The following is a 72089-nucleotide window of genomic DNA, read 5'->3' as shown; positions in this document are numbered from 1 at the left end:
GTTGATCTCTTGTATGATGTTGATGTAATCTTGTGGCCTTGTAGGCCTTTTGTATGTATCCCGATCTATTATGTAATGTTGATGTAATGATATCCACCTTGCAAAAGCGTGTCAATATGCGGTTCTATCCTTGGTGGGACCTTCGAGTCTATTTAGGATAGTATCGCATATTGGGCGTGACAGAGTTCCTCCATGTGCCACGAAACGACAACGAGCAAGCTGATGCTTTGGCACGGATCGGCTCCACCCGGCAAGCAATACCAGGCGGCGTCGCCCTGCAACACCTCCTCAAGACGTGTGTCAAGCAGTCGGATCCGACTTGGGGACCCCAGCAGCCGGCTCGGGGACTTCGGTAGGCGGCTCGGTGGCTGCAGCAGTCGCACCCGGCCCGGGGACTGCGGCAGTCGGCCTGGGGACTTCATCGACATAGCAAGCGGCAGCCGGCTCCAACCCGCCGCGTCCCAGCGCAACCGCCCTCGTGCAAGTAGCAGTCCTTGCAGTTGAAGAAATAGCAGCACCTTCATGGGTGCAGCCCATCCTCAACTTTCTAGTGAACAAGGAGCTGCCGACCGATGAGATCTCGGCCCAACAAGTGCAACGTCGTGCAACAGCATACACCATTGTCAACAAAGAACTTGTGAGGCGCATTGTCACTGGTGTGTACCAGCGCTGCCTGGAGCCGAAGAAAGGCCAAGCAATCCTCAAGGATATCCACCAAGGCGAGTGTGGTCACCACGCGGCTTCAAGATCACTTGTTGCCAAAGCTTTCCGCCATGGTTTTTTCTGGCCGACTGCCATAGAAGACGCCAAAGACCTGGTCCAGAAATGTAAGCAATGCAAGAAGTTCCACTCCAAGCCACATTTGCCAGCTTCTGCACACAAGACCATCCCCATTGCCTGTCCCTTTGCCGTCTAGGGGCTGGACATGGTGGGACCATTCAAGACAGCACGCGGCGGCATGACTGATCTGCTTGTCGCCGTGGACAAATTCACCAAGTGGATAGAAGCAAAGCCAATCAACAAGTTGAACTGTCCGACTACTGTGACTTTCATCGCTGACATCACCATTCGGTATGGCATACCACACAACATCATCACAGACAATGACACAAACTTTGCCAAAGGCGCCTTGGCTCGTTTCTGCGTGACGCAGGGCATCCTACTAGACTTAGCGTCTGTTGCCTATCCGTAGTCAAACGGCCTCATTTTGTCTGGCATCAAGTCCCGACTAGTCGAGCCTCTGGAACGATCGGCCGGCTGTTGGCTCGATGAGCTGCCGGCCGTCCTCTGGAGCCTGCGCACAACCCCAAACAAGTCAACCGGCTTCACGCCTTTATTCCTCGTCTACGGTGCCGAAGCCGTCATCCCGACGGACATAGAATTCAACTCCCCTCGAGTCACCATGTACACCGTGGAGGAGGCCAAAGAAGCACGAGAAGACGGCGTCGATCTGCTGGAAGAGGGCCGGATGTTGGCACTCAGCTGGTCCACCATCTACCAGCAGAGTCTACGCCGATACTACAATCAGAAGGTCAAGCCAAGATCCTTCCAAGAGGGAGACCTTGTGCTCCGGCTGATCCAGCGAACAGCCGGCCAGCACAAGCTCTCGGCACCTTGGGAAGGCCCCTTCATTATTAGCAAAGTTTTGGGCAACGACTCCTACTACCTGATCGATGCTCAGAAGCCCAGAGCAGGCAAAAGAGACGACTCCGGCAAGGAGACAGAGCGCCCGTGGAATGCAAACCTCCTCCGAAGATTTTACAGTTGAACGAGTATGTACCATGCTACCTTTTATATTAAGTACGAAGACTCCGGGTCCCCCGAGAAGAGCTCGGGGGCTACCCTCTTTTATCTATATGATAAGTATTATGCCCATGAATGTGATATTTCATTATCCCGCGTGGCACCGGGTTCGAACAGTCGGCCCGGGGGCTTGCCGCCTTGTACTATGTGGTGATTCCTGCAGTCGGACAAGTAGTGTGTTGGCACCTAAACCCTCTCCTACCAGTAGCCTCAGCTCGCAGAGCGACTGTCCAGCAGGCAAGAGTTGCAAAAAGGGTGTCCACATGAAAATGGCTAAGGACCCAAAGCATGCAAATAGTCCAGGCCGGTATCCCGCCTCATCGACCGACTGCTGAGCAGCCGGCCGGCCGGCTTCTACTTAACTAGTTAACGCTCTAGTCGGCTAAGTACTTGCTCTCCCGAAAGTAGCTAAGTACTTGACCCAGCCGTAGTCTGCAGAGCGGCTGTTTGGCCAGCAAGACGGCAGCCAAGGGAGGGCGGCAAAGGAAAAAAGCTAAGGAGTAGAAAGCAAGAAAAGTCAGAGCTCGGCAAAAGCACAACTTGTGTGGAAGAATATTTACACGTCAAAAGGCCCTTGGCCAGCGTTCAACAGAGTTAGAAATACACCCTGCGGGTGGAATTGTGCAAATTTGACAAAGTTTGTCGAGACTAATAAAACAGGAAAAATAAAGATAAGTCGGCGGCCTAGGGAGCAGCAGAGGAGTCCGGCTTCGTAGGGCAGCAAGTTGATGAAGTCGATTGCCGGATCGATGTTCTCCATGTAAAAATATGATTTCTGCCACAGTTTGACGGACTGTGACAGCTTGATGGCGGGGAAGGCATTCTTCACCGACGGACGGCGCACTGCGACGAAGGCACCGCATTGGGCTGCCTTCTCCCTCGCGGAGGTGCCCAGTTTGGTGTAGAAGAATGCTCCCCACAACTCGATGGTGGGGAGGATGCCAAGATAGCCCTCGCACATCGTGACGAAGGCGGACAACAGCGTCACAGTGTTGGGCGTCAGATGATGCAGCTGAAGATGGTAGAAGTCGAGGAAGGAACGGAAGAATCCACTCGCCGGCAGGCCGAAGCCGCGGAGGAAGTGCGAGCGGAAGATAACCCGCTCGCCTCATTGCGGCACCAGCGAAATCTCCTTCTCCGGCAGCATGCGCACCTTGACGAAGCCCGCGCCGGGCAACCGCCATGTGGCGCGAAGGAAGGCGAGGTGGTCGTCGATCATGACAGAGCCATCCCAATCCCCTCCTCTCTCGCGCGCCATGGAGACCGAGCCGGGCGGAGAAATGGCGCGGCAGCGGAGGCAAAGGCCGTGACAGAGCAAGAGGCTTGGGGCAAAGGAGACTGACGGCGGCGAGCTGCGGCAGCGCCCGGCGGAGAGAGAAGTGCGGCTGCGGCAAGAGGAGGAGAAGGACGAAAATGGCAAAGGGAGAGGAGGGCGCGCGTGCTCTGCCGCTCCCCCTCCTTCCCCTACTTATAGCCCTAGGGCTTCGAAGCCGAGTTGGCGGGGCGCGGGGTCGTGGGATTAACTGCAGCCAGGACCCCATGACCCCGCGATTATTGCACGAATTACTGCGCGCGGTAACTCCGCACGGAATCACAACCATCTGCCTCGGCCGCAGCGGATCCGCCCGCGCGCCGAGGCCCGGTAGTGGCGGGCCCAGCCTGCTTTGCATCCCTTCGCTCGCGTGGGCTGGCTGGCTGGCCCGCCTAGCTGGTGCCCCGTGGCGTGCTTACAGCGGGCGGCGTACCTAGAGGCTTAGCAAGCATGCCACCTAGTTCCCGCTTTGACGTTTCGAAATTATCAGACGAAGCCCGCCTGGTCGCGGCCGACTCGCAGCAGGCGGCACACTAGGAGACGGAAAAAAGCATTCAGCAAGAGCATTCGGAGAAGGAAACTGCTAAGGCTTCTTGACTTATCAGCCGCGATGCCTCACCAGCTTCGGGGACTACTGTCGGAGTAATGGGCCACGGGTAGCCTAACCCGAGTCCTTGAGCATTTCACGACATTGGGTCGGCTGCGCCCCTCAAGCATCAAGGATGGAGCGCCGCCTTCTGGTGGCCGGCTGGCTCATGCGGCCGAGTGCTAGAAGACTACCAAGCACTAGAAGACGGCCCCAAGACGGGCCGACTCCTAGTAGGTGGCCTCCAGAGAGGCCGGCTCCTAGCAAGTGGCCCACGACGCCCTCAAAGTCTGCGCCCCCTTTAATTGGACAAGACAGGATGTGGCTACAGTGTAGCCCATCGCACCCATATCCAGGGCACAACGCGGCACAGTGCCCCATACAGACGAAGATCTCCGCACGGCGTGGCACTGTTGCCACTCCATCCTTGACGTCACCCCTGTCAGGCAGAGACCTGCTCCCACAACGGCCTGTCGGTACGGCCCCCAGGCGGCGGGCCCTACCAGGCAGCGAGAGCCCGGAGGGCGGCAGAACCTGACCAGTCAGACCCGAGGGAGGCTGGCCTCTAAGCAGGCGGCCCACTCCTCCCTCGGAGTCCACGCACCATTAACCAGATGGGACATGGTGTGGCTACAGCGATCTCCCACTAGACGGCGGGACTGTAGCCACGCCTCCCCGGCCAAGCGTGCGTCGTTAGCATTACGGCTACAGTACCAAGCAGCCGGCAAGACCCGCAATCGGTGGGAGCGGCCTGTCGGCCCCATACCAGACCAGTCGGCGGGGCCCGCTAGGCGGCGGGCCCCAGCAGCTGGCGGAGAAGCTGGCGACCAGAGACGGTGACAGCCGGGTCCTACACCCGGCCTGATTACCATTGTACCCATAGGGGGTAGGCCTATATAAACCCCCCAGGGCACCCATGCAAAGGGTTCCCAACCTGTTAGACCTAGACTCATACATAGAGAAGGGAGAGAGCTAGCCCTACTTTCTTCTACCTCTAGCATACAGCTCGAGGAGCACCATTGTACTCACTAGTGCCTTAGTGATCATGCGGAGACCCAGCAGAGCAGGACTAGGGGTGTTATCTCCTAGGAGAGCCCCGAACCTAGGTAAAGTACGCCGGCGTTCGTGTCTACGCCTCATCCCGCTTCCGGGCACCGGCGACGTTCTACTCACTCCCACCATGATAAGCCATCCCTTGGCATATGTCGCACCCAACCCGCGACACTCTTTGTAGAGGACAAGTTCACGGCATGAACCTGCAGCTTCATGCAGATGGGAGTGATGCAAGATGTGACCTTATCTATATGCATATGCAATGCTCATGGAATGCTTCTGCAATGCTCTTGAAATGCTTATGCATGCATGCAACTCTGTCACCCCCAAGCGCTTCGTTTATTTCTCTGTTACTCAGGGTCTACGCCTGGCTTTGTACAAGGGGTTACATGCAACTGAGGCAAGGACTGTACAAAAGGGTGGCTGCTGGGCAGGGCCGGACAACCGCGCCTTACGGGTAGAACTTGCGGAGATGCTCAATATTCCATGAGTTTTGCAATTGAAAGCCATCTCTGGTCTCCAGACGGACTGCGCTAGGTCTGGTGACTCGAACTACCCGGTAAGGGCCTTCCCACTTCGGCGTTAACTTGTATGTACCCTTGGCGGACTGAACGCGCCTAAGGTCAAGGTCGCCTTCCTCAAAACACCGGGCATGAACCCTGCAGCTGTGATAGCGACGTAGGGCTTGCTGATAGTATGCAGCACGCGTAGCAGCCCGGAGACGGTTCTCCTCGAGTACCACAATGTCATCGTGCCGGTGCTGATCTTGCACTACTTCATCGTAGGCTGGCACTCGAGGCTACCCATAAATGAGTTCCGTGGGGATAACTGCTTCTACCCCATAGATTAGGGAGAAGGGAGTCTGTCCGCTAGCTCGATTTAGTATCATTCTGAGGGACTAGAAAACTACCGGCAACTCATGGATCAACCGCCTACCGTGCTTCTGCAGCGTATCAAAGGTTCTTGTCTTGAGTCCTCGCAGCACTTCAGCGTTCGCCATCTTAGCCTGCCCATTGCTTCTAGGATGTGCAACAGAGGCAAATGAGACCTTGCTTCCGAGGGCATGAACATATTGCATGAAGGCGCGGGTCGTGAACTGGGTGCCGTTGTCGGTAATGATCCATGCCGGGACTCCAAAATGGCCCACCAATTCTTTCAAGAACTTTATAGCTGACTGGGCAGTCACATTTCTCGCGGCAGCTACTTCCGGCCACTTTGTAAACATGTCGATAGCAACGAACAAGAATTCAATGCCCCCGGCAGCACGGGGGAATGGGCCGAGGATATCGAGCCCCCAGACCAAAAACGGCCATGACAAAGGGATTGTCTGAACAGCTTGTGCAGGCAGGTGGATGTTTTTGGAATGTAACTGGCAGGCTTCACATTTGGTGACTAGCTCACACTACTGCAGGATGGTCCAAACGTGACACTACGATCAGAGACCTTCGACAAAACTGTGTGCGATGCCATAATCGCAAACGATGGTGTAAAAAACCGTCAAAAAAGGTGCAAAACGTTTGCGATGACAGATGCATAAAACATGGTTTAGAATTTAGTTGCGTGTGCGATGCAGGGCACACGGTTCAGCTCAATTAACTGTTTGGGATGAGGAGGCACAAAAGAAACGGGTATCCAGATGAAGGCGTGTGCGATATACAGCATACGGTTCACTGGGATGAACTGTGTGTGATTAGGCAACACAATGGAAACGGTTCAACAAAACAAGATGTGCGTGATACATGGCAAACAGGTCCATAATATGAAATGTGTGCAAAGACCAATAATAACACAGACGATTGCTGCTAATAAGCCGTGTGAATTGCTCTATTTACAGTAGAATAACATGTATATATATAACTAAAATAAACATCCAATTACATAAGTGACTATACAGATCATTCGCACACACCTCAATAAACAATTGCATGCATTCTAAAGTAGGAGAAACGATCGTCTAGTCATCTACTTCTTGTGACGCTCCCACCACTGCTATGTGGCTCGATCCCTCGTCTTTGTCAGGAAGAAGACAGTTCCTCATGTCAACGATCCGCCTGTACATCTCGTAGCTTGTGTATGTGTCCATGGCCACGTACTTGACATGTTGTTCATCCAGTCTCTTATGCCACACATTGTGCCAGATGTTCTTGTCCTTGTTGCTCTCTTCCTTCATCTTCGTGTAGTAGGGGTCGATGATGGCCGAGGCAAGGTCAACCAGGGAGTTCAGTTTGTTTTTGTCACTTCCCCAGACCTTGTAATGGTGTTGGATGTTGACAAGATTCGGGCATTTCAAGTCGAAAACCTTGAGAGCTTTTAGATCGTTGGTGGTGTCCACCGTAGCGAAACTGTAGTCGGAGCTGTTGATAAACCTGTAGAAACGCTCGCAAGGCCTTGTGGCAAGGTGGAAGTGGTACACGAGGACGTCATGTCGCGCGCACAACTGGGGGACGGCAAGCTTCTGATCGTGCCCGGCACGACCGATGGTGTACTCGAGGTCGAAGCGGACCACTCGGTACTTGTTCTCGGCAAGGAACTGCTCCATAGTTTAGTTGGAGCTCTCCACCAAGACCGGATCGTTCGCCACCGAGAGGGCCTTCCCCCTCACGTGGGTGTCCACTACGTGATGCGTGGTGAACTGCCCGCCGTGGTCATCGTCGGCCACTGGGAGCGCCATTGGGGCCATGGGGAGCACCATTGGAACCGCTGGATGTCCTCTCTGTATGTATCCTCGTGGGTGTGCTTATTGTGTCGTGTGAGACGAGAAATGAAGGTAAATGTCCGCAGGAATAAAAGGGGGCCGGGCAGCATGGATTCTCGGCGCGTCTGCATGCAGTTTTTGCAGCGGGTAACTGCATCCTCGCGCCGTGCCCGGCGCAACCGCTTGCACACGAACGTGCGTGATCGTGCGCCGACCCCAAACACTGGCAGTGCACGTGGAGGGACGAGGGCAGAGCACCCGGAGGGAAGCGAGAGCAGAGCGCGCGCAGCGGGACGCAAGCAGAGCGCGCCGCGGCCGCCTGAACCGCAAGCAACCACACACATAGAGCAGTTGAACACGCAGGAAATGGTCTCCTACAAGCCGGCCGACAGTTGCGTTGCTGCGTAGAGAGGGGCCGTGTGGTACCACCCCCGTCTAGTCTATAGTCTCCTTTATATTCTGTGCCATACTTTGCCCTCAAATTTAACCAACAAAATGTTAATGCATGTTTTAAAAATTATATAATTGGAAACTATGTTCAAATACAAATCCAACTATATAATGTTTGGCGACATGCATTCATATTTTATTAGTTAAATCATACTTATAAACCAGGACCATGCTATATTAGGTAATTAAATCGCAAATGTTTTTTTATTAACCGTATGTGTACGTGGCCTTTCGTCCTCCTCTCGCACGTCTTGTCACCCCGCTGCTGCAGACGGCTTACAGCGCAAGCTTGCGCAGCGCGCGGGGGCGTTCTTTTTGCCAAACGGTGGCGCCAATGAATCGTCATTGAGCCCGTTCCCGCGCAACCTCGCAGGTTCCCGTGCAAGCTTCCCGCCCGACTCGGCTAAATCCTCCAAAATCCCAATACTTACCGGCCTGCTATAAAAACCCTCACGGCTGGCCAGTCCTGCATCGCATTTTCCCCTCCATCCCGGTAGGTTATCTCGTCTGCTTGTCCCACAATCGCCAATGGCACCGGTCCGTCATCGTCACTCAGCCACTATGCCGTCATCAGAGGACAGCTCCAGCTGGGAGGCTACACCGCGGCGGCGGCGCAGTCCCCGGCGTAGTGTAGTGCGCGTGGCGTCCCTATTGGGTGTGCGCGGAACACCCACCACACGCTCCGACGCCGGTGCCCGTCGGTAGCTGTTGCCGGCCGCCGTTGCCGCCACGCCACCGTCGAAAGCCAGGGCCAGGGCCATCGCCCGCTCCGCCGCTGCAGCCCGAAGGCGGGAGGTGGCCATCGTGGCCGCAACCCCATTACCGGCCACTCTGGCGATCACCGGCTCCGCCATCGCGGCCCGAAGGCGGGAGGTGGTGGTCGTGGCCGCCACCCTGTCATCGGCCGCCGTGGCCGCCAGGTCACCGTCGACCGCCGGGGTCATCACCCGCTCCGCCACCGCGGCCCGAAGGCGGGAGGCGGAGGTGGATGCCCGCACGTGCGTCAGCGACCTTGCGCGCTACACCGAGTTCATGCGGGAGGAGGAGGAGTGCCTCGTCGAGCACCCAAAGAGCCTTACCACCGCCGTGGCTTCGGCACACGCCGCCTCAGAGGCGAGGAATATGGAGATCTATGAGGAGAACCACCGCTTCGAGAGGGGTCGTCTGGAGCGGCAGAGGGCGTTCGAGGTGAGCGTCGCTGAAGCTGCATTAGCGGCAGGCACCGCCTTGCGGTTGCCCAGCTCGTCGGTAGGCTCCTCCTCCTCCGCCTCTTACTGAGCGCGCTCGGCAGAGGAAAGGCAGCCGGAAGTAGTACAAAGCCCCTCCGCAGTAGTAGTAGTATTTAGGGGCTATTTTGTTCAGTTCATCTGACTATAGATGTGGTGGAATTGTACAACGTACTTAAAATTAGCTAGTATATATAGTTGAACTAGCTATTTCTGTACGTGGTTGTCAACAATTGGGGAAAAGTTTGGTCGGTTCAGCTGTTGAGTTGAACTGTTTGTATAAATTAAGAACGACAGCTTAATCTATGAATGAAATCTATGCTTAATTACTGAATTTTAGTTGCAAAAATTAGATACTGCTAGTGATTTTTAGCTTCATATTTTGACAAATCGCAGTGTTACAAGGATTGACAAATCTTACCAAATTGTTTGTACGTGGTTGCACACGGGTCATCCCAAACAACCGTTTGCGTTGAAGGGATGCACAAATCCTGCACTGCTCTCACTTTGCATTCGGGTGTTCTATCTAAAATGTTTGCGATCAAGAGCTGCAGAAATCCTGCTCGACACATTTTCTCTTGGCTTCCTGGGGAAGCTGTCGGTTTGCATACGGGTGTTCTAACTAAAACGTTTGCGATAAGTGTTTTCTATTTAAAAAGCGAATTAAACTACGGCTTGGGCGCCATTAATGGAGAGGATGCGAGCAAGGCGGGCAGCCATGGAAGTCAAAGGGCTCGCTTCCCAGTGAGCTTGCGCAGCGTACAACTCGCACGCTTCCCGGTGAGCCTGCGCAATCGAGGATAGCTTGCACGCCTCACGGTCAGCCTGCGCACGAGACGGCGCTCGCACGCCTCCCGTTCAGTCAAGGTCAAGCAGCTGTCCGCACGGCACCTCCTACAGCCATTAAAACCAAGACACGTGGCGTCACGTGAACGGTTAACAGAATTCTAGATTTACTAGAATTTAAAAACCAGGCATCTCAATGTTTTACCGGCAATCAACGGTGCCCTGGTGTTTGAAATTCATTCCCATTTCTTGCATGGAGCTAAGCATGCACCCAAGGATACAAATTTGATTTTTCGGCCAATTTATATGCACTGGAGCATGTGCATGTAGTTCCAATTTGAATTATGCATATAAATGCATTGAAAACTAAGTTAATGCACAAAAATGTCCAAACGAACCCCGAAAAATCACAAAAATTCACACAACACTCCTGTTGTTCTATGTTGACACGAGAAAAAAAATTGAAAGCAATAAGAGGCAATGGATATCATTTCGTCCCCAAAGGTGGGACGTTCCCTACGGAAAATCATCATGCTTGTTGTTACAAGCTCCGGTTTGTGAGAAGCATATACCCAAACCTGCCCTAAATGGGACAAAATTTGTACCACGACATGTTGATGTCGCTCCATGATAGCACGCCAAGTTTCATGAATTTCAGACGAGTTTTGGATTTACTAGAATTTAAAAACCAGGCATCTCAATGTTTTGACGGCAATCAACGGTATCCTGGTGTTTGAAATTCATTCCCATTTCTTGCATGGGACCTAAGCATGCACACAAGGACACAGATTTGATTTTTCGACCAATTTATATGCACTTGAGCATGTGCATGTAGTTCAAATTTAAATTATGCACATAAATGCATTGAAAACTCAGTTACTGCATAAAAATGTCCAAATGAACCACGAAAAATCAAAAAAATTCACACAACACTCCTGTTGTTCTATGTTGACATGAGAAAAAATTTGAAAGCAATAAGAGGCAATGGATATCGTTTCGTCCCCAAAGTTGGGATGTTCCCTACCGAAAACTATCAGGCTTGTTGTGAGAAGCTCCGGTTTGTGAGAAACATATACCCAAACCTGCCCCAAACGGGACAAAATTTGGACCACGACATGTTGATGCTGCTCCATGATAGCATGCCATGTTTTATGAATTTCAGACGAGTTTTGGATTTACTATAATTTAAAAACCAGGCATCTCAATGTTTTGCCTACAATCAACGGTGCCCTGGTGTTTGAAATTCATTCCCATTTCTTGCATGGGACCTAAGCATGCACACAAGGACACATATTTGATTTTTCGACCAATTTATATGCACTCGAGCATGTGCATGTAGGTCAAATTTAAATTATGCGCATAAATGCATTGAAAACTCAGTTAATGCATAAAATATCCAAACGAACCCCGAAAAATCACAAAAATTCACACAACACTCATGTTGTTCTATGTTGACACGAGAAAAAATTTGAAAGCAATAAGAGGTAATGGATATTGTTTTGTCCCCAAAGGTGGGACGTTCCCTACCGAAAACCATCATGCTTGTTGTGAGAAGTTCCGGTTTGTGAGAAGCATATACCCAAACATGCCCCAAATGGGACAAAATTTGTACCACGACAAGTTGATGCCGCTCCATGATAGCATGCCAAGTTTCTTGAATTTCAGACGAGTTTTGGATTTACTAGAATTTAAAAGCCAGGCATCTCAATGTTTTGCCGGCAATCAACGGTGCCCTGGTGTTTGAAATTCATTCCCATTTCGTGCATGGGACCTAAGCATGCACCCAAGGACACATATTTTATTTTTCGGCCAATTTATATGCACTGGAGCATGTGCATGTAGTTCAAATTTGAATTATGCAAATAAATGCATTGAAAACTCAGTTAATGCATAAAAATGTCCAAACGAACCCCAAAAAATCACAAAAATTCAAACAACACTCCTGTTGTTCTCTGTTGACATGAGAAAAAATTTGAAAGCAATAAGAGGCAATGCATATCGTTTCCTCCCAAAAGGTGGGACGTTCCCTACCGAAAACCATCATGCTTGTTGTGAGAAGCATATACCCAAACCTGCCCCAAATGGGACAAAATTTGTACCACGGCAAGTTGATGCCGCTCCATGATAGCATGCCAAGTTTCTTGAATTTCAGACGAGTTTTGGATTTACTAGAATTTTAAAGCCAGGCATCTCAATGTCTTGCTGGCAATCAACGGTGCCCTGGTGTTTGAAATTCATTCCCATTTCTTGCATGGGACCTAAGCATGCACCCAATGACACATATTTTATTTTTCGGCCAATTTATATGCACTGGAGCATGTGCATGTAGTTCAAATTTGAATTATGCAAATAAATGCATTGAAAACTCAGTTAATGCATAAAAATGTCCAAATGAACCCCGAAAAATCACAAAAATTCAAATAACACTCCTGTTGTTCTCTGTTGACATGAGAAAAAATTTGAAAGCAATAAGAGGCAATGCATATCATTTCCTCCCCAAAGGTGGGACGTTCCCTACCGAAAACCATCATGCTTGTTGTGAGAACCTCAGGTTTGTGAGAAGCATATACCCAAACCTGCCCCATATGGGACAAAAATGTTACCACGGCATGTTGATGCCGCTCCATGATAGCATGCCAAGTTTCATGAATTTCAGACGAGTTTTGGATTTACTAGAATTTAAAAACCAGGCATCTCAATGTTTTGACGGCAATGAACGGTATCCTGGTGTTTGAAATTCATTCCCATTTCTTGCATGGGACCTAAGCATGCACGCAAGGACACAAATTTGATTTTTCGACCAATGTATATGAACTTGAGCATGTGCATGTACTTCAAATTTGAATTATGCACATAAATGCATTGAAAACTCAGTTACTGCATAAAAATGTCCAAATGAACCCCGAAAAATAAAAAAAATCACACAACACTCCTGTTGTTCTATGTTGACACGAGAAAAAAATTAGAAAGCAATATGAGGCAATGGATATTGTTTCGTCCCCAAAGGCAGGACGTTCCCTACCGAAAACCATCATGCTTGTTGTGAGAAGCTCTGGTTTGTGAGAAGCATATACCTAAGCCTGCCCCAAACGGGACAATATTTGTACCACGACATGTTGATGCCGCTCCATGATAGCATGCCATGTTTAATGAATTTCAGACGAGTTTTGGATTTACTATAATTTGAAAACCAGGCATCTCAATGTTTTGCCTGCAATCAACGGTGCCCTGGTGTTTGAAATTCATTCCCATTTCTTGCATGGGACCTAAGCATGCACACAAGGACACATATTTGATTTTTCGACCAATTTATATGCACTGGAGCATGTGCATGTAGGTCAAATTTAAATTATGCGCATAAATGCATTGAAAACTCAGTTAATGCATAAAAATGTCAAAACGAACCGAGAAAAATCAAAAAAATTCACACAACACTCCTGTTGTTCTATGTTGACACGAGAAAAAAAATTGAAAGCAATAAGAGGCAATGGATATTGTTTCGTCCCCAAAGGTGGGACGTTCCGTACTGAAAACCATCATGCTTGTTGTGAGAAGCTCCGGTTTGTGAGAAGCATATACCCAAACATGCCCCAAATGGGACAAAATTTGTACCACGGCAAGTTGATGCCGCTCCATGATAGCATGCCAAGTTTCTTGAATTTCAGACGAGTTTTGGATTTACTAGAATTTAAAAACCAGGCATCTTAATGTTTTGCCGGCAATCAACGGTGCCCTGGTGTTTGAAATTCATTCCCATTTCTTGCATGGGACCAAAGAATGCACCCAAGGACACATATTTGATTTTTCGGCCAATTTATATGCACTGGAGCATGTGCATGTAGTTCAAATTTGAATTATGCAAATAAATGCATTGAAAACTCAGTTAATGCATAAAAATGTCCAAACAAACCCCGAAAAATCACAAAAATTCAAACAACACTCCTGTTATTCTATGTTGACATGAGAAAAAATTTGAAAGCAATAAGAGGCAATGCATATCGTTTCATCCCCAAAGGTGGGACGTTCCCTACCGAAAACCATCATGCTTGTTGTGAGAAGCTCAGGTTTGTGAGAAGCATATACCCAAACCTGCCCCATATGGGACAAAAATTTTACCCAGAGTTCGAACCTCAAGGGTTTTGCCGGAACCCGTGATCCGACATTTGGCCCGCTGGTGCACTGAAGCTTTCCTTCCGTCGATCCATGCTCCACCGCTCCACCGCATACATGGCAGACGCGCGTCAAGCTCGCGCCGAGCGTCGGGCCGCCCTCGCCACCTGTGTCACTCAGACAGCCCTGTCGGTGGGCCTCCCCGTCGTTCTCCATCACGCGCCGCCAACGCCGCCACCGGCCCGGTGGAAAACAAGCAGCAAGCATCTTCGCTGCACCCCTCTGTTCGGCGGGACGGACGCACCACCACCCCGTCGCTGACTCCGGCCGGCTCATCGTCCCACGCTCGTCGCGCGCCCACGGACGCGCAGGCCGCGCTGCTCATGGCACGCGAGCTCCTGTGCTACCGCCCGGTCGACGACCTCTACGAGGACTGGCTGGACCGCATCGTCGAGCTCGTCAGCGCCACTGGGGGATCCCCCGCACCGTCCCTTTCGCTGCCTCGCCCTCCTCCAGCTGCGGGCGATGTAGCTCACGGAGCGCCTCCACCGCCTCCGCACCAAGATGGCGCCCCGGCGCCACGACGCGCGGCCCCTCGGCGCAACCCGCTGCGTGGGGCACCCGTGCATGAAGAAGGAAGCTACCAAGAAGTTCCCCGATCGCGAGAAGCTGCTCCCGCACTCCCGGCGCCACCACGTCAAGAACGCGCGCCGCCCGCGGTGGCGGTGCGCGGGCATCAGGACCAAGCTCCGCCCCCGCGACGGGCCCCGGAGGCCACAGCAGGCTCCCGCGCCTTCACTCCGGAGCTGCGTAGAGTTGTTTGGCCAGACAAGTTCACGCCAGACCTGCCTCCATGCTACGACGGCACCCCCGACCCTGTGGAGTTCTTGCAGCTCTATGAGCTGAGCATCGAGGTGGCCAACGGCGACGAAAAAGTCATGGTGAACTGGTTTCCCATGGCTCTCAAAGACGGTGCTCGCTCGTGCCTCCTGAATCTGCCCCCAGGATCGATGTCCTCCTGGGGTGAGATGCGCGATCGCTTTGTCGCCAACTTCCAGGGCACTCACGACCGCCCGCCGGCCGCGGGTGACCTACGCTGCATCAAGCAGTAGCCAGGAGAGACCTGTAGAAGTACATCCAGCGCTTCAACAACGTGCGCCTCAAGATCCCCAAGGTGATGGACGAGGCCATCATTTCGGCATTCTCCGATGGCGTCCGCGACGTCACGATGAGGTAGGAGCTCGCCATCCACGAGGAGCTATGCACAGCTCTGGAGATGTTCAACATGGCGACCAAGTGTGCAAGAGCTGAGGAGGGGCGCCTTTCCCTCCTCGAGCTCCCTACTGCCGACCTAGAAGAGAAGAAAGCCAAGGCCAAGGACGTGAAGCGCAAGGGGGTAGCCGTGCTCGCGGCAGAGACAGATACAAAGCGCCGCCGGGACCACTCCGAGTCATCCAAGGGTAGCCGTCCGTTCTGCGCCTTCCACAACGTACACAACCACAACACCAATGAATGCCAAGAGCTCAGGGCCATTCAAGATGGACGCTTCGGTCGACGCCCCGAGCGCAGCGACTGGGGCTATGGCCGAGGAGGAGGACGAAGTGGAGGATGCTGGGACGACCGCAGCCCCCGTCAGGAGTGGCGCGACCGGCCTCGTGAGGACCACTGGCAGGACAAGCCTCGTGAGGGCGCCTGGAGGGACCAGCCTCGTGAGGACCGTCCTCAGGGCAATCCTGGCCTCCCTCCGCTGCCGCCACCGCCAAGAAGGAACGACGACCACCATCAGGACGAGGGGGCTGGAGGCTTCCAGGAGCCGCGCGCTATCGCTTGCATCTTGGGCGGTGCTCGGGCCCCAGCTTCCCAGTGCGTCTTCAAGCAGTTTGCTCGCGAGGTGAACGCGGCCCTTCCCAAGGTCGAGGCCACGCGTCCCCTCAGGTGGTCCAAGTCACCAAGACCCTCATTAACGGCGGCGCAGGGCACAATGTCTTGTCCATCGAGACGTTCGACAACCTCCAGGTGCCATACGATCAGCTACAGCCTACCAAGCCTTTCTCCGGAGCGACCGACGGCTCCACCACCCCGATAGGGCAGGTCCGCCTCCCTATCGCCAGCACGACAACTACCGCACCGAGCTCATTGACTTCGACGTCGCCCACATCCGTCTGCCATACAACACCATCCTTGGGTATCCAGCGTTGGCCAAGTTCATGGCGGTGACCCACCACGACAACAACGTCCTCAAGATGCCAGGGAGTGGTGGCATCATCACGGTTCCGTGTGAAGAAAGAGATGCGGTGTGCTCCCTTGGGCGCGCCTTCCAAGCCGCAGCAATCGAAGACCCCGACAACGAAGGCACACTGTACCCTCCTGAGGCTATCCCCAAGAAGAAGAAGCAGTTACTCCACCCCGCATCTCACGGAAGCAGTGTCTCCAGTGGCACCACCTCAGGATCAGCGCCCGTGGCCGGGGCGCCTCCCTCCCTTGCATAGGAAGGCGCGCCTGGCGCCCTCCTCAGGCTGGGCTCGGGGGCTCTCTTCTGGTGGGCCTCAGACCTAGCCAATGTCACGAGGGAGGCGCTCGGGCACCACGTGGAGGCGTGCTTCGCTGCATGCTTCCCTCAAGAGGGCACAAGGCGAGGGGCGCCTAGTGCTCAGGAGTTCATCACCAAGGCGACCTAGGAGCTTCAGGAAGCAAGAACCATACGCGGCGACCGCCGCCCACCACCCGGCGTAGCTCCCCATCTTGGCGAGGACGGCGGGCTGCGTGTCTGTGTAGACATTCCAGGGCTCAACAAGGCCGCATCTCAGGAGCGCTTATGGCCTTCGAGCATTGGCCGGTGCGAGGGTCCGCCTCATAGCTATGTTTGCATGCCGTTTGGCCTGCCGAACGTGGCTGTCACCTACCAGCGTCACCTATGGAGCATCCTGGCGGCTCAAGAGGCTAGGCATCACGCAGTCCTAGCGAAGATGGCAACGGTCCTCAATGAACAGCCCGATCCCCCAGAGCCTCCTGAGGCTCAGGGCCCTGGCGGCTCGTGAGGAGCGGCCTCTCCAGCGCGCACCTTTAGCTACCTCAACACTCCTTCAGCAACGGAACCAGGTGACATTTTCCGGTTTACTCAGCTAGGAGCGCCCCTCGGGCCGCATCATTCCCGGGTCGCGCGGGCCCGTCCCCGCGACGTGTATCTTTTTGCATCTTAGCTTACTCTGTTGGGGGCACCCCTCGGGCTGCGTCATCCCCAGGCCGCTCGGGTCCGTCCTAGTGGCATGTGCCGTTCTTGCATCTACCTAAGCTAGCTTGTCTCCTTGCATAAATTATCTATGGCTATCACCTGCTTATCTGGTACATCGATACCCCACCCGGGACCACCCTCATTGCTACGGGAGCCGCGTGCCGGTCGTTTTCCCTTTGGATTCCTCGCATGAGTAGGCTCATAACAGCTTTTGTGCTCATGTCCGTCCCTACAGCGTCGATAAACCCAATGACTGAGCTTTCTCTGGCAGGCCGGCCCCATTCACGTCACCTCCGGGGGTCGTTGGTGTCTGGCCTTCTCATGGGACCGCCTTAGGAAATTCGTCCGGCGTAGGTTACCTAACCATCTCGCAGGATCACCAAAGCTATCAAGAACCAAGACCAAGCGCAACCCGCCTTGAGGTAGGGCCTCACGAGTCCTGCGCTGGCTCACGAGTGCCCAAACACACCTCATCTAGCCCTACCGTGTAAGCCACGTGTCAGGGCGGGGTTGTACACGCCCCGGGGGCTCCATGCAGAGGGAGCCCTCACCCACGCACCAGTGGAAGCACCATGCTCTGCGCTAGCAGTCGAGACGGTCGAGGAGCGGCTATGCCCATGCAAGTGCGGAAGTGCTACGCTCCGCGCTGGTGATAAACAACTGAGGGCGGCTCCGCGGCCGTACCAACCTCAGGGAGCCACCCGACTCAGTGTCCAGCCTCACCGCAATGCTTTCCCCTCGGGAGAGTCGCATGAGGGGGCTGGGCACGGGGGCTATGCTTAGGCCCTGCCTAGCATACGCCGCCCTGCCAGGTCCCTCGGACCTGGGCATCACGCGCCACTCCCGAGCGGGACCTCGGCGAGGACAGGTATGAAGGACTGTTAGAGCGTCAAGGGGGACTCCTAAGCATCGTGACTTAGGAGCCTAACTGACCACGTAGCCCCTCACCCCTTGGTCGGTCCTGGTGATCCGGATGGACCAACGGCGGTTGAGGTATGCGTGGGGTCGGGCCCTGCCGACGTAGAACCCTAAGACCTACTTTAGCTGTTTCTTCCCGCAGGACGTTTGTGCGTCAAGGGGACTCCTGAGCATCGCGACTCAGGAGCCTAACTGGCCAGGTATCACGTCACCCCTTGGACCGTCCTGGTGATCCAGATGGCCCGACGGCGGCTGAGGTACGCGAGGGGTCGGGAAGGAAATCGCAGAATCTCAAACAAATATGTCACAGCCCCAGATCAGCCCTTGTTTGACTTTGCTTGTTCCTCATGTCATCATGTTTAATTTTCAAAGAAACTTGAAATGGGGATGTTGAAACCGTAGCACCAAATGCATTCAACTAGGTTCAAATAAACAATATTTTCAATGAACCCAAATGCCCTTTAGAAATGTTCATGATTTTTGATAAAGGTAAAAAAACCTCTGCCAAAAATGATGCACCTATTTCTAGGCCATTCTGGATTTTTGAATTAAGTCTTATTGTATTTAACTTTTGGGCATTTAAATACTATAAATAATTTGAATGTTCAAATAATGTTGGAACTATTTTTGGGCCACTGAAATAATTCAGCAAGTGTCCATGAATATTTTCAGGATTTTAGGAAATGCCTTGGTATTTTTCCTAAGCTCAAAACAGAGGCAAATAATTAGAAAACAAAAAAAATTAGAAAACAGAAGAGAGGGAGAGCTTACCTGGCCTCACCTGTGTAGCCACCAGAGGGGCCAGCCCACCACTGTAGCAGCCCAGCCCACCTCCTCCTCCCCTGTCGCCTTCCTCTCCCTGCCAGGAGGACGGCGCGTGCCCGACGCGCGCACGCACGCGCCCCGGCCACCTCCTGCTTCCTGCCGCTTCCCCCTCGTCGCCCTGGGCCTCCCTCGCGACGCCACGCAGCCCCGACCGCTCTCTCCACTCTCTCACTTTCCCCTCTGGCCCTCTCTCCCGCAAAAACAGAGCACCACCAAGCGAGCTCGCCGACGCCGATCGCCGTACCCACGGCCACCGCCACCACCTCGCCTCTCCGAGCTGTCCAAGAGCTCCGCCTCATCTGCTTCTTCCTCCTCGACGATCCTCCTGGCCTCGGACGCGCTGCTTCATCGCCACCGTCGCCATTTCCGTCACCGGCCACCGAGGCTCCTCGTCGGTCGATTCGCCGCCGTCTCCGCCTCCCCGAGCCCGCTGAGTCCTTCCTTGAGATCACTGTGAGCCCCTGAACCGTTTCCCCCTACTCCCGTGCTTGATTTCGAGCTCTAGCTAGACTAGCCACCGTGCCCGAAGCTCGCCGCCGCATGAGCTCATCGCCGCCGTGGCTCCGGCGACCAAATGGCCCCGCGCGTGCGTCCGTTGCACTCGCGACGTTCCGTAGAGCAACTCTAGCGCGATAGCCCGTTTGTTTGCAAGCCGCAGCGCTAACCCCGCACCCACCCGAACTCCGGCGGCCGCGAAAGAGCTCGCCGCCGTCGACTCCGGTCACCACAGGCCCAGCCACTACCACCATTCGACGCGCGCCTGCAAGAGCTCTCCAATGATCCCAAGAACGGCCTCGTCCGTGCCCTGTGGGCGCTTTCCGAGCCGCGCCGCCGTCTCGGGCCTCGCCGGTGTCGAGTCGCCGGCGGGTTTGACCTCGTTTAACCCAGTTTGACCCCAGTTTGACTCCCCCTGAGTCACTGACGTGTGGGCCCATGCTCCTAACTAAACTAGATTAGTATTAGTTTAGCGCTAATTAATTTGGATTAGTTAGGTTAGTCACTGACAGGCAGGTCCCACGGGTCAGGTTTGACCCTGGCCAGCCCGTTGACTCGCTGACGCAGTGATGACGTCAGGCTGACGCAGTAAAGCATTATCTGGATTTAAGTTTATTCAGAAAATTCCAGAAAATAGTATAAACTTCTAAAAATCATATAAAATCAACTGTAGCTCAGAATGAAATAATTTATATATGAAAAATTATCAGAAAAATGCAATCTATCCATCTGTATCATTTTCATGCATGTCAAACTAAGTTATACCTGCTGTATAGGTGAAAACATGATAATGCACTATTTGAATTCATAGTTTGAATTTGAATTTGAATCTTTGGTTCAAATCAACTCAAACCATTCTGTTCTAGCTGGCATTAGCCCAAAACACATTCATATTGCCATGTCATAGCATGCATCATATTGTGCATTGCATTGATCGTGCCCTTCTTTGTTTGCCGGTAACCGTCCCCTCTCAGTAGCCGATGCTCCGATGACGTGATCGATGACACCGATGAAGAACTATAATATCTTCAGAAGTGCCAGGCAAGCATAACCCCCTTGTTCATTCCGATACAATCCCACTCTCTCGCTCCTGCTCTCTTTTACTACATTAGGACAACAACGATTCAACTGTTACTTGTTGCGGTAGTTGAACCCCTTATCCTCTGCATGACCTGTCATTGCCACAGTAAATAGATGAAACCCACTAGCATGAGTAGGAGTTGTTTGAGCCCTGATGTGCCTACTCATTCATGCTTGTTTGTCATGCCTGCTATTGCTTAGAGTTGTGTCAGGTCTGATTCATCGAGGATGAATTGGAAAGTTGTGAACACGTCCTACTGTGTGTGAGCTAAGTGTGTGAACACGATTTGGTAAAGGTAGCGGTGAGAGGCCATGTAGGAGTACATGGTGGGTTGTCTCATTGCAGCCGTCCTCAGGAACTGAGTTCTGTGTTTGTGATCCATGATACAGTTACTACCACGCATTGGGCCCGAAACCAATGGACCCTCTCGGCTTCTTAATCACCCTTATCCTCTGTCCAGGAGTTGCAAGTAGTTTCTGGTGTTTGTAGTATGCTGGAGGCCGTGGGCAGCGCTGACCGGAGGGGTGGGCTGTGATGCGGTAGGCACGTGGCCGGGCATGCCGGGCGCCCGTTTGGTGTCCCGGAACCCCGCACACATCGTTCGGGGCCGTATGTGGAAACCTCGGCCGGACTCCCTGCGGATGGAACCTGAATAGGCGATAAACCTAGACTAGAGACTTGAGTGTTTAGGTAGGCTGTGGCCGACACCCTCGCTGGGCTTCCGCTTGAAGGTTGCCGAGTACATGTCGTGTAAACGGCGGTAACTGGTGAGAGCGTGTGTGTCGAAGTACACCCCTGCAGGGTTAACATCATCTATTCGAATAGCCGTGTCCGCGGAAATGGAGTTCTGGGTTGCCTATAACAGTTCATAGACAAGTGAAAGTGGATACTCTAAAATGCGCAAGGTAAGCGTGAGTGCTATGGATGGCGTTCTCGTAGGGAGACGGGAGCGGATCCATAGTGGAGTATTGGTATGGTGAATTTGTGGACTCGTGTGCGCCACCTCAAAAGAGTTACTTGCAGTCGTAGTTCAGGATAGCCACCGAGTCAAAGCTGGCTTGCTGCAGTCAAACTCCACCACCCCCCTTTTGTTGATACCGATGCATATGTAGCTAGTTCTGATGTAAGTCTTGCTGGGTACATTTGTACTCACGTTTGCCTATTTTATGTTTTTGCAGAGAGACTTCAGTCTCGCTAGTAGTACCGCTTGGACTTCGACGTTTAGCTTGTTACCTCAGCTACGATCTTGTGCCCTCGGCAGGATCTGGTAGATAGTCGGGCTTCTCAGCCTTTTCATTTGTAGATGTCTGTACTCAGACATGTTAAGCTTCCGCATGTGTTTGACTTGTATGCTCTGAATGTTGGGTCATGAGACCCATGTTTGTAATATCTGGCTCTTCGGAGCCTAATGAATAAATACTCTGAGTCGTAGAGTCTTGTTGTGATGCCATGTTGTATTTGCACATATCGAGCATATTGTGTGTATGATTGAAATGCTTGGTGTGTGTGGGATCCGACAACCTAGTTGTGTATCCTTGGTAGCCTCTCTTATGGGGAAATGTAGTCTTGTGCTCCACGAGCCATAGTAGTCCGCTACAGCCCGGTTCACCGGAGTCCTGCTAGCCCAGCACTACTGCTCCGGAACACTTGACTGGCCGGCATGTGATTCACTCCGTTCCTGTGTCTGTCCCTTCGGGGAAATGTCACGCGGTGACATCCGGAGTCCTGCCTAGCCTGCTACAGCCCGGGTTCCCGGAGTCCTGTTAGCCCAGTGCTACAGCCCGGATTCACACGCTGCTGACCGACATGCTCGATGTTGATTCATGTTTGCCTGTCCCCATAAGTTAGTGCCACTTTGGGTTCACGACTAGTCATGTCGGCCCGGGTTTCTCTGTGATATGGATGCTAGCGACATTATCATATACGTGAGCCAAAAGGCGCAAACGGTCCCGGGCCATGGTAGGCGACACCCGTGGGAATACCGTGCGTGAGGCCGCAAAGGGATATGAGGTGTTACAGGCTAGATCAGTGTGACTTAGAATCGGGGTCCCGACAGCGTTGGTATCAGAGCCTGACTGCCTGTAGGATTACCAAGCCAAACTGGTCGAAGTTGAGTCTAGAAATGCTTTAGTTATGTAAGGGAATTGATTGTGGAAGGGAACGTAAGGCTCTTTTTACTCCTTTACCTTATGCCCTCTAATCTGAGTCACCCTCTTCTCATTCTACGGGGATTAAGAACTAGGCTTCTCATCTTTCTATCAGGATCACGTGTTACTAATCCGTAGACTCGTAGGATTGTTGGTCTCAAGCCTCAGTTCAGTTTCTACCACTAGAGTGTGTTGTTAGTTGGACTTGGAACCTTGATATGATGTTGTTGAGTGGTTATGCCACCATTTTGTAGGATGTCTCAAATCCTTTGAGCATTTACAGCCGTTATGCTGTCCGAGCATCCCAGGCTTCTAAATAATCTGACGCAGTTGCAAATCCCTTCTTTCCGTTCTCGATGTTCCCTTTGGGCCAGATTAACCACACTAATCGTTGAGTTGAGGTACTCTGCTGCCTTGACATATATGTTGTAGTTATTATTATGACCCTAGGTGTCTTAGAGGACCACTTAGTAATCTAGCAATGCTTGCATCCCCAGTGTGATGATTCTGGCCACTATTCTTGAAAGCATCCCGTGATGCCATTTAGTTAGTAGGCATTCTATTTCTGGGTTCTTGAACCCAAGATTCACTCTACTTAACTCGTGTAGCTAGTGTTTGCTAGTTCCCTTAAGATATTAGTAACCTTTGCATTAGTCCTCGAGGTCCGTGGTATTTCATTCTTCCAATACCATGAACCATCATGGCAGAAGTTCTTTTAACCAAAAGATCACAACCAGGGCGCTCTTGAGGAGTACTCCATTCATATTGTGACTCTGCCAGTCCTACCTTTCTGCATGGGTTATCTAGAAGAAACTTGTTGGACTTGGTTCGACATACTAATCTATGCATCCACAACTCAGAAAAACATATGTTCCTTTGAGTTGTCTCTCTTTAGTTATTTTCCGGCCCTCGTCTATCAATTGATAGTCAGGAGTAATTGTGCATTTGTGTTATCGATGCCTATTATTCTTGTGGTCTGTCAAGCCATTCTAATCCGGAATGACTAGGAGAAACAAACTCCAGTACCTCGTCCATCTCTGGGATTGGGTCAAAGTAGTTGTATTCCGCAGATCAAATGCCTAACCAGCTTTTGTTCTGTTCTACCTACGAGTATTACCCTCTTTATGTCAGGAATCTCATGAGGATTGCACCAACCCTCATGAATTCTTGTTGCAGTGATACTTCTGGCCATCGTTATTCATTCCTCGGTCTCCGTGTTATTGTAACCGGAATACTGACAAGTGAATCGTGGTGTGTGAAATCTATACTCCTAGCAACTCCGTTGCTTGGTAGTTAAAGGACAATAATTTCATCCTTAGCGTGTTGGTTATCGAATCACCATTCTGAGGTTGATCGTGCTACCTAGTCCTTATTTTTGGTGCACTCTTCAATCAATGAGTTAGGATTTTTGTCAACCCTTGCTCAGTTGATCATATCGTCTTGCCCTGAAAAGCAAGATTGTTCTCGATCTTAATAACAAGTCGGTGGATCGTGATTTTCCAAATATCTTCTTGGAAGTACCACCAGGTTGTCCCTGACCGATATGTTGAGTTTGTGAACAAGTTGGTTTTCCAATAAACCACCCCTTCTCCAAGAATCTGTGTTGGATACCCCTGAGCTAGTTGGTCAAGATAAACAACAACTTGGAGAGTTAGAAGATAAAAGGTTGTCTAACTTAGTTCATTTCCAAAGGGGTATCTTGTGTCTGTGTGTGTGTTGAAGAAAGATGATATCTTCATTGATTGATCCTCGTGATCAATTGTTGGATCTATTGTCTTACCCAAATCTTTGATTTGAGTATGGGCTATCATCAAGTCAAATCAGAACCAACGATGTTCATAATGTTGTCTTACTCGTGGTTGATCCCTCGAGCATACACCAATATATCTTTTGGGTCTGACCAATGCTATCACTTGTTCACATAATTATGGAATTCCATCTCCATGGAAACCTGGATGAATTGTTGTTGAGCCCATCAGCAACACTGCTACCTTCTCCATGACTCGTGTTGAACATCCAGCTAGTATTGGAAACTTTATAAGCATTATCTTCGTGATCCGTTCATGAAGCCTATGTTTGGATGAAAGGAGTGACTTCCTCTAATTCATGTGCATTTGATGCAAGTTGCTGCCGTGAATCTGAGAAAGCATGTTTCTACCTCCTCTGGAATCGTCCCAAGTCAGTTATGCACGTGCGAAGTATTCCGTGGTCTGTTAGACTGATCATCTTCATTCCATATGAGTTCTCTAGCACACCAAGCCACTGATTGATTTGTTCAAGGAGAAGGAGTTCCTTCATAAGAGCTAATCCGGACTTATGAAAGAACTTCGATATCCTCGTTGATGGTTCCCAACCAGAACTCGGTAGTGTTTTATTATAAGACTACCATATGATCATGCTTGTCTGGGACAACGTGCTCACATGTTTGTAGCAGAACCAGCTCATGTTTTGGAGCTTACTACCGTAATCCATCTCCCGAGAATCTTGCAACGTCTTCTCGTCGATTTGTGTTGCAAACCTTAATTTTCTTTCTAGACTTGACGAGTCTGGAATATTCTGACACCAACCAGATCTAAATCTCAGGCCGACATGATGGTTGGAACATTCCCAAGAACTACAATATTGGTCTCTCGTTAATCGGTAAAGTGGATATCGTGGCCAACACACCCAGCCGGAAGACCTATTATTGTAGTATCTTGATTAAGGAAGTTGGCCACCTCCCCATAAGGATTTCGTAGGATTTACTTCCGTAGTTATTCCTTATGGATTCTTGTGCTCCTGAAGTCCGACCTTTTACTTGATGTTCTAGATACCAAACCATATCAATAAATGGGTTACGCTAGCACATCAAGGAGAACATTAGAAGTGGAATGCTAAATGTCTCTCGGTCGATCATCCAGATTGCTTCTTTGGCATTGCTAAGGAAAAATCTGAGAAAGTGTTGTCCTCCTTTGCACCTGCATCCTCCATCACTAATCATCATGGTAGTATGATGTGTTGCCAGGATCCTCGACACGGATGTTGGTAAAACCTTGATGAATATGGAAATGCTCAAGTTCTTGAGAGCACGCACAAGCACTAGGTGTTATCATCGGCACTAACTGGAATTGCTCCCAGTTTCCTTCGGTTATGCTAAACCTTTCAAACAGTGGATTCACTCTCTACTGTTGAGCTTCTCCCCTGTTACTAAAATCATTCCAGCATTTGCATTATGTTCCCAGTTTGCACCGTCATTGTGCCATCCTACCTTGGATTACCCTTCCCAGTAATTACTGATAAGGACCATCTTCAAAAGTGGTCCCACCAGGGGTTCCGACCATTTCCGGTGATAAGCAAATCACCCCTTGTGTTGTCTTCAACAAGGTAGTCCACATCGTCCATCCTAGCCCGAGTGTGTCGTTCTCCCGAACTCCCTCGAACGATCGTTTGTGATTGCCTTAGGCTGGCATAAAGAGTTTCAATGATATTTATATCAAAAGTAATTCCTTTTGCCACTTAAGGGAATATTTCTACAAGTCACCTTCCCTAAGGTGCCTCTATGGAATCATGGCAATTATCTCCTCGCTACTTTGAAACCATGCACCATCTTATTCAGCGTGGAATTGTGCTTATCAACTTGAATCTTCGTTCTCTGTTTCACTTCATCCCTCTCTCGATGTATGTGTTGAGTCTCAGCTCAAGAGATACTCAACATCTCATTCCGTGAGTTGATCGTGAGTTGCTCGATCTTTAAGGAGATCAATTTCTATAGAGTTTTCCCTTGTCGTCATCGTGTCGGATGAAGATCTCGAAAGCAAAGACATCAACGTTAATTGAAGCAACGGATCAACATCTTCGCGAAGAGCAATTGGATCATGAAGATCGTGTTAGCTTTGTGTACCCTCTGTCTCCTTACCTCACGTCTTGAATCTCGGGACGAGATTCTTGTTTAGTGGGGGTGAGCTGTCACAGCCCCAGATCAGCCCTTGTTTGACTTTGCTTGTTCCTCATGTCATCATGTTTAATTTTCAAAGAAACTTGAAATGGGGATGTTGAAACCGTAGCACCAAATGCATTCAACTAGGTTCAAATAAACAATATTTTCAATGAACCCAAATGCCCTTTAGAAATGTTCATGATTTTTGATAAAGGTAAAAAAACCTCTGCCAAAAATGATGCACCTATTTCTAGGCCATTCTGGATTTTTGAATTAAGTCTTATTGTATTTAACTTTTGGGCATTTAAATACTATAAATAATTTGAATGTTCAAATAATGTTGGAACTATTTTTGGGCCACTGAAATAATTCAGCAAGTGTCCATGAATATTTTCAGGATTTTAGGAAATGCCTTGGTATTTTTCCTAAGCTCAAAACAGAGGCAAATAATTAGAAAACAAAAAAAATTAGAAAACAGAAGAGAGGGAGAGCTTACCTGGCCTCACCTGTGTAGCCACCAGAGGGGCCAGCCCACCACTGTAGCAGCCCAGCCCACCTCCTCCTCCCCTGTCGCCTTCCTCTCCCTGCCAGGAGGACGGCGCGTGCCCGACGCGCGCACGCACGCGCCCCGGCCACCTCCTGCTTCCTGCCGCTTCCCCCTCGTCGCCCTGGGCCTCCCTCGCGACGCCACGCAGCCCCGACCGCTCTCTCCACTCTCTCACTTTCCCCTCTGGCCCTCTCTCCCGCAAAAACAGAGCGCCACCGAGCGAGCTCGCCGACGCCGATCGCCGTACCCACGGCCACCGCCACCACCTCGCCTCTCCGAGCTGTCCAAGAGCTCCGCCTCATCTGCTTCTTCCTCCTCGACGATCCTCCTGGCCTCGGACGCGCTGCTTCATCGCCACCGTCGCCATTTCCGTCACCGGCCACCGAGGCTCCTCGTCGGTCGATTCGCCGCCGTCTCCGCCTCCCCGAGCCCGCTGAGTCCTTCCTTGAGATCACTGTGAGCCCCTGAACCGTTTCCCCCTACTCCCGTGCTCGATTTCGAGCTCTAGCTAGACTAGCCACCGTGCCCGAAGCTCGCCGCCGCATGAGCTCATCGCCGCCGTGGCTCCGGCGACCAAATGGCCCCGCGCGTGCGTCCGTTGCACTCGCGACGTTCCGTAGAGCAACTCTAGCGCGATAGCCCGTTTGTTTGCAAGCCGCAGCGCTAACCCCGCACCCACCCGAACTCCGGCGGCCGCGAAAGAGCTCGCCGCCGTCGACTCCGGTCACCACAGGCCCAGCCACTACCACCATTCGACGCGCGCCTGCAAGAGCTCTCCAATGATCCCAAGAACGGCCTCGTCCGTGCCCTGTGGGCGCTTTCCGAGCCGCGCCGCCGTCTCGGGCCTCGCCGGTGTCGAGTCGCCGGCGGGTTTGACCTCGTTTGACCCGGTTTGACCCCAGTTTGACTCCCCCTGAGTCACTGACGTGTGGGCCCATGCTCCTAACTAAACTAGATTAGTATTAGTTTAGCGCTAATTAATTTGGATTAGTTAGGTTAGTCACTGACAGGCAGGTCCCACGGGTCAGGTTTGACCCTGGCCAGCCCGTTGACTCGCTGACGCAGTGATGACGTCAGGCTGACGCAGTAAAGCATTATCTGGATTTAAGTTTATTCAGAAAATTCCAGAAAATAGTATAAACTTCTAAAAATCATATAAAATCAACTGTAGCTCAGAATGAAATAATTTATATATGAAAAATTATCAGAAAAATGCAATCTATCCATCTGTATCATTTTCATGCATGTCAAACTAAGTTATACCTGCTGTATAGGTGAAAACATGATAATGCACTATTTGAATTCATAGTTTGAATTTGAATTTGAATCTTTGGTTCAAATCAACTCAAACCATTCTGTTCTAGCTGGCATTAGCCCAAAACACATTCATATTGCCATGTCATAGCATGCATCATATTGTGCATTGCATTGATCGTGCCCTTCTTTGTTTGCCGGTAACCGTCCCCTCTCAGTAGCCGATGCTCCGATGACGTGATCGATGACACCGATGAAGAACTATAATATCTTCAGAAGTGCCAGGCAAGCATAACCCCCTTGTTCATTCCGATACAATCCCACTCTCTCGCTCCTGCTCTCTTTTACTACATTAGGACAACAACGATTCAACTGTTACTTGTTGCGGTAGTTGAACCCCTTATCCTCTGCATGACCTGTCATTGCCACAGTAAATAGATGAAACCCACTAGCATGAGTAGGAGTTGTTTGAGCCCTGATGTGCCTACTCATTCATGCTTGTTTGTCATGCCTGCTATTGCTTAGAGTTGTGTCAGGTCTGATTCATCGGGGATGAATTGGAAAGTTGTGAACACGTCCTACTGTGTGTGAGCTAAGTGTGTGAACACGATTTGGTAAAGGTAGCGGTGAGAGGCCATGTAGGAGTACATGGTGGGTTGTCTCATTGCAGCCGTCCTCAGGAACTGAGTTCTGTGTTTGTGATCCATGATACAGTTACTACCACGCATTGGGCCCGAAACCAATGGACCCTCTCGGCTTCTTAATCACCCTTGTCCTCTGTCCAGGAGTTGCAAGTAGTTTCTGTCCGTGGGCAGCGCTGGCCGGAGGGGTGGGCTGTGATGCGGTAGGCACGTGGCCGGGCATGCCGGGCGCCCGTTTGGTGTCCCGGAACCCCGCACACATCGTTCGGGGCCGTATGTGGAAACCTCGGCCGGACTCCCTACGGATGGAACCTGAATAGGCGATAAACCTGGACTAGAGACTTGAGTGTTTAGGTAGGCTGTGGCCGACACCCTCACTGGGCTTCCGCTTGAAGGTTGCCGAGTACATGTCGTGTAAACGGCGGTAAGTGGTGAGAGCGTGTGTGTCGAAGTACACCCCTGCAGGGTTAACATCATCTATTCGAATAGCCGTGTCTGCGGAAATGGACTTCTGGGTTGCCTATAACAGTTCATAGACAAGTGAAAGTGGATACTCTAAAATGCGCAAGATAAGCGTGAGTGCTATGGATGGCGTTCTCGTAGGGAGACGGGAGCGGATCCATAGTGGAGTATTGGTATGGTGAATTTGTGGACTCGTGTGCGCCACCTCAAAAGAGTTACTTGCAGTCGTAGTTCAGGATAGCCACCGAGTCAAAGCTGGCTTGCTGCAGTCAAACTCCACCACCCCCCTTTTGTTGATACCGATGCATATGTAGCTAGTTCTGATGTAAGTCTTGCTGGGTACATTTGTACTCACGTTTGCCTATTTTATGTTTTTGCAGAGAGACTTCAGTCTCGCTAGTAGTACCGCTTGGACTTCGACGTTTAGCTTGTTACCTCAGCTACGATCTTGTGCCCTCGGTAGGATCTGGTAGATAGTCGGGCTTCTCAGCCTTTTCATTTGTAGATGTCTGTACTCAGACATGTTAAGCTTCCGCATGTGTTTGACTTGTATGCTCTGAATGTTGGGTCATGAGACCCATGTTTGTAATATCTGGCTCTTCGGAGCCTAATGAATAAATACTCTGAGTCGTAGAGTCTTGTTGTGATGCCATGTTGTATTTGCACATATCGAGCATATTGTGTGTATGATTGAAATGCTTGGTGTGTGTGGGATCCGACAACCTAGTTGTGTATCCTTGGTAGCCTCTCTTATGGGGAAATGTAGTCTTGTGCTCCACGAGCCATAGTAGTCCGCTACAGCCCGGTTCACCGGAGTCCTGCTAGCCCAGCACTACTGCTCCGGAACACTTGACTGGCCGGCATGTGATTCACTCCGTTCCTGTGTCTGTCCCTTCGGGGAAATGTCACGCGGTGACATCCGGAGTCCTGCCTAGCCTGCTACAGCCCGGGTTCCCGGAGTCCTGTTAGCCTAGTGCTACAGCCCGGATTCACACGCTGCTGACCGACATGCTCGATGTTGATTCATGTTTGCCTGTCCCCGTAAGTTAGTGCCACTTTGGGTTCACGACTAGTCATGTCGGCCCGGGTTCTCTGTCATATGGATGCTAGCGACATTATCATATACGTGAGCCAAAAGGCGCAAACGGTCCCGGGCCATGGTAGGCGACACCCGTGGGAATACCGTGCGTGAGGCCGCAAAGGGATATGAGGTGTTACAGGCTATATCAGTGTGACTTAGAATCGGGGTCCCGACAAAATATTACAAAATATACTGTTCTTCAAATACCAAACACAAGTTCAAACACCTCCACGAGGCATGGTGCATGTTGCAGAGGCAAAGCAGGAAAAGGAGCCGTCACCAAGCCATCCCGTCATCCTTGGACACCGCTGTCACTTGCAAGGGGTGCCCCTTTGAGGGCGACGTTGCCCTCACCTGTGCCGCCCGCCGGAGTCGCAGGTTCGGCAGCACCACCGGGCGAGGGCGCAGGGTCGATGGTGCGGAACTTCTTCAGCAAGGCCTCCACCCGGCTCTTCACGGCTTCAGCAGCGGTTGCGCAGTGCTCATCATCCACGGGCTCGAGCAGCTCGTCAAGGTCGGCGTCAGGATCCCGAAGATGGAGGTGGCTGAAGACGCGCGTCAGCGCAGATGAGGAGAGCGCACGTGCTTCCTCCTCCACCAAGGGGCCGATCCCGTTGACGACGTCCTCGAGCACCGCGACAAGATGAGGGAGCAGCTGGGTGGGGCCCTCGTCATCTGTCGCCAGCGGCTCCTCCAAGCCCTTCTCGTAGAGTGCCCGCAGCGCCACGCGGGACTTCTCCTCAAGGGACTTGAAGGCCACACGGTCCTCAGCCAGGACCTTCACATTGGCTTCCAGCTCGGCCTTCTCTGCCTTCATCTCCTACTCCAGCTTCCCCAGCCGGCTGCGCTCCATGGCCTGTGCCCTCGCAAACTTCTCCAGCTCGGCGTCGCGACCTATGACAACGTCCTCTTGGGCCTTCATCCTCCCCTCCTCCGCCTTGCGGTCTCGAGCCTCGGCTGCGCGCTCATTCCGCATGGTCTCCAGCTCGGCCTCCAGCGACCGGCATCGATCCTGGGCGGCCCTGGCGTCCTTCAGCGCCGCCACGCGAGCACCCGCGGCTTGGGCAGCGGCCTGCTTGTCCTTCTCGAAAGCTTCCACGGCCTAGCTCAGCGCCTCCCAAATGGATGCATCAGAGTGCAACCAGCCAGAGATCAGCTCCAGGCGCCCGGCCACTAGGCGACGGTCGGTGCCTTGAAGGTCACCCCGCAGTCGGGTCAGCGCAGAAAGGGCGTGCTCCAGGGCGTCAGGCGAGGCAGAAGGATCGCGAACTTGCAGTGGGGTGGAAGGAGAAGCAGCGTCATCGCCAAGACCTGTAGGTTAACGGCGGCGGAAGAAGAAGCTGGGAGCTCCGGAGCCTGCGGGGCCTCGGCCAGCGGGCTGGGGACAAGCGCCTCGGGAGTCGACGTAGCATCAGGGGCCGCTGTCCCCTGGAGACGCTCCTTCGGGCCTCGCGAGGAAGACCAGGCCAGAGAGGGGCAGGCGCCATCACTGCCCTTTTGCGCCGGAGGAGGGGCGGCCATGCCAGGCTGCTGGGTCCCCGAGGATGTGGCTGCCCCCTCCTTCTTCTTCTTCTTCGATGATGACGTCGGCCTAGAAGCTCAATGAGGAGGCATCAGGAAGCCACAACGGAAGCAGGAGCAAGGGCAAGGTCAGGGCAGGATACTCACTGGTCGACGGCGATGTAGTCCCGGTGCTTCTTCAGAAGTGTGGAGCTTACGGGCCTCACAGCCTAGGGCACAGATGCGCAGGCCCTAGGAGTCTACGAGGCCGCGGTGGCCCCGGGCGGCGGTGAGGCAGGGGCGTCAACCCGAGAGATCAGCGACGATCTGCTCTTCGTCTGGACACCGGACGGCAGCTTCCCCGAGGGGGAGACCCTGGACCTCGTAGTGACCCCAGTAGTGTGCTGGACTTCCCTCGCTGGGTGGTCACTGGTAGCGTCGTCGTCAGGCAAGGCGCGGAGGAGGTCGGCCTTGCGCGGAGGGGAGGTTTCCCCAGACCCCTCCGGGGTGGCCGCCGAGTCCTGCTCCTCCTCCTCGCCGGACTCGTCGGAGGACACCACCACCGGGACCGTCACCACCGAGGCCTCAGAGGGCGCCGGCGGCACAAGACCATGCCCATCAAAGACAGGCATGGCGGCAGCAATCTTTGCCCCGTCCGGGCGGCGGTACAAGGGAACGAAGCTGTCCTGCGGGTACCCTTGGTCGTCCCCAACCAAGGAGCGGAGGGCCGTGCCCAGCTCTTCGTCAGACAGGGCCTCCAGACTAGGCGGAGGTCGTCCCCTTCATCCCCGAGCTTCCACAAGGGGTGCACGGGCGCCTGGAGGGGAGCCACGCACTGCGCCATGAACTCCTTGACGATCATGGCTCCCGTCAGCTTCGCCGCCCTTGGGTCATTAGGCTTCAGGTCGGCGGTCATCCTCTCTAGCACCAACTCCGCCCGAGGGTCGGTGAGCTTCGCGCGGAACAACCCGTCATGACACACGGGCATCTCAGTCGGCAGCACCAGCCGGGGGTGGGAGCACTTGGCATCCATCAGGACCCACTTGCCCCTAAAGCCCTCAGCTTTCTTTCCTGGCCTTCGAGATTGCGTTGGTCTTGTTGGCCGCGACGAAGTTGACGCACCCCGAGCGGAGGTCGTCCTTGACTGGGAGATAGAAGAAGTGGCGCAGCAATGCCACGGACGGCATCACCCTAGCATACGCCTCGCAATAAAAGGCGAAGATCGACAGAAGGAGGATGGAGTTGGGATGAAGATGGAGGGCGTGAAGCTTGTAATGGCTAAGGACGGAATAGAAGAAGCCGGAGAAGGGAGGAACCAACCCCGCTACGATGCTGCTCATGAAGAAGGGATAGAAGGTGCTACCCAAGGCCTCTGGCTCGGCGGAGCCGGCCCAGAGTATAGTCTTCCTCTTCTCATCGCCCTCTGCCATCATCAGGAGCATGGAGGCGAGGTTCTTCTCCGAGACGCTTGGCGCATTCAGCACAGGCTCGTACCAGGATGGCGGAGGGGCAGCCCGAGCTTTGTTGGGTGCCATTGGCTGCAGGCTCAGAGGAGGATTTGGGCGGATCTGGAGTCTTTGGGAACGAGGAGCAAGAAAGGGGATCTGGAGCAAGACGAAGGGAAGCAATGAAGGCAGCGCCGCCCATGCCAGCCTTTTGTCAATCGGGCAGTTGCCGAGGCAGCGTGGGGAAGCGGAGACGCCCATGTCCCGTCAATCGCCACGCGTCAATCAAGGCCGCAGGCGGTTGGGCCCGCGGTGCTCCGCACTTGCCCCTTGGCTTCGCCTCGAAGCCAAGTCCGAGCGCGCCTTGGGCCCGGGGGCTACTGTCGGCGTTCAGGGAACGGGGGTCCCCAGACTTGCCTGCCTGCGGCCCACGGCGTGGCTCCACTAGCGGCCCTATACGACCCTTCTTCACCAGCAAACACTCAAGACCCTCGTGAGGGACCAAGCCTCGCGAGGCGGGCGACACAAGACCTCCTCAGGGGCGGCCTCGCTAGGCTGGCTTGCGAGGAGTGGAGAGATCAAGGCGAGGGGCACCTCGTCAGGTTCCCGTGACGTGAGCCGTGACGACCAAGGCCAGGCGGGCGCTAGGGGGCGCAGAGTACTGGTTTCCTCTTTGGAGCTAAAGGAGTAGGCGCAGGCGAGGAGTCCCGAGGCGTCGGGCAAAGGTTTTCATATCGGTGCAACAAGACCAAGACCAGCGGGATGGCAGGACGGAGGTCATCGCGGAGCCCACGACGGCGTCACCACCATAGCCTTTGGCAGGCAAACACCACCTTTTGTCAAGATAGCTTGTACTAGCTGTCCGCCTTCAAATTGGCCGTTGTGGGATCCCTTCCCGCCTAATATTTGGGGAGAGGACCCAGGCCTCTATAAATAGGACTAGCCACCACGCTAGCAAGGGGACGGATCATTTAGATCATCCTCAACCACACAACCTCACCGAGCTCAAGAACGCCTCTCCTTAGGAGGTAGTTCTTCCCTTGTACTTGTTCATCCCGTCCTACAAGGCAATCCACCACACCACACAGGAGTAGGGTATTACACCACATCGGTGGCCCAAACCAGTATAAACTCTTGTGTCCCTTGTTCTTCGAGTTCGACGAGCTGAGCTTTGAGATCGTGGTGAGAGAGTGAGCTAGGGGGAGAGAGAGATCTTCGTGCGCACCCTAGAGTTTGAACCTCAAGGGTATTGCCGGAACCCGTGATCCGACACAGTTAATGCATAAAAATGTCCAAACGAACCCCGAAAAATCACAAAAATTCACACAACACTCCTGTTGTTCTATGTTGACACGAGAAAAAAATTAAAAGCAATAAGAGGCAATGGATATCGTTTCGTCCCCAAAGGTGGGACGTTCCCTACCAAAAACCATCATGCTTGCTGTGAGAAGCTCCGGTTTGTGAGAAGCATATACCCAAACCTGCCCCAAATGGGACAAATTTTTTACCAGGGCATGTTGATGCCACTTCATGATAGCATGCCAAGTTTCACGAATTTCAGACGAGTTTTTGATTTACTAGAATTTAAAAACCAGGCATCTCAATGTTTTTCCGGCAATCAACGGTGCCCTGGTGTTTGAAATTCATTCCCATTTCTTGCATGGGACCTAAGCATGCACCCAAGGACACATATTTGATTTTTTAACAAATTTATATGCACTGGAGCATGTGCATGTAGTTCAAATTTGAATTGTTCACCTGAAATGGCTAGAAAACCAATTTAATGTATAAAATGTTCAAACGAACCCTGAATAATTCCAATTCTTTTAAGAAACACATATAGTTGCATGTTCACTCCAGATAAAAGGTCTAGCAATTCAAACACCGTGCATTGCCGATGTGACCCCATTATGTAATTCAAATCAAGAAGAAAAATCAAGTAGATCGCACGCAGTTTATTATCAGCAACCGTGTGAGATGCAGCACAAAATATCGTGGAGCACTGTCGGTGTATAGTACGCCTATGGCTTACGCGAGAAGGTGCGTCGTCTATAGTCCACAGGCGGCGTCTCAAGCACACTAGCTCGCTCCCCAAATATCATTTCACTGTTCAATCGTCGCCGGTCAAAGATGGGCACGTGGACCCGCGTTGTGAGGGCAACTTCGGTGGCCCACTCCGGCGAGAGCGCGACCACAGCCACCATGCGCGTGCTAACAAGGTGCATGAGCGCTGCCCCAATCTATGACCGGGCGGCAAAGGCAGCCCAATCGGCCGCTGTTGCTTCTCAAGTGGCGGCAGCAACATCTGCCTCGGGGATAGCAAGTGGCGAGAGCGGCACACCAGCTGTCCGTTCTGCGGCGGCGGCCTTAGCCCAGATGGAGTCTGCCCACGATGATGGCGGGGCCGCCCACGCCTAGCTCCTGGCGGTCACCGCACAAATCAAACGAAGCTTCTCCGACAACGGTCGGCAACCCACGGCCGAAGAGCTGGTAATCGCCAAGAGCGTTCGAGCAGCCGTCCGTTCCTCTGCCGCATACCTTGCGAAGACGGAGCCCGTCCAAGCCCAGATCGCGTCCGCCCACGCCCAGCTCATGGCGGCCTTTTCCAAAGAGATGGCGGACGCAGATGGCGAGATGCTTGCCGAGTATGGTGCAATGGATGCCATGGAGCCCCTTCCTGAGGAGACTGTCGGGCGCGAGATGGACATGGAGGTGGCGGCAGAGATCGACGAGCACTAGCCGTTGTAGTACTCTTTGTTTTGTTTAATTAAGAGCGTCGGTCTTTAATTTGTTAGAGTAATGTTTAGGTCAGCTAGCTCTGTTTAATTGCTGAACTTGCTCGATTAAGAAGTGTGGGTGTGATGTAGTCTCCCTTGTGTACCCAAATTATGCAATGACGTGGATGACCACTGTAACCATGGAAATTCGAACCAAAACTTTTGACGTTCAAACTCATCACACACGGGTTAAGCTATCTGAATCGTTTGTGATGTCCACATATTGTACACAGTTCTGAATAAGGGATCGGGTCTGATGACACTTTGCGCGCCAGTTTTTCCGCTGCAGCGATTCAAAATTTTCGGCTTCCGCAGAAATATCTACCTCCCCGCACCCTTACCAAAAGCCACATTTCCCCTCTTTCCGCCTTCCTTTCGAAGTTGAAACCTTCACTCCTTGCTTGCAGCGCTGCCTCCTCATCGGTGACCCTCCTTCGCGCTACTCAGCCTCCTCTATCCAAGCAGGTAATCCACACCCGACCCCCATCCTCATCCTCCTTCCACATCCCACATGCCCCGACCGCCGGCGCGAGTGCGACACCTTCCACCCAAATCACCGACCCCTCCACCAAATAAGTGCCGGCCTAAGCCATGGTGCACGTAGTATAGCCAGGACCTCAAGGAGAATTTGGCAGCATAGAAGCAAATTGCGGCCACACACGCGGATGAGGTCGCGATGGCTGCCATTTGTGCCGACCCCCAGATCTTGAAGGAGCACCTTGCCATTTTCTAGCTATGCTAGTTAAGCATGCTCGGTTTACCCGTTGCGTGTGCTGCTCCTGCCTTTCCTTCACAAATTCTACCGAATTGTGCTATCTATTTTACCATGCAATCTGTTGCTCTAGTGCATATGTTTTATATGTCGTGCAGTGTGGTGCTCACTTATTAACTGTTTTGTTAATTAGTTGTCGTCTTGAGTTAACTGTTTGGTTCAATTCTGTAAATATGATGTTCAATTCTTTAGGCTGCAATTTTGTATTGTCTTCCATGTGAGAAATAAATCGAATTTATCTCTACAAAATTGTGGGTGCATTCTGTTATTGTATACCATGTGAGGAATAAATTGAATTTGGCTGTACTAAATACATGAGAAACAAATACAATTGCTACAATTGGCTGTAGTTAACTGTTTGGTTAACTGTCTGATCTTTTATTAGGAGTATGTTATATTGTGCAATGTGGTGCTCAGTTAATGTTTGGTTCATTTTTTGTGGTGCTTAGTTAACCGCTTGGTTCAATTCTGCAATGCAATGTCCAATTGTCGTGGGTAGAATTTTGTATTGTTGTGCATGTGAGGAATAAATCGAATTTGGTTGCACTTAATACATGAGAAACATATACAAGTGCTATATTTCCTAGTTCTTAATCATGCTTAGTTTGGGTAAATGGGTTTTCCGTGTGGCTTGAATTAATCTGATGAATCTGCAATGTGCTTATTTTTCATCAACATATTTTACTGATAGCATAATGGGAAGCACTGAGGTTTACAATCAACGTTAGCACGTGTATGGTCCGTTGTCTAATAGCACATTATTGTGCAATTGGAGGAACCATTCTAATATTTTGCTTTTTAACAATTTGGTCTTGCACATGTGGGTCCTCCTGTCAGAGGTTTTGACCCACTATTCGACCGTTTTTGCATATGGGGAAACGAGTTGTGCATGAATATCAATCAAATCAAGAAACTCAGAAAGATTGTTAGGATAAAGAAATTAGCGACAAAAAACAACAAGATCTTTGTCTGCACAATGAAGAAGACATCAGTTCACTACAAGATGGTACTAACTATTATACCTTGCCTTTTTTTATTCCTTTGCCCCATTTCCAATATGGAGAAGATATTTATGCACATCCTTGTTTTCAGGCCTTTCCAAAGCAGTTCATTGATGATTACCTCTCAAACCACCTCTAAGGTCAGGAGGCGAGGAAGGTTTTCATACAACACCCACGGTTCAATATTGAAGTGTTCCTAAAGAGGACGAATGATGGACGGTCAATCATCCACAGGCACTGGCCTAAAGTTGCAAAGACCTTCAACATGAATGAAGGCTCAATATTCGCCTTCCGCTTCAGCAGTTTTCCAGATGAGATGCATCTGTCTATATACCGTCTATGATGCTAATTTCGAATGGTTCTACATGTTGCATGTGGAACTTGCTGCTGGTGCAGTTATGTAATGGGGTAGCTGAGTGCTGAAGCTATATCATGTTGTACTCTGATGTATTTCAATTATGAAATTCCGCTTCCTTAATATGGAAATGAAATATATTGTGTGCTTAATATGAAATTTTAATTAGATTAATAAATGGATTATGAATAATCGGATAATTAGCCTGCTAATGGCGAATTTGCCTGCTAATTGGGTTTTGCTATTGCAAACGGTTGTTGAAAAAATACCGTGGGCGATGACCTTAGGCAACGCACACAGTTTCTAGGAATAAACCGTGTTGGATCAATGAAAAATCACACATGACTTTATCTTTAAAACTGTTTGCGTTAGGCCACCTTGTGCAAACGTTTACCACATAAAAACTATGTGTGATGGACAGCCTTTGCCACACAGTTTCTTCTATAGACCGTGTGTGATACATTCAATAACACAAACGATTTAACGGGAAAAATTGTGTGTGATGTACCTGTGAACGGAAACGTTTTCCTTGGAGCGACTGTGTGGGATATGTTTATGAACGGAAACATTTAGCGGGGACTAACTGTGTGGGATATACTTGCGACCGGAACCAATTTCGTTGTATAATTGTAATTTTTTTAGCTCTAATGTGCGTATTTCCTTATTTGAGCGCTCACCGGTCGCACACGACCTCATTTTGTTGAACGTGTGTGCCAGGAGGGCATATCCCCGACGGTTTCTGGGTCGTGTGGGAAGGACCCCCCTATCGCCCACACTCACTTGGCGACGGTTCCAAATGCTGTCACGGAAAGGGGTTAAAAACCGTTTGTTTAGGACCGACGCGGACCAGTGTCAACCGCATCTTGGAGGGCTATGGGCCAATAGAATCATTGCCATAATGCTTTCCCAACTAATGCCCTTGATCCAATGTGGGAGCCGCACATGCCTTTGTGTATCTCAACCAGCAGTTCCTTTCCATCGTCCCAGCTGATGCACTTCAATTTCACTCCACTGGGCCTCCTTCTGTATAGTGTGTCATTGACAAACTGATACATACTGGCCCTTCGAGCTACTCTTTCCACCTCATCATGGTCATCGGGAAGTTCTTCGATTTGGAGGAAATGGACTATGTGCCTTGCCCAAGTTGGAGCTCGGGGCTCGGCAACAAGGACTAGCGGCACCTGCTCAATTGCGAGGGCATGTTCCTCGTTCGCAGGGACCATGGGCCAGCTAGAGGGTGCGGTCCGGCAAGTGGTGAGGAGTTGTTTCCGGAAGGGTCCCTACCAGGAGCGGAAGGCTCTATCGGGAGAGGCTTACCGGAGTCCATTGTTGGTGGGGATACTGAGGGCTGAGTAAGATGGAGAACAAAACTTCCCGGTTCCACAGGAAGCTTCTGCGCAAACACACTTTGACAGATGATCAGCTATGCTGTTTTCTGCACGGGGTACGTGTTCTGGTTGCAATCCGTCAAAGTGCTCCTCCAATCTTCTCACTTCCTCAACGTATTCCTCCATTAATGGACTTCGGTAATCCTTGTTGACTTGTCTCACCACAAGCTGTGAATATCCTCGAATGATCAGCTTCTTGATTCCCAATTTCGCGACAATCCTCAGCCCGGCAAGGAGCCCTTCATACTCTACCGTATTGTTGGTCGCCTCTTCCCGGGCAAAATGCATCTGGACGACGTACTTCAAGTGCTCCCTGGAGGGGTCAACGAGAAGCATGCCAGCCCCTGCACCTTGTAGGCTAAAGGCACCATCAAAATACATGATCCATTCTTGGGGTGCCTCCTTGTAGGGGATGACTGTTTCTGGTACTTCCTCATCAGGGGTTGGCGTCCATTATGCAGTAAACTCTGCCAATGCCCTGCTCTGGATTGTTGATGTGCTCTCAAACTTCAAGCCAAAACTGGATAACTCCAAAGCCCATTCCACTATTCTGCCGGTAGCCTCAGGGTTTCGGAGTATCCTTTGCAACGGGAAGCGAGTGACAACCGTGATATCATGGGCTTAGAAGTAGTGGTGCAGTTTCCTTGATCTAGCCCCTCGCAGCAGGGAGCTGATGAAGTACACTAGGCGCTGCACCACTTTCTTCTTTGCCGTGTCCTGGGGGTTGCCATCGCTGCCGTGCTCATTTCTATCCTGATCATTATTTAATTCTACTGGACCATGCTCACTTTTTGCTTCTTCCACTTCCCACTACGCCACTAAGGCAGCACTGACCACTTGATTGGTTGCCGCCAAGTATAGCAGCAAGGGTTCTTGTGGTTTGGGGGCAACCAAGGTGGGCAGAGAGGACAAGTAGGCCTTCAACTCTTGCAAAGCCGCATATGCTTCTGGGGTCCACTTCATGGGTCCTGCCTTCTTCAGGATTTTGAAGAACGGTAGGGCGCGCTCGGCAGACTTATAAATGAATCTGCTTAGCGCGGCAACACACCCTGTCCGACGGCTCACATCCTTAACTGTCCTTGGCGCCTGGGATCTGCTCGATAGCCTTGATCTTGTCGGGGTTGGCTTCGATCCCCCGATAGGATACGAAGAACCCAAGTAGCTTGCCAGAGGAAACGCCAAACACACACTTCTCCGGGTTGAGCTTCAAGTTGATCTTGAGTAGATTAGCAAATGTCTCCTCCAAGTCTGGGATGAGGGTTGGTCTGTCCTTGGTCTTGTCCACAATATCATCCATATAAGCCTATATGTTTCTATGTAGCTGTGGCTCAAAACCAATATGGACTGTCCTTGCAAAAGTAGACCCAACACTCTTTAATCGGAATGGCATGTGGATGAAACATTATGTACCACATGGAGTGATGAACGAAGTCTTCTCTTCGTCTTCTTTGGACATGTGATACGTCTCCAATGTATCTATAATTTTTGATTGTTCCATGTTGTTTTATTATCAATCTTGGATGTTTTATAATCATTTTATAGTCATTTTATATCATTTTTCGGTACTAACCTATTGACATAGTGCCAAGCGCCAGTTGCTATTTTTTCCATGTTTTTTACATCACAGGAAATCAATATCAAATGAAGTCCAAATGCCACGAAACTCCACGATGATTTTTTATGGGCCAGAGGGAAGGCAATGTGCCCTGGTTGCACCTGGGGGTGCCCCGAGGGGGGCACAACCCGCCAGGGCGTGCCAAGAGGCCCAGGCGCGCCCTAGTGGGTTGTGCCCACCTCGGGTGCCCCCCGGACCGCCTCTTTGCTATATAAATACCACAATATTCTAGAAACCCTAGAAGGGGCGTCAAAATATTCATCCAGCCGCCACAGAGTCCAGAACTACCAGATCCAATCTAGACACCATAACGGAGGGGTTCACCACTTCCATTGGTGCCTCTCCGATGATGCGTGAGTAGTTCTTTGTAGACCTTTGGGGTCGTAGTTAGTAGCTAAATTTGATTCTCTTCTTTGACTCGCAATAGCATCGATTCTTGGAACAAGTGTAAAGATGCTTTTATCACTAAGTATTTTCCTCCCGCAAAAATTATTTCCCTTAGAACCCAGATCATGAATTTCAAGCAACTTGAACATGAACATGTTGCACAATCTTGGGAAAGGATGAAAATGATGCTAAGGAATTACCCAACTCATGGGTTAAATCTTTGGATGATCATACAAAATTGTTATGCGGGATTGAATTTTGTTTCTCGTAATCTTTTAGATTCCGCCGAGGGTGGTACTTTTATGGAAATTACTTTGGGAGAAGCCACCAAATTGCTTGATAATATCATGGCAAATTATTCACAATGACATACCGAAAGAGCTCCTACTAGTAAAAAAGTTAATTCCGTTGAAGAAATTTCTTCTTTGAGTGATAAATTGATGATCTTATGAAATTGGTTTCTAGTAAAAGTGCTCCTATTGATTTTAATGATATGCCTTTGTCTACTTTGATTGAGCAAAATAGTGATGCCATTGATGTGAATTTTATCTCTAGAAATATTTTCAACAACAATTCTTATAGAGGTAATTTTAATCCTAGGCCTTTTCCTAGTAATTCCTCTAAAAATTATGGTAATTCCTATGGAAATCAATCTTACCATAATAATAGGAACACCACTGATCTTGAGAAAAATATTAAAGAATTTATCAACACCCAAAAAGTTTAATAAGAAATGTTGAATAAGATTGATGATTTGTCTAGAAGTGTTGATAGAATTGCTCATGATGTGGAAAATCTCAAGATGAAAATTTTTGTGCCTAAATTAGATGAATAAATTAAAGCTCTTTATGTTTCTATGGATGAAAGTAAGAAAAGAACTGCTATGCTTAGAGCTAAAATAGAATTGTTAGAGAAAGTTTTTTCTAGTGATTATTCCTACAAAAATGATGAAGATCTTAAAATGATTGGTGTTTCTTCTATTGATTCCTTGTGTAGTAAAATTAAGAATGATGAATAAGTGACTGGAGAAGAGTCAACTTTCGGTAGAAGGCGTCCCAATGATGAAGATCTTAAAATGATTGGTGTTTCTTCTATTGATTCCTTGTTGAGAAAATTGATAAAAGTGGGTTTGGAGAGGTCAAAACTTTAGCTCGTGATGTGCCCACTCTTTTGGATTACAAAGACTTTAATTATGATATTTTATCTTTGATTGATTGTATTTCTTTGTTGCAATCCATGATAAATTCACCCCATGCTTATGAACAAAACAAAGCTTTTACTAAACATATTGTTGATGCTATGATGAAAGCTCTTGAAGAAAATTTGGAATTAGAAGTGTCAATTCCTAGAAAATTGCATGATGAATGGGAACCTACTATCAAAGTCAAGATAAAAAATTATGAGTGTTTTGCTTTATGTTACGTGGGTGCTAGTGTTTCTACAATTCCGAAATCCTTATATGATGTGCTTGGTCTTACTAATCTTGAAGAATGTTCTTTGAATTTGCACTTGGCGGATTCTACTATTAAAAAGCCTATGGGAAGAATTAATGATGTTCTTATTCTTGCAAATAGGAATTATGTGCCCATATATTTTATCGTTCTTGATAATGATTGCAATCCGTCTTGTCCAATTATTCTTGGTAGACCGTTCTTACGCACTATCTGTGCCATGATTGATATGAAAGAAGGCTATATTAAGTTCCAATTTCCTTTGAGGAAAGGGATGGAACACTTTACTAGAACTAGAATTAAGCCACCTTATGAATCAATCATGAGGGCATCTTATGGATCTCGAACCAAAGATGACAAAACTTAGATCCTTGCTTTATGCCTAGCTAAGGGCGTAAAACTATAGCGCTTGTTGGGAGGCAACCCAATGAATAAAATTTATTTTTGCTTTTTGCTTCCTGTTCTTGAGTGTTAGAACAATTATTCTACTGTTATGATTGTGTTTTTTGTGTTTTATTTAGTGTTCGTGCCAAGTAGAACCAATAGGGTCTTCTTGGGTTATAGTTGTTTGATCTTGCTGAAAAAGACAGAAACCTTGTGCTCACGAAAATAATTTTCATAAATCACATAAAATAGCTTTTGCTCTGATTATTTTTGCAGAAGATTAATATGCAAATTACCCTAGTCCTCCTATTTTAGTAGAAATTTTGGAGTTCTAGAAGTATTCGTTTAAATCAGATTGCTATAGACTGTTCTGTTTTGACAGATTCTGTTTTCTTTGTGTTGTGTGCTTATTTTTATGGCTCTATGGTTTTCTTTGATAAGTTTTTGCCGTAGAAAAGTTGGAATACAGTAGATATAAGACAAAAACAAAATATGAATTGGTTTGATACAACACTTATAGTAGTGGATTATTTTTCTTACACTAATGGATCTCACGAAGGTTTTGTTGAGTTTTGTGTGATTGAAGTTTTCAAGTTTTGGGTTATCTTATGATGGATGAAGGAAGGATGTAAGAGCCTAAGCTTGGGGATACCCCGGCATCCCAAGCTATTATGCAAGAATGAGCAACCAACTAAGCTTGGGGATGCCCCCAAGTGGCATCCCCGCTTTCTTCCAACAACTATTGATATTTTACTCGAGGCTATATTTTTATTCGTCACATGATATGTGTTTTGCTTGGAGCGTCTTGTATGATATGTGTCTTTGCTTGTTTTATTTTCTTTTTAAGTCATCAATCCTTGCTGGACACACCTATTTTAGAGAGCCAAAATTATATCATGACTTGTTAGAATTGCTCTCTATGCTTCACTTAAATCTTTTATGAACTAGGACTTGCTCTAGTGCTTCACTTATATCTTTTTGAGCATGGTGTGCTTTGTTATTTTTGAAGAAGTGCTCTCTTGCTTCACTTAGATTTATATGAGAGTTAGTAAAATTTTGAAGAAATTCTCTCTTGCTTCACTTCAATTATTTTGAGAGAAAGAAAATTTGTTATGCTCATGATCTTCACTTATACTTGTTTGAGCTTATGAAAAGCAACACATGAAAATTAGTCCCAAGGTGATAGATATCCAAGAAGGATAAAGTAAAAGAAAACATCATGAAGATCATTGGACAAAATAAACTTGATTCTTAGTAATAGTTTTGAGATATGATGACGTGATATGTGAGTTATGTTGATGAGTAATTGTGCTCTAGTAAGAATATTGGTGTTAAGGTTTTTGATTCCCTATGCATGCACGAAAGTTAATAATCATGCAATGAAAATTATATCCTACTTCTGGTGCATTATTCGGTGTTAATTATGCTTAATGCTTGCTTATGAGATTATTCGTTTCTTGGTTGGTCGCTTCCCAATCCTTTGCTAGCCTTCATTTTGCACTAAGTATGACCTCTACTTGTGCATCCAAAATCCTTTAAACTAGTTTTGCCATATGAGTCCACTATATCTACCTATATGCGATATTCTTTTGCTGTTCTAAGCAAATTTGCATGTGCCATCTCTAATTTTCAAAATAAACTTCACTTTTGTGTGTTTGTTTTGCTTGCGGAACGGTAACGGGTGGCTAACATTTTCCATGCTAGATGTGTTATTCTCACGATGAGTGTTTATTCACTTGTCATTGCACGAGAGTAAGGCAAAGGTCTTAGGTATGTCCAGTCCCGAAATGCAAAACTGAATTTACTTTATGTTGTCAAATAATAAATTCCTTGGGAAGTGTTGGTATGGAGGGCACCCGTGGATACGGCTAGCCATGGAAAGTGAAAGAATGGTGGAAAAAGGAATAAACTTTATTTTCTATTTGGGAACCACTTATGGCATATCTAGCATGGAAAGTGTTCGTAGCTCTAAGTCGTTTTCGTTGGTGGGATGGATACACCTCCCAAAATGTTTTCATCTCTAATTTTTTGCTTTGAGCTCTGGCACCTCTACAAATCCCTACTTCCCTCTGCAAAGGGCATTTCTTTCACTTTATGCAATTTTTATTTTTGTAATTTGAGTCTCCATCTTCTCTCATGAAAAGCACCAACTAGGAGGCAATATGATCGTGCTCAAGTATTGGGTGTAGTTAATATTCGAGTGTGTTTCATGAATGGATCAATGTTTGAGCATGATGGGCTAGGGATAACTTATTTTAGCATTGATATTTTGAAAGACATGGTTGCTTGTTGATATGCTTGAGTATCTAAATTATTATGTCAAAACTAGACTATTGCTTTGAATCACATAAAAGTCCAAATGTCCATGCTATAAAGAAAAGAATATGTTATGACTTGATGAACAACACTCCACATCAAAAATTATGTTTTTATCACTTACCTACTCGGGGACGAGTAGGAGTTAAGCTTGGGGAAGCTGATATGTCTCCAATGTATCTATAATTTTTCATTGTTCCATGCTATTTTATTATCAATCTTGGATGTTTTATAATCATTTTATAGTCATTTTATATCATTTTTTGGTACTAACCTATTGACATAGTGCCAAGTGCCAGTTGCTATTTTTTCCATGATTTTCACATCGCAGGAAAGCAATATCAAACGAAGTCAAAATGCCACAAAACTCCACGATGATTTTTTATGGGACAGAAGGAAGGCAATGGGCCCTAGTTGCACCTGGGGGTGCCCCGAGGGGGGCACAACCCACCAGTCCGCGCCAGGAGGCCCAGGCGCACCCTGGTGGGTTGTGCCCACCTCGGGTGCCCCCCGGACCTCCTCTTTGCTATATAAATACCACAATATTCCATAAACTCTAGAAGAGGCGTCGAAATATTCATCTAGCCGCCGCAGAGTCCAGAACCACCAGATCCAATCTAGACACCATCACGGAGGGGTTCACCCCTTCATTGGTGCCTCTCCGATGATGCGTGAGTAGTTCTTTGTAGACCTTCGGGGTCCGTAGTTAGTAGCTAGATGGCTTTCTCTCTCTCTCTCTCTCTCTCTCTCGCTGGATTCTCAATACAATGGTCTCTTGGAGATCCATATGATGTAACTCTTTTGCGGTGTGTTTGTTGGGATCTGATGAACTTTGAGTTTATGACCAGTCATATCTTTTTATATCCATGAAAGTTATTTGAGTTTCTTTGATCTCTTATATGCATGATCTCTTATAGCCTCATATTTCTTCTCCGGTATTTGGGTTTTGTTTGGCCAACTTGATCTATTTATCTTGCAATGGGAAGAGGTGCCCGGTAGTGGGTTCGATCTTACGGTGCTCGATCCCAGTGACATAAGGGGAAACGACACGTACGTATCGTTGTTACTAAGGATAAAAAGACGAGATCTATATCTACCGCCATATAGATAAACGGATCTTGTCTACATCATGTCATCATTCTTATTGCATTACTCCGTTTTTCCATGAACTTCATACACTAGATGCATGCTGGATAGCGGTCGATGTGTGGAGTAATAGTAGTAGATGCAGGCAGGAGTTGGTCTGCTAATCTTGGACGTGATGCCTATGTAATGATCATTGCCTGGATATTGTGATAATTATCTGAAGTTCTATCAATTGCCCAACAGTAATTTGTTTACCCACCATTTGCTATTTTTCTCGAGAGAAGCCACTAGTGAAACCTACAGCCACCGGGTCTTCTTTCTCATATATTTGCCTTGCGATCTACTTTTCCTTTGCATTTTTATTCAGATCTATTAAACAATAAGATACAAAAATACCTTGCTGCACTTTATTTATTTGCGATCTATTATTTCAATCTATTACAATTTACCTCATGTCTGCTTGCCAATTTCTGGCGCCGTTACCCGAAAGGGATTGACAACCCCTTTAACACGTCGGGTTGCGAGGTGTTGTTATTTGTGTGCAGGTGCTGTTTACGTTGTGTTGCTTAGTTCTCCTACTGGTTCGATACCTTGGTTTCATAACTGAGGGAAAATACTCTATCGTCGTTGTGCTACATTGTCCCTCCCTCTCTGGGGAAATACCGACGTAGTTCTAGCTACCACCAACATGAAGATTTGATGATACCCAGAATATGCATCCAAAAAGGAAAGGAAATCGCAGCCTGAAGTGGAATCCACAATGTTATCGATGTGCGTCAAGGGAAATGGATCCTTCGGGCAATCCTTGTTGAGATCTGTGAAATCTATGCAAAGCCTCCACTCCCCGTTAGGCTTGCGAACAACCACCGGATTTGCTAGCCACGTTGGATTCAGTACTCCTCTGACCAAACAAGCTGCCTCAAGCTTCTTAATCTCTTACAATAAATTGTTGCCTCTCCAAGGCCTATTTCCGAACTTTCTGCTTGATAGGTCGGGCATGTGGGCAGACAGCAAGGTGGTGCTCGATTACCTCCCTGGGAACACCAGGGATATTAGATGGTTGCCAGGCAAACACATCGATATTCGCCGGCAGGACGGCAACGAGCGCGCTTGCCTATTTGTCATCAAGGGTGGCGCTGATCATGAAGGTACCATCAACGCCAGCCAGCCCTGCTGAGACCTTCTTCACTTGTGGTGAAGCAACCTTGGATCTCTTGCCGTTGGAGATCTCCGGCAAGTCATCAACGGGCCCAGCACGCTCCAGAGAGGTGCGCTTCCCGGATTCCTTGCTAGCGTCCCTTCTGTCCTTCTTTCCTTTGTTCTCCTTGGCAGGAACTGCTGCTGCCGCTGCCTCTGCCGTGACCGCGTCCCGGTACATCTTGTCCACGCAAATGATTGCGTCCTTCTCGTCTGATGGGATGGAGATGACTCCTACTAGCCCAGGCATCTTTAAGGTGTTGTAGTCATAGTGGGATGCCGCCATGAATTTAGTCAGGGCTGGTCGTCCAAGGATCCCATTGTACGGCAAGGGCAGGTCGACCACATCAAACACAATCTTCTTAGTCTGATAGTTCAGCTCTCCTCCAAACGTCACCGGCAAGGTGATCTTTCCCTTAGGATGACTCCTGCCACGATTAACTCCTTGAAATGCCCCGGTAACCTTCAGCTCTTCCTCTGCTATTTGAAGTTTGCTGATGACCTTTGGGGAAATCAGATTCAACCCAGCCCCGCCGTCAACCAACATCTTTGTGACCTTGAGGTTGCGAATTGTTGGAGAGACAACCAATGGCAAACATCCTACCACAGTAGTACGGTCAGGATGGTCCTCTTCGTCAAAGGTGATGGGCGTGCGCGACCATTTGAGCGACTCTCGGGCCTCTGGCGCTGGTTCCACAACATTGACCTCACGCGCCCACCATTTGAGTTGGCGGTGAGAGGAGTGCCGGGACGCACCCCAGTCAAGGCACAAGGCATTAGTGGCCTTCTGGAACTCCTGCTCACTGGTTTCCTCTTCATCCCCTCCATCACTCTCATCATTGCAAGCTTCCTTCTCCCGACCCCTGGTGTGTTTTCCTTGGTTCCGGAAGGGTTTGCCGGGGTGATTTGCTTCACCGCCTCGGCCCTTCCCACTAGCGGTATTCAGACCTTTTCCCTATCACACTTCTCAAATTCTGCTCTCTGTCTCTTGACAAGCTGCTCAGCAGATGACACTCTTGAAGATCGTGGCCCTTGGTCCGATGAATTTTGCAGTACGGTCCCTCGCCTTTCCCGGCTTTCTCGGCAGCCATAGCTTCCCGGTAGTCAGCGCACATGGCAGCTTCCTTGCCGGGGGCTTCGGCTTTAGCATTCTTGCCGGTACTAGGTGTACCCGATCCTTCAACAGTCATCACTGCCTTATCCTTGCACCTCTTGCTATGCTTCTTGCTCTGCTTCTGACTGGTGGATTCGTCGTCATCCTTTGAGTCGACGTTGATGCAATCCTCCTCTCCATCTAGCCTCCCCTCCTCCATCTGAGCACACTTGTCCACCAAGGTGTAAAGCTCCTTCATAGTCTTGGGCAACCGCACGTTCATCTTGGAGCGGATCCTGCGGTTGCGCAGATTGGATTGGAAGGCAACTATCACAGCTGCTGGATCGATATTCGGGATGTTCCTGTGCACTCTACTGAACCTCTGCAAGTACTTTCGAAGAGTCTCTCCTTCTTTCTGCTGGATGAGCTGCAAGTCACTAGGCCGCCCTGGTTCTTGATGGTCGCCAGTGAAGGCGCCAATGAACTCATGGCACAGGCCTGCCCACGACGAGATGGAGTTCTCTGGCAGGTGCATCAGCCAAGACCTCACATTGGATTTGAGCGCCAAACGGGATTGCTGGCAAACACCTTCTCATCCCTTCCCGCGGCAGCTTGAATAGTGATGGTGTAGATGCTTAGAAACTCTGCCGGGTTTAGCCTCCCATCTTATTTCTTGGGTATCTCTAGCTTGAACGTGCGAACGGACGGCCAACGGACTTGCCGCAGCTCACGAGTAAAGGCAGGGCAGCCAACCTTGAAAGGTAGGTAGCCGCCAATCTCGAGCGCAGGCTCATCAACGTCGGGACCATCGTGCCCATTGGCCCAACGGTGGTCATTGCGGCATCGCTCAACGATGACGCATGCGTCCCCCCCCCCCCCCCCCCGCCGGTCCTCCGGGGCTCGCTGTTGGCCTGGACGTGCTCGACTGTTGGAAGAGGCCATCGATACATCATCAGGTTCTTGATTCTGCCGTGCTTGCGCTGGTTGCCGTGGCGAGGACTGAACCGTGGGGGTGCCCCCTTCCGTACGACCAGCAGCGCGAGCTATCGTTGTCGCTTGGGGAGGCCGTGCCGGGCCAGCTTGCTGTGAGCCCCTAGCCTCGGCAAAACCGAGCAGACTCTGGATGGTGGCACTCTGAAAGTGCAACTATCCCTGGCTGGTTTTGGTAATGATTAACAAGATATAGCTCATTGAGCTAACACTGTTTCAAGATAAATATTTCAGGAAAGCTCAATGATTGGCATGGATTAGAAAGTGGACCCCTCAAAATGCTAAGGACAAAAGATTGGCTCAAGCTCAAAGCACAAGACTCTACATTTTATTTTTAGTGATCCAAGATCACATTGAGTCCATAGGAAAAGCCAATACTATCAAAAGGGGGTGAGGTGTTGCTTAATGAGTTTCTTGCTCAAAATGCTTAGTGATATGCTCCAAAAACCCTCAACTACTTTCTCATATCCACAGATGTCCCAAACCAAAAGTCAAACTCGGCCCCACCGAAACTTTCTATCCGGCGCCACCGACTTCACTTGACATAGCCACTGCCAAAAACCCTAATCAATTCGGTCTCACCGATGGGATCTCGGTCTCACCGAGATTGCCTTGCAAACTCTCTGTTGTCTATTGCATTAATTTTGGTCTCACCGAAATATGAAATCGATACCATCGAGTTTGCTTGGCCAACTGTCTGTTGTGCTTATTACCCAAATCGGTCCCACCGAGTTTGTGTATCGGTCCAACCGAGATAAGGTTTTACCCTAACCCTAGCACATCGGTCCCACTGAGTTGACATATCGGTCCCACCAAAATGCCTAACGGTCACATTATGAACCAAATCGGTCCGACCGAGTTTTCTGATTCGGTCCCACCGAGTTTGTTGATTTGTGTGTAACGGTTAGATTTTGTGTGGAGGCTATATATACCCCTCCACCCACTCTTCATTCGTGGAGAGAGCCATCAGAACATGCCTACACTTCCAACATACATTTTCTGAGAGAGAACCACCTACACTTGTGTTGAGGTCAAGATATTCCATTCCAACCACATAAATCTTGATCTATAGCCTTCCTCAAGTTGCTTTCCACTCAAATCATCTTTCTACCAAATCCAATCCTATGAGAGAGAGAGCTGAGTGTTGTGGAGACTATCATTTGAAGCACAAGAGCAAGGAGTTCATCATCAACACACCATCTATTACCTTTTGGAGAGTGGTGTCTCCTAGATTGGCTAGGTGTCACTTGGGAGCCTCCGTCAAGATTGTGGAGTTGAACCAAGGAGTTTGTACGGGCAAGGAGATCGCCTACTTCGTGAAGATATGCCCTAGTGAGGCAAGTCCTTCGTGGGCGATGGCCATGGTTGGATAGACAAGGTTGCTTCTTCGTGGACCCTTCGTGGGTGGAGCCCTCCGTGGACTCGCGCAACCGTTACCCTTCATGGGTTGAAGTCTCCATCAACGTGGATGTACGATAGCACCACCTATCGGAACCATGGATAAAAATCTCCGTGTCTACATTGCGTTTGGTCCCTCCAAACTCCTCCCTTTACCTTCATATGCAATTGTTTTACATTCCGCTGCTATACTCTTAGAATTGCATGTGTAGGTTGATTACTTGATCTGTGCTAAGTTGCTAAAATCTGCCAAGACTTAAAATTGGGAAAAGGCTAGATTTTTATTTGGTCAAGTAGTCTAATCACCCCCCCTCTAGACATACTTTCGATCCTACACGCTCCACTCATCCATCTGTTCGGCCGCCGGCGGAAACCTTAGCAGCAGCTGGGCCCGTGCCACGACCCCTGTGGCCGTACTTCGCATGGGTGATGATGATGTGGACCGCACCGTCGCTCGGCTTCTGACAGTGCCAACAGCGACATGACCATGTCCTCGCTGTTGCAAGGTAGCCATCTGGATGGCATGGTGACGTGGCGAAGGCGCTCGAGGGCCAATGGCTCTGTTGGGCGTAGCGACCTGGTTGACTCGTCCCGGGGGAGGTGCATGCGGTTCGGTCAATCCCATGGCGGGGGAAGCCGGAAGGCGGCGATTCGCCCCGGACCGAGCACCATCAATGTAGTTGTGCCTGTTGGTGAGAGGAAGGGACATAGATGGAACAATCCCTTCACCCGTACCTCATGGAGGATGGCCGTCAGGATGTTGCTAATGCTACTCTCCTCCGGTGTTTCCTGCTCCTGTTCGGCTGCGTGGGAGGTGGTGATGGTGCTGCTTGCTCGACCACATCCCCAGCAGCGTTCACATCCTTGTGTGCCTCCGCATCCCCTGCGGCGTTGGTGGTTGCGGGCGGCGGAGCCTTCGAGGTCGACGGGTGAGTTGAAGCACCGGATATCTTCTTGGGCGCCATGGTCGATGGCTCCATCGAAGATGAAGATAGCAATGAAGATGACACGCTGCTCACGCTTTCAGGATCACGCAAGTGATCCCCCTACCTTGCATGCCAAAGATGTCATAGGAAACCACGGCCACCTATGGGACCAAAGGTCCCTTGCTGGTTCAGCGGGGGGATGGCACGTTGCATAAAGAGTAGAAGACCGTGGGGCAGCATGGTAGAAATCACATGGGCAGTTTTACCCAGGTTCGTGCCACCGCGAGGCGTAAAACCCTACTCCTGCTTTGGTGGATTGATGGTGGAAGAATGGTGGTGGAGCGCAGTACACTTGCCCGGCAGGGTTGCCTTGGGGCGACAGTGGCTACGCGCGTATAAGTGTGTGGGTATCCAACCTTCTAACCCTTTCTACGGTTGCCATGGGCCTTCTTTTATAGATTAACGGGTCGCCACAATGGCAAATTAGTCATTATGCAATGATAAGATAGCGAACAATGCTATCATACCTAACGCTGCAGGCTGATAGAGTGCATTAAATGCGCCGCTCAACGTCACACCGTCGCTTGCCCGACAAGCCTTGCCGGGTTGTTTCGCCAGCTTCGCACATGCTCACTCGACACATCGCAGGACGGGTGTCGTCGAATTGTCACGACAGATGACCTAGTGTGAGGACTTAGTCGTGAGGCCAATGCATCTATGTAGTAGCTTGAGAGGGGTTGATCGGGATGAGAGACGCGAGGCGGATCAACACACAAGACAAGGATTTAGACAGCTTCGGGCCCCGGGAAACATCATCCGGTAACAACCCAACATGCTGTTTGTGGCTAGGTCTCATTATGATCATGAGGGAGTCGCTGTAAACTGGCTCTCCTAGTTGTGTCTAGCCTTAACCATTATTTTCCTCCTCTCTTGGGGTGCCCTGCCCCTCCTTATATAAGTTGAAGGGGCGGGTTACATGTAGAGTCCATCTCGGACTAAGACTTAAACTATTCTGACTTCTCTTCATGGGCTTCTTAACATCTTGGGCTTCTTAACGTCTCGGGCTTATTAAACCCAGGCGACTCTGTCTACTGGGTTATGACTGTCTGCCGGTTTACCATCTGACTTACCATCTGGCTTAACATCTATCGGCTTACCATTTGCCGGGTTACCATTTGACTTAACATCTGCTGGCTTATGATCGGACTTAACATCTGCCGGGTTACCATCTGACTTAACATCTGCCTTATCTTCTGGCTTATCATCTGCCGGCTTACCATATGACTTAACATCTGCCGGCTTACCAATGAAACACCAAGTCCCGGCCGGGTCATATCTCTGGCCGGGTCATACCGCGGGGTATATCCACGACAACAGGTGTCCTCTGTAGGTATTTCCAGCAGAAAGAGGCAGCCATGTGGCAAATGTCTGCCAGTCATTCACTTTGCGGCTTGACACCGCGTCAAACGATGATGTGCGTCATGGCGAAGTGGTCTGGTGAGGTGGCCCTGCCTCCGCAAGTCCCGGCAGGCCCTGCTGGGACGTCTTGGATGTTTTCTTCCGGGGGCGCCCCCGTCCTTGCCAGGCTCGCCTGCCCGGCAAGGGAGGCTCTTCTCCTCGTGGTTTCTTACTTCTCTGGCTTGTCCTTGGTCCTCTCGATCTGCATGTTGGTACTTTGAAGATCTTGATCTCCTGTATCTTGGCCTGATCTTGGTGCCGTAATCTGGCTCCCGTGCCTGTGCACAGTCTGGGCAACGGACCCAGGGTTTGTTGCACCGACACCATCCTTCTTGATGAAGAGGACAGGGCAAGCCCAAGGAGAAGAACTAGGACGAATGAAACCCTTTTGCAATGACTCATCAAGTTTTTTTGGAGTGGTTCCTGTGATAAGGTCTATGACAAACTCTACATCTCTGCCAGGTGGAATGCCTGGTAGTTCCTCTGGAAAGACATTCAGAAAGTCACGGACTGCTGGGATATCTTCAAGGTCTGGGAGAGCGCTGGCATTAAGGGAATAGAGTTGTCGCTTTGCAACTATAGTAGAGACAGTGACTATCTTGCCAGATGGGTGTAAGCTGAACTGACCTAGTGTAACAATCAATCTTCGCATGATGAGCTATCATACATTCCATACCCAAGATGATGTTTATATTTGAAGACTTGAGAGCTATTAGTGAGGCAAGGAATACAAGTCTGTCAACAAGGATTTCATTGCCATAGCTTATTCTGGTAGTTTGCCATCTACACCCTGGAGTTTGGGTTCCAAGTGGAGTTGGCATATCACAGAATGGCATGTCGTGCAAATGAGCATAGCCTTCAGAGATGAAGGAGTGAGATGCTCCAGTATCGAATAGAACTTATGTTGGATGGCAATTGACCAGGAGTGTACCAAGAACGACATTCGGATTATCATGAGTATCTTTAGTTGAGATGTGATGCACACATCCATGTTCAGGGGAAGCTGAATTGGCACTGATCATCTTGCCTGATGGCTTACCATGGCTATTAAACTTCTCAGACTGGGTGGAGCATAACTGGCCTGAGGGCAGTCGCGTGCATAGTGTCCCGGCTCTCCGCATGTGAAGCAAGTTCCTGAACTAGGACATGGACCCGCGTTGGCAGGCGGTCCACCAGTAGACCTAGGTGGAGCATATAGCTGAACTGGTTAAGGCGCCACATAGGATGACCTCGGTGAATATCCGGGTGGAAGAGCAGAGTTCCGAACCCAAATATGACGCTTTTGAGAGCTGGAGCCAGAGTAAGAACCCAATTCACGAGTGTGCTTGCGAGACTCCTTGTAAGTGAACTGAGCTGTCTCTGGATTAATGGCCTTGTTCACAAGAGCCTGGAATGTATCACAATGGTGCAAGTGGAGATCACGATGCAACTTTGGGTTGAGACCCTTACGGAACCTAGCCTGCTTCTTGGCGTCCGTGGGCACCTCCTCTGTGGCATAGCGGGCGAGGTTCTCAACTCTCTACTGTAAGCATCAACAACCATCTTACCCTCGGCAAAACTGTCGGCGTTCTGGAACTGGGGTACCCAGACATGCCTGCCTGCGACCCATGGCTTGGCCCCATCAATGGCCTGGTATGGCCCATCTTCAGCACCAGCAGCACAAGACCCTCGCGAGGGGCCAAGCCTCATGAGGCGCACGACGTCAAGACCTCCAGAAGGAACGACCTCTTGAGGATGGCTCCTGAGGAGCGGACATTTTTATGCAAGCCCTCACCTCGTGAGTTTCAGATGACGCAAGCCATGATGACCAAGGCCAGGCGGGCGCCATCGGGTGCAATACAGCAGGTTTCCTCTTTGGTGCTAAGGAGACAAGCGCAGGCGCGGATTCCCGAGGAATCAATCCAAGGTTTCCATTTCCACGTTACAAGACCAAGACTGCCAGGACGGCAGGAAGGAGGTCATCGCCGAGCCCACCACGGCGTCACGACCAGAAGCTTTGCAGGCGAAGACCACCTTTCTTCAGGATAATATGTACTAGTTGTCTCCCTTCGAATTTGGCTGTTGTGGGATCCCTTCCCGCCTTCATTTTGGGAAGAGGACCAAGGCCACTATAGATAGAGCCTAGCCACCATCGTAGAGAGGGATCCTGGGATCAGATCCAGTCCATCCTCACACCCACCAGCTCACCCAAGAACACACCTCCTGAGGTTGTTCTTCCATTGTACTAGTTCATCCTCAGGCCACATCGAGGCTAATCCACCACAAAGCAAGAGTAGGGTTTTACACCGCAAGGTGGCCTGAACCTTAGTAAACTGCCGTGTCCCGTTTCCTTCCAGTTCATCGAGCTAGGCCATGGGATCGACGAGTTTGCAGACTGGGGAGGTTGAGTTCTTCCCACACACCCAGAGTTCGAATCTATCCAGGGTCTGTGGAGCCCTGAATCCGACATCTGGCGTGCCAGGTATGGGTGCATGTCGAAGGGTTGCCTTCCCGTCGGCCGCGCTCCGTTCACGCACTTAAGCTTCCATGGCCAACGCCGCTCCACCTGTCGCCTCATTCGGCGCGTCTGGAGACGCTCCGGGCCTTCGGGCCTTCTTCCCCACCCTCCAGCGAGTGCAGTGGCCACCGAAGTTCAGGCCGGACTTGGCGCCGCGGAACGACGGCCCGGCGGACCCCGTGGGGTTGCTCCAGGCATACGAAGGGGCGGTTTGGGCAGCAGGCGGCGATGACAAGGTCGCAGCAAACTGGCTACCCATGGCCCTTACGGGCATGCCACGCGCCTAGCTCCCGGGCTTACCGGAGTCCTCAGTGGCCTCCTAAGAGGAGCTGCGCGACCATTTCATTGCGCGCTTTGCGGCGCCAGCACCCCACGCCGCCACGGCACTCCTTGGCGGCTCGTGGGCGCCAACCTCGGATCGCCACGTCAAGCAGTTCTTTTGCCAGATGGGCGCCGCCCACGTGCAGCGGGGAGCTCCTATGGGCTGGGCGGCGCCTAAGGCTGACCTCACCATTGACTCCAGGGACCACACCACGAATGCGACCAGTGCCGGCGCGCTCCCGATGCTCTACACCCCCACCATCTGCAACTTGGTTGTCACCAGGACCCTCGTCGACGGCGGCGCCGGCCGGTGGCCATGGTTTCCCGTGACATCTTTGGGGTGCCAGGTTGGGGGGTCACTTGCGTGGACCTGAAAGCGTGAGCCGCGCGTCATCTTCACCACCATCTTCATCATCTACGGCTCCATCGACTATGGCGCCCAAGAAGAAACCCGATGCTTCGGCTCACCCATCCAGCTCAAAGGCTCCACCGCCCGCGGCCGCCTACGCCGTGGGGGTAGCGGAGGCCCACGAGGATGTGGGTGCTGCGGGGGACGCGATCGACACAGGCGGCATCGTCACTACCTCCCCCGCGGCCGAAACAGGAGCGGGAGTCACCGGACGAGAGCAGCATCAGCAACACACCGGTGGTCATGCTCCACGAGGTACGAGCGAAGGGGTTATCCCATCTATACCTCTTCCCCTCGCCGAAGGGCACAACAACAGCTGTGGCGCCTGGTCTGGGGAAAATTGCCGCCTTCCGGCCACCCCCGCCACAGGAGCGATCGCAGCGCGCGCGCCTCCCCCAGAGCGGGTCGACCCAGCCACTGTATCCAATGGAGCCACTGGCCCTCAAGCACCTTCACCATGTCACCGTGCCATCCAAATCGCTGGCTCGCAACAGCGAGGGCGTGACGCCGTCGCCACTGGCACCGTCAAAAGCCGGGCGACGGTACGATCTACATCATCATCACCAATGCCAAGCACTGCTATGGAGTCCATGGCGCGGGCCCAGCTACTGTTAAGGTTCCCGCCAGCGGTCGATCAGATGGATGAGTGGAGAGCCACCATTCAGAGTCTAATTGTTTTCGCTGAGGCTGGGGGCTCATAGCGAGCTGGCCCACCATGGCCTCCTCAAGCAACGACAACGGCCCGCGCTGCTGTCCGTACAGAAGGGGCCACTGGTACGTCCATTTCGCATCATGTTTTCCTACTATTATTTATGATCTTTTTATGCATAATAATGCTTTTTGGAGTAATTCTACTGCCTTTTTCTCTCATAATATGAAAGGTACACACAAAGAGGGAGAATTCCTTCAGCTGGAAATCTGGACCTGGAAAAGCTACGTCAGGCTACCTATTCTGCACAACTCCAAACAAGCTGAAACTTCATGAAGAATGTTGATGGAATATATGATGAATATTAGAGCAAATAAGTACTATAGGGGGCCCACCAGGTGGGCACAACCCACCTGGGCGTGCTAGGGAGCCCAGGCGCGCCCTGATCGGTTGTGCTCACCCAGGACCACCTCCGGTCCCCATCTTCTGGTATATAGGTCATTTTGACCTAGAAAAAATAAGGAGAGGACTTTCGGGATGGAGGGCCGCCGTCTCGAGGCGGAACTTGGGCAGGAGCACTTTTGCCCTCCAGCGGAGCGATTCCGCCGGAGGAACTTCCCTCCCGGAGGGGGAAATAATTGTCATCATCATCAACAACTCTCCCATCTTGGGGAGGGCAATCTCCATCAACATCTTCAACAACACCATCTCATCTCAAAACCTAGTTCATCTCTTGTATTTTATCTTGTTGCTGGAACTATAGAGTGGTGCTTGTGGGTGACTAGTAGTGTTGATTACATCTTGTAGTTGATTACTATATGGTTTATTTGGTGGAAGATTATATGTTCAGATCCAATATGCTATTTAATAACCCTTTGTTCCTGAGCATGATTATCATTTGTGAGTAGTTACTTTTGTTCTTGAGGTCACGGGAGAAATGATGTTGCTAGTAATCATGTGAACTTGATATGTGTTTGATATTTTGATCGTATGTATGTTGTGATTCCCTTACTGGTGTCATGTGAACGTCGACTACATGACACTTCACCATATTTGGGCCTAAGGTAATGCATTGTGGAGTATCAATTAGATGATGGGTTGCGAGAGTGACAGAAGCTTAAACCCCAGTTTATGCACAATTCTGTAAGGGACCGATTGGATCCAAAAGTTTTATGCTATGGTTACACTACTAGGGAAATGTTTATACACAGAAGCTCAGTAGTAGCACTTTTTATAAGAAAGCGCTGCTGCTAAAGAACAGTAGCGCTTGTCACTGAAGAGCGCTGCTACTATTCATGTAGTAGTAGCGCTTTTGTTATAAAAAATGCTACAACTATAGTTTCCAACGGTTGCATGGCAGTGTACTAATAGAAAAGCTACTAAGTAGCGCTCGTAATTAAAAAGCGCTACCGCTATTGTACATAGCAATAGAGTTGTCCTTTGACGAGCGCTACTACTAAATAGCAGTAGCGTTTATTCCTAAACAGCGCTACTACTACGCTTACCTTATCCACACCCGGCGCCCCGCGCGCGTCCCTCACTCTCCCTCACACACTCTCACTCGCCGCACGTCGCCTGCCGTTGCCGCCGATGCACTGCCAAGGTATCTGCCTCCCTCCCTCACTCCTCCTCTCGCCGCCCTCCCCTCCCAACCTCCTCCTCTCGCTGCCCTCCTCTCTCCCTCCTCCCACGGCCCTCTTCTCTCCTCCCTCTCCGCCGGCGGCCCCCTCCGATCCTCCTCCTCCCTCTCCGGCGGCCCCCTTCGATCCAAGTCCTCCCTCTCCGGCGGCCCCCTCCTCCTCCTCCTCCTCCGTCCTCCCTCTCCTGCTCTCTCCTCCTCCTCCCTCCTCCTCCTCCTCCTCCTTCCTCCTCCTCCTGTCCTCCTCCCACCTCCTCCTCCCCCTTTCTGTAAATAGGTTTTAGTTTTTGTTAAATGTAGGTTTTTGTTTTTAGTAAATGTAGGTTTTTAGTATATTTTATTTTTAGAAAATTTGAATAAGTAATTTGAAAAGAATAAGTAAATGTAGGTTTTTCGAATAGAATAGGAAATTTTTAGAAATTTTGAATAAGTAAATTTGAATAGAATAAATTATGAAATTGAAAAAAATAAGTAAATGTAGGTCTTTTGAATACAATAGGAAATTTTTAGAAAATTTGAATAAGTAAATTTGAATAGAATAGGAAATTATATGTAAATTTGAATAGAATAATTAAATGTAGCTTATGGAGTTTCACTAAGTCCTAAGATGACAATAATAATGTTTTTTGTTTATATTTAATTTTTGCATAAATCAAGGAGCCCCTGCATCATCCCCGCCGTCGTCCCCGCCACCGACCCCCTCCGACCTCGATCGAGGTGAGACCAGCCACCCCATGTTGTTAATTTAATTTAGGTACTTTAGGTGTTTAATCTTTGAATAATGTAGTATGAACCCTAGTTATGATCGAATCATGTTAAAAATATAGGTGTTTAATTAGGTGTAGTTAATAGAATTTAGGTGTTTTAGGTGTCACATTTGTTGTTATTTTTTTAGTTAAAGAAATTATTCCCGCATCGACATCAAGGATGCTTATCCCACATCCTCGTCGTCGACTCGGCGGATGAGGCCTGCCTGATCAGAGGGGCCATGTCCGGGATTGGGCTCCGCAAGGCTCGTACTGGGAGGTGCTACCTTTCGGGGGCGCAGCTTGGTGAGGAGCCAGCCCATCATTGACCCGAACCTTCTTTGGTGGCGGCCGCGTGGGCCAATGACGGTGCGGAGGCTTGAGGACCCCGCGGAGGTGGTACGTCACCGTGTCAGCGAGGAGGACGAGCACGTCCGTCGCTACATGGCTGCGTTGGAGGGCAGGTTCTCCAATACCTGGCAGGTTCTTCAGGGATCTCGCTGGAGCTATGATCCTACGATGGTTCCTTCTCTTTGGGTGTATACCGCCCGCGCCGATACCCATCGTTCGCTAGGGTTTTAGCTGTATTAGTGATGTTATATGTATGATACTATTCGAGATGTATTAGTCATAATATTCGACGATGTACGGACGAAAAAGATGATTTAGTTTTTCTTATTGAGTGAATGCTAATTTGAATACTAATTTATTTTACGATTTGGTTTTGCTTATTGAATGCTCAAATTGGAAAACTACTCCATCAAGTTTGAATGCTCATATGATGTAGATATAAACATGTTTATCTTGTGTTGCTCAAATAGGATATGTGCTTGCCCAAGTGGCCGGCCATGTTTGCAGGTTACACCTCCTATAGTGGCCTATGTTTTGCCGGAGTGTTGATTAATTTCCGTTCCGGCAAATTTTTAGGCGCTCGATATGTCCTTTTTTAGCAAAGGTCATGCCGGATTTTTCCGTGAATTCTGGCATGACTTGTGCGAGAATATGTCGGAAATATCGAGTGGCCTGGATTTTCTAGAAAAATAATTAAACGACAATTCGGGTTGACTTTAAGTTTGTGGAGGCTCCATCACCGACGGTCGAAAAATCAGTGAGGGAGTGTATCCACCATATATGAGAGAGGATGAAGAATCCCGACTGTTGTCGTGGGGGTCGTTTCTCCTTCTCCGGGTGCTAGACCTTTGTTATGCACTAGGGGAAGGAGGAGTATGACCATCACCGACGGTCGCAAATGTCAGGGAGGGATCAGTGAGTGAGAGTCTCCACTACATATGAGAGGACGAAAAATCCCGACTGTTGTCGTGGGGGTCGCTTCTCCCTCGTTCCCGTGTGCTAGACATTTTGGTGTTATGCGCTCGGGGACGAAAGGAGGAGCGATCATCACCAACGGTCGAATGTGTACACTGATAGTCAAGAAAAAGACTCGGCAGACCGATAGTCAACCCGTGATGAATACTAATGATCTAATTTAATTTTTTAGTACATATATTGAATTGTACAAGCTTAATCTTTGAATTATGAACCTAGGACATGTCGTACTCGGACAACATAAGTCTTCCAGGGGAGTGCGACTAGTGCAACGACGACCGGGGTCTGTGCGACAGGCCTCACCTGGACGAAGGTCGGCGCTTCAGCATTAAGCTCCAGGAGACCTTCGATGTTGAAACGGTACGCAACGACGTCAAGTGCCTTTTTTCATAATTAAGCACGACCTCAACTATTTCAACGTGTCATTTTCATCTTTTACAATTCGACTAGATCATCCCATGCCATGCAAGACGCTATGTCTTGGAGAGGATGGGTTTTGAAGACCATGAAAGTTTCGAAAAAAAAAGAAAATTCAGGTACGGACCCATCATGGTATGGATTTTGAAGTAAATATGTACAATTCTAAGAGCGTAACCCATTTTGGTTGCAGAAATTGGGAAGCACTTTGCAAGATGTATGGTTTTTATGAGGGTATGCTTGTCACCATGAATCATGGTGATCCTGAGATCGAGCAAGACAATATGGACATTTGGGTCCTTGTTGATATGCTTCCAATTCTACCGCTATGTGAGTTTCTCAAACATAGTTATTAACTAATTTATATTGTTTATTTCAAAATAATTGATAGCTTATTTCCATTGATAGCTTATTTTCATTCTTCAAACAATGTGTGGAAGATGGTAGACAGAACCTACTACACCGATGGCTCCGAATTAACCTATCAGGAGAAAAATCATATGATTGCATTTTGTACTGAACTTGAGAATTACAATGTGTATTATCAAACTCCTCAACATTATGGTCAATACGTGCCACTAGTGCACGTGTTGAACCACGGTAACATCCATGGAGATGCCATGGTAAGATTTTTTACTATTAAGACATATGTGCATCTTGTGCAGACATCTAAAACTGAACTACATTGCTAACTATGAAGTTATTACTATGTTTTTCAACAGAAAATCCTGAAGGATTGTGTGCCTCATCTGATGTTTCAGAATGGTCGCCTTGATGTTTTGAACATACAGCTAGGTCATCCTACGAATCTCACCTATCCATATCGGATTTCTAAAACCGGTGAACACATGGTAATCAAAGAATGGAAAAAATGTATGGACAGTCGTAAGGAGGTTCTTGGAAGGAACATTGTGCGAAAGGCAAGAATCGGAGACAGGATAATCTCCATTCTCCATAACGGAGAGTCAGGGGCTATCTTGATTTATGCTATTTTACCAAAGAGAAGGTAGTAGGTCCTAGCTAATACTCATGATCATGTGCTAAGAACAACTAAGTAGGATTGGTTAGATGACTATGATGATGATGAGGTATCGAGTAGAAGTTGTATGATCGATGATGATGAGTAGGACTTGTTATTATGATACCAATGATGAGTTATTTATTATTATGATCGATGATGCATGATGCTAAGTTGTTATATGAGCATGATGAGTAATTATATATATCAATAGGTGAAATGAACATGGATTAGATTCAAGTGGAGGCAACATGTGGTGCACCTCGAAAGTACTACTAATCCAAACTAGATCAAGTTTGGATTAAAAGTACTTTCGACATGCACCACACATGTTGCCTCCACTTGAATCTACTCCACGTTCATTTCACCCACTGTTATATATAATAACTAATCATGGTCATAAAGTCATATGATGAAATTACTGTATATAAAACCACTATGAAAATATGCTGTATTTCCAAAAATACAGGAAAAGTTAGCAGCAACGCTTTTCTAAAGAAATGCTACTCCTACTTACACTTATCTGTAGCGCTTTCACAAAGAAAGCTCTACTGCTAACTAGGTATAGCAGTAGCGCTGGCATTCCAGCGCTACTGCTAAAAGTTAGATGTAGCGCCTTAGTGGTAGCGCTTGTACAAGCGCTATGGCTAGCTACAAAACAAGCGCTACTACTAGGGTTTTCCCTAGTAGTGTTAGAATTTATTCTTAATACTTTTCTCGTAGTTGCGGATGCTTGCGGGAGGGTTAATCATAAGTAGGAGGCTTGTTCAAGTAAGAACAACACCTAAGTACTGGTCCACCCTAATGTCTACTACACAACCTTCTTCCTGTAGACATTGTTGGGCCTCCAAGTGCAGAGGTTTGTAGGATAGTAGAAAATTTCCCTCCAGTGGATGACCTAAGGTTTATCAATCTATGGGAGGCGTAGGATGAAGATGGTCTCTTTCAAACAACCCTGCAAATAAGTAACAAAGAGTCTCTTGTGTCCCCAACACACCGAATACAATGGTAAATTGTATAGGTGCACTAGTTCGGCGAAGAGATGGTGATACAAGTGCAATATGGATGGTAGATATAGGTTTTTGTAATCTGAAAATATAAAAACAGCAAGGTAGCAAGTGGTAAAAGTGAGTGTAAACGGTATTGCAATGCTAGGAAACAAGGCCTAGGGTTCATACTTTAACTAGTGCAAGTTCTCTTAACAATAATAACATAATTGGATCATATAACTATCCCTCAACATGCAACAAAGAGTCAGTCCAAAGTTTCTAATAGCGGAGAACAAACGAAGAGATTATTGTACGGTACGAAACCACCTCAAAGTTATCCTTTCTGATCGATCTATTCAAGAGTCTGTAGTGAAATAACACGAAGCTATTCTTTCCGTTCGATCTATCCTAGAGTTCGTACTAGAATAACACCTTAAGACACAAATCAACCAAAACCCTAATGTCACCTAGATACTCCAATGTGACCTCAAGTATCCGTGGGTATGATTATACAATATGCATCACACAATCTCAGATTCATCTATTCAACCAACACAAAGAACTTCAAAGAGTGCCCCAAAATTTCTACCGGAGAGTCAAGATGAAAACGTGTGCCAACCCCTATGCATAAGTTCACAAGGTCACTGAACCCATAAGTTGATCACCAAAACATACATCAAGTAGATCACGTGAATATCCCATTGTCACCACAGATAAGCACATGCAAGACATACATCAAGTGTTCTCAAATCCTTAAAGACTCAATCCGATAAGATAACTTCAAAGGGAAAACTCAATCCATTACAAGAGAGTAGAGGGGGAGAAACATCATAAGATCCAACAATAATAGCAAAGCTCGCGGTACATCAAGATCGTGCCAAATCAAGAACATGAGAGAGAGAGAGAGATCAAACACATAGCTACTTGTACATACCCTCAGCCCTGAGGGTGAACTACTCCCTCTTTGTCATGGAGAGCACCGAGATGATGAAGATTGCCACCGGTTATGGATCCCCCCTTGGCAGGGTGCCGGAACAGGGTCCCGATCGGTTTTTGGTGGCTACAGGGGCTTGCGGCGGCGAAACTCCCGATCTAGGTTTCTTTTTGGGGGTTTGTGTATTTATAGGAATTTTTGGCATCGTTCTCACGTCAGGGGGGTCTCCAAGTCCATGAGATAGGGGGCGCGCCCGGGGGGTAGGGCGCGCCCTCCACCCTCGTGGACGGCTCGGGACTCTTCTAGCCCAACTCTTTTACTCCGGGGGCTTCTTTTGGTCCATAAAAAATCCACAAAAATTGGCAGGTCAATTGGACTCCGTTTGGTATTCCTTTTCTGTAAAACTCAAAAACAAGGAAAATACAGAAACTGGTACTGGGCTCTAGGTTAATAGGTTAGTCCCAAAAATCATATAAAATAGCATATAAATGCATATAAAACATCCAAGATAGATAATATAATAGCATGGAACAATAAAAAATTATAGATACGTTGCAGACATATCACACCCACATATCAAATTATCAAAGTAACGAACACAAATCAAAAAAACATGATGAAAGTGACTAGATGAAATTCCCGTGTACCCTCAAGAACGCTTTGCTTATCATAAGAGACCGTTTTGGCCTGTCCTTTGCCTCAAAAGGATTGGGCTACCTTGCTGCACTTTTGTTACTACTATCGTTACTTGCTCGTTCAAATTATCTTGCTATCAAACTAGTCTGCGACTTACAATTTCAACACTTGCAGACATTACCTTGCTGAAAACCACTTGTCATTTCCTTCTGCTCCTCGTTAGGTTAGACACTCTTACTTATCGAAAAGTGCTACAATTGATCCCCTATACTTGTGGGTCATCAAGGCTATTTTCTGGCGCCGTTGCCGGGGAGTGAAGCGCCTTTGGTAAGTGGAATTTGGTAAGGAAACATTTATATAGTGTGCTAACATTTATTGCCACTTGTTACTATGGAAAACAATCCTTTGAGGGGTTTGTTCAGGGTATCTTCACCTCGACCGGAACCACAATTATCTACCCCTCAACCTACTGCACCTACTGAAAATATTGAATATGAAATTCCTTCGAGTATGATAGAACAACTGCTAGCTAATCCTTATGCAGGAGATGGAACCGAACATCCTGATATGCACTTGATATATGTGGAACAAATTTGTGGATTGTTTAAGCTTCTAGGTTTACCCGGAGATGAAGTTATGAAAAAGGTTTTCCCTTTATCTTTGAAGGGAAAAGCATTGGCATGGTATAGGCAATGCGATGATATTGGATCATGGAATTGGAATCGATTGAAATTGGAGTTCCACCAAAAAAATTATCCTATGCATCTAGTTCATCGTGATCGGAATGACATATATAATTTTTGGCCTCGTGAAGGAGAAAGTATCGCTCTAGCTTGGGGGAGGCTTAAGTTAATGTTATATTCATGCCCCAATCATGAGCTCTCAAGAGAAATTATTATTCAGAATTTTTATGCTCTGCTTTCTCGTGATGATCAATCCATGCTTGATACTTCTTGTACTGGTTCCTTTATGAAGAAGACTATTAAATTCCGGTGGGATATTTTGGAAAGAATTAAAAGCAACTCTGAAGATTGAGAACTCAACGAAGGTAAAGAGTCAGGTATTAAGCTTAAGTATGATTGTGTTAAATCTTTTATGAATACCGAAGCTATTCAAAAGTCTAGCACTAAATATGGACTTGACTCTGAGATAGTAGCCTCCTTTTGTGAATCATTTGCTACTCATGTTGATCTCCCTAAGGAGAAGTGGTTCAATATCACCCACCTATTAAAGAAGAAATTAAAGAACCGGTACCAATTAAAGAAGAAACCATAATTTATAATGTTGATTCAATTGTTCCTACTACTTATATTGAGAAACCACCTTTCCCTATAGGATTAGGGAACATGTTAAATTTTCAACTGTAGTTAACAAAAGCTATATTAGAACACCGAAACCTCATGCACAAATCAACATAGAACGTAGCATTGCTATGGTTAAAGATCTCTTGCAAGAAGATAAGGATGGGCATGTTATTTCCTTCTGTAATGAAGCCACTAGAATTGCCAAACCTAATAAAGAGGATAAACATAGACCTGTTGTTGGCATGCCTGTTGTCTCAGTTAAAATAGGAGATCACTAATGAAGCTATGTACCTAGGGTAGGGTCATAGGCCTGACTTAGACACCCTCCCCTAGGACATCACCTTAAAGTCAGAACTATTCAAAGGATAACAGCATCCACTCGACCAGAAGCATTCCACTCGGAAGGTTCTATGTCACTCGACCGTAACAGAAACCACTCGACAGACATAAGATCTAAAGTCACTCTACACAGCAACGGTCGGGCGTTACTCATAGACTTAATGATGATTTATATCACTTTATTACGGACGTTACCTGTAACGCTCCCTCTTTATGTACATTGAACTCCTTGTAACGTGGGTTGGCTGGGGTCCTGGCGCACTCTATATAAGCCACCCCCTCCACTGGCACAAGGGTTCGCACCCCTTGTAACACATGACGAGGAGTCTCGAAATGGCCGAGACGTAAAAATCGATATATTGGACGACTATGTTCGGACTTCGGAAAGATTCCGAGTGATTCGGGTATTTTTCGGAGTACCGGAGAGTTACGGGAATTCGTATTGGGCCTTAATGGGCCATACGGGAAAGGAGAGAAAGGCCTCAAAAGGTGGCCGCGCCCCTCCCCATGATCTGGTCCGAATTGGACTAGGGAAGGGGGGCGCCCCCTTCCTTCTTTCTCCTTCTCCCTTCCCTTCTCCTATTCCAACAAGGAAAGGAGGAGTCCTACTCCCGGTGGGAGTAGGACTCCCCCTTCTGGCATGCCTCTCCTCCCTAGGCCGGCGGCCTCCCCCTTGCTCCTTTATATACGGGGGCAGGGGGGCACCCCATGGACACACTTGATATACGATATTTTAGCCGTGTGCGGTGCCCCCCTCCACCATATTACACCTCGATAATATCGTTGCGGAGCTTAGGCAAAGCCCTGCGTCGGTGGAACATCATCATCGTCACCACGCCGTCGTGCTGACGAAACTCTCCCTCAACACTCGGCTAGATCGGAGTTCGAGGGATGTCATCGAGCTGAACGTGTGTAGAACTCGGAGGTGCCGTGTGTTCGGTACTTGATCGGTCGGATCGTGAAGACGTACGACTACATCAACCGCGTTGTGATAACGCTTCCGCTGTCGGTCTACGAGGGTACGTGGACAACACTCTCCCCTCTCGTTGCTATGCATCACCATGATCTTGCGTGTGCGTAGGAATTTTTTTGAAATTACTACGTTCCCCAACAGTGGTATCAGAGCCTGGTTTATGCATTGATGCTATGCACGAATAGAACACAAGTGAGTTGTGGGCGATATAAGTCATACTGCTTACCAGCATATCATACTTTGGTTCAGCGGTATTGTGAGATGAAGCGGCCCGGACCGACATTACGCGTACGCTTACGCGAGACTGGTTTCACCGTTGCGAGCACTCGTTGCTTAAAGGTTACTGGCGGGTGTCTGTCTCTCTCACTTTAGTAGAACTGAGTGTGGCTATGCCCGGTCCTTGCGAAGGTTAAAACAGCACCAACTTGACAAACTATCGTTGTGGTTTTGATGCGTAGGTAAGAACGGTTCTTGCTAAGCCCGTAGCAGCCACGTAAAACTTGTAACAACAAAGTAGAGGACGTCTAACTTGTTTTTGCAGGGCATGTTGTGATGTGATATGGTCAAGACATGATGTGATATAATTTGTTGTATGAGATGATCATGTTTTGTAACCGAGTTATCGGCAACTGGCAGGAGCCATATGGTTGTCGCTTTATTGTATGAAATGCAATCGCCATGTAATAGTTTTACTTTATCACTAAGCGGTAGCGATAGTCGTAAAAGCAATAAGTTGGTGAGACGACAACGATACTACGATGGAGATCAAGGTGTCGCGCCGGTGACGATGGTGATCATGACGGTGCTTCGGAGATGGAGATCACGAGCACGGTGCTTCGGAGATGGAGATCACAAGCACAAGATGATGATGGCCATATCATATCACTTATATTGATTGCATGTGATGTTAATCCTTTATGCATCTTATCTTGCTTTGATTGACGGTAGCATTATAAGATGATCTCTCACTAAAATTTCAAGATAAAAGTGTTCTCCCTGAGTATGCACCATTGCGAAAGTTCTTCGTGCTGAGACACCACGTGATGATCGGGTGTGATAGGCTCTACGTTCAAATACAACGGGTGCAAAACAGTTGCACACGCGGAATACTCAGGTTAAACTTGACGAGCCTAGCATATACAGATATGGCCTCGGAACACAGAGACCGAAAAGTCGAGCGTGAATCATATAGTAGATATGATCAACATAGTGATGTTCACCATTGAAACTACTCCATCTCACGTGTTAATCAGACATGGTTTAGTTGATTTGGATCACGTAATCACTTAGATGATTAGAGGGATATCTATCTAAGTGGGAGTTCTTAAGTAATATGATTAATTGAACTTAAATTTATCATGAACTTAGTCCTGATAGTATTTTTGCAAATTATGTTGTAGATCAATAGCTCGCGTTGTTGCTTCCCTGTATTTATTTTTTATATGTTCCTAGAGAAAATTATGTTGAAAGATGTTAGTAGCAAAGATGCGGATTGGATCCGTGATCTGAGGATTATCCTCATTGCTGCCCAGAATAATTATGTCCTTAATGCACCGCTAGGTGACAGACTGATTGCAGGAGCAGATGCAGACGTTATGAACGTTTGGCTAGCTCAATATGATGACTACTTGATAGTTTAGTGCACCATGCTTAACGGCTTAGAATTGGGACTTCAAAGATGTTTTGAACGTCATGGACCATATGAGATGTTCGAGGAGTTGAAGTTAATATTTCAAGCAAATACCCGAGTTGAGAGATATGAAGTCTCCAACAAGTTCTATAGCTAAAAGATGGGGGAGAATCGCTCAACTAGTGAGCATGTGCTCAGATTGTCTGGGTACTACAATCGCTTGAATCAAGTGGGAGTTAATCTTCCAGATAAAATAGTGATTGACAGAATTCTCTAGTCACCATCACCAAGTTAGTAGAACTTCGTGATGAACTACAGTATGCAAGGGATGACGAAAGTAATTCCCGAGCTCTTCGTGATGCTGAAATCGACGAAGGTAGAAATCAAGAAAAACATCAAGTGTTGATGGTTGACGAGACCACTAGTTTCAAGAAAAGGGCAAAGGGAAGAAGGGAAACTTCAAGAAGAACGGCAAGCAAGTTGCTGCTCAAGTGAAGAAGCCTAAGTCTGGTCCTAAGCCTGAGACTAAGTGCTTCTACTGCAAAGGGACTGGTCACTGGAAGCGGAACTACCCCAACTATTTGGTGGATAAGAAGGATGGCAAAGTGAACAAAGGTATATTGGATATACATGTTATTGATGTGTACTTTACTAGTGTTTATAGCAACCCCTCGATATTTGATACTGGTTCAGTTGCTAAGAGAAGTAACTCGAAACGGGAGTTGCAGAATAAACAGAGACTAGTAAAAAGGCGAGGTGACGATGTGTGTTGGAAGTAGTTCCAAGATTGATATGATCATCATCGCACACTCCCTGTACTTTCGGGATTAGTGTTGAAACTAAATAAGTGTTATTTGGTGTTTGCGTTGAGCATGATATGATTTGATCATGTTTATTGCAATATGGTTATTCATTTAAGTTAGAGAACAATTGTTGTTCTGTTTACATGAATAAAAACCTTCTATGGTCATACACACCAACGAAAATGGTTTGTTGGATCTCGATCGTAGTGATACACATATTCATAATATTGAAGAAAAAAGATGCGAAGTTAATAATGATAGTGCAACTTATTTGTGGCACTGCCGTTTAGGTCATATTGGTGTAAAGCGCATGAAGAAACTCCATACTGATGGGATTTTGGAATCACTTGATGCTTGCGATCCGTGCCTCATGGGCAAGATGACTAAAACGCCGTTCTCCGGAACTATGGAGAGAGCAACAGATTTGTTGGAAATCATACATACAGATGTATGTGGCCCGATGAATATTGAGGCTCGTAGCAGGTATCATTATTTTCTGACCTTCACAGATGATTTGAGCAGATATGGGTATATCTACTTGATGAAACACAAGTCTGAAACATTTGAAAAGTTCAAAGAATTTCAGAGTGAAGTGGAGAATCATCGTAACAAGAAAATAAAAGTTTCTACGATATGATCGCAGAGGTAAAATATTTGAGTTACGAGTTTGGCCTTCAGTTAAAACAATGTGAAATAGTTTCACTACTCACACCACCTGGAACACCATAGTGTAATGGTGTGTCCGAACATCGTAACTGTACTTTATTAGATATGGTGCGATATATGATGTCTCTTACCGATCTACCACTATCGTTTTTGGGGTTATGCATTAGAGACAGCTGCATTCACGTTAAATAGGGTACCATCTAAATCCGTTGAGACGACATCTTATGAACTGTGGTTTGGCAAGAAACCAAAGTTGTCATTTCTTAAAGTTTAGGGTTGCGATGCTTATGTGAAAAGGTTTCATCCAGATAAGCTCAAACCCAAATCGGAGAAATGTGTCTTCATAGGATACCCAAAGGAGACAGTTGGGTACACCTTCTATCACAGATCCGAAGGCAAGACATTCATTGCTAAGAATGGATCCTTTCTAGAGAAGGAGTTTCTCTCGAAAGAAGTGAGTGGGAGGAAAGTAGAACTTGATGAGGTAACTGTACCTGCTTCCTTATTGGAAAGTAGCTCATCACAGAAACCAGTTTCTGCGACACCTACACCAATTAGTGAGGAAGTTAATGATAATGATCATGAAACTTCAGATCAAGTTATTACTGAACCTCGTAGGTCAACCAGATTAAGA

Source organism: Aegilops tauschii, chromosome 4 (genome assembly GCF_002575655.3).
Source record: "Aegilops tauschii subsp. strangulata cultivar AL8/78 chromosome 4, Aet v6.0, whole genome shotgun sequence".
Lineage (NCBI taxonomy): Eukaryota > Viridiplantae > Streptophyta > Magnoliopsida > Poales > Poaceae > Aegilops > Aegilops tauschii.
This window is presented reverse-complemented; position numbering follows the sequence as displayed.